General features: G+C 47.8%; 2 protein-coding genes and 1 pseudogene across 4 annotated transcripts; all 3 read left to right on the top strand.

The window, feature by feature from the left end:
* The first annotated feature begins 29,162 nt into the window (after positions 1–29,162).
* LOC310923369 (beta-sarcoglycan-like) lies at positions 29,163–33,715 on the top strand (annotated as a pseudogene). Its single transcript has 6 exons — positions 29,163–29,205; positions 30,432–30,641; positions 31,429–31,614; positions 31,716–31,878; positions 32,391–32,522; positions 33,361–33,715. The product of its transcript is annotated as a beta-sarcoglycan-like (transcript).
* Positions 33,716–35,844: 2,129 nt separating this feature from the next.
* Positions 35,845–41,026, top strand: LOC310923360 (leucine-rich repeat-containing protein 66-like). 2 transcript variants are annotated; one of them, XM_083885400.1, is made up of 4 exons: positions 35,845–35,907; positions 36,595–37,101; positions 39,417–39,586; positions 40,114–41,026. In XM_083885400.1, the coding sequence occupies exons 2-4, from the start codon at positions 36,606–36,608 to the stop codon at positions 40,486–40,488; spliced, it is 1,041 nt and encodes a 346-aa protein (XP_083741526.1). In that variant the 5' UTR covers positions 35,845–35,907; positions 36,595–36,605; the 3' UTR covers positions 40,489–41,026. The 2 variants fall into 2 exon arrangements, with proteins under 2 accessions (XP_083741526.1, XP_083741527.1); XM_083885401.1 differs by lacking the exon at positions 35,845–35,907 and having other exon boundaries at positions 36,215–37,101.
* A 444-nt stretch (positions 41,027–41,470) lies between these two features.
* LOC310923351 (uncharacterized protein) lies at positions 41,471–44,024 on the top strand (the record flags this gene model as incomplete). Its single annotated transcript, XM_083885391.1, has 1 exon — positions 41,471–44,024. The coding sequence occupies one exon, from the start codon at positions 41,471–41,473 to the stop codon at positions 44,006–44,008; it is 2,538 nt and encodes an 845-aa protein (XP_083741517.1). The 3' UTR covers positions 44,009–44,024.
* Between the last annotated feature and the right edge of the window lie 26,815 nt (positions 44,025–70,839).

Here is a 70,839-nt window from a genome sequence, read left to right as displayed (position 1 = left end):
AAAAGAACACCAGGGTGTCAAAAAACTGATTCGAGAGCGCGGAACTGCCCAGCGTGACGATCCCAATCGGGCAGCCCAAACAACCCAAAAAGAAAAAAGGTCACCTAAATCAGATTTGTCTCTCTCTTCACAGGACCTGACAAAACAAGGGAAACCGAGGCACATAGTATTGCCTGAGCCATCAGGATCCTTGACAACAGCGGACAGGTATGAGCCATTCAGGCTCCAGTTGGCTGAGCCTCTTCACCTGCGGGACAGTCAGTGGCAAACAGCCATGGTCTCAAAGGAACCCGGCACGTGGCACATGGTGGAGACAAAATTTGTGGTCATTGGGGACTGTAAGTTCACCCCCTCAGACATACAGGTCGCCCCTGGGACAATCACAACTGACCCAGAGCGATTTGTTGTGTGGCTCCGCAGTGAAAACCCACCCACCTTCCTACCAAAAGGGCAAATTATTGCCCAGGCCATCCCTGCAGTGCAAGGACTTGCAGTAAAAGCAAGTCCAGAGGAAAGTGCCACAGAGAGTGGCAAAGGAGAAAGCGACAAAGACACCACTGTCGCTGTAGTAAAAAAGATAGGCTCAAACAGGCCAAAAGATTTCTGTAAGCTTTCTATGAGTGGGGAATCCAAACTCCTTAAAGGAGCTTGGGACACAGCTGCTGATGTGACGGTCGTCCCAGAAAGGATGTGGCCATCACATTGGGAACTGCAGGACATTGCCAAACATGTAAATGGTATTGGAGGCTTGCAACTAGCCAAGCAGTCAAAAAAGGCAGTGACAATTGAAGGGCCAAACGGGCAAATAGCCACGCTACGCCCATTTGTTTTGGATTTTGATGAACCTCTGTGGGGAAGAGATTTGATGTCCCAATGGGGAGTCACGATTAACATTCCTGACCCTCCAAAGGTTTTTCAGGCAGTGGTCACTGAGGAGCGCCCTATACAGAAACTGAATTGGCTGTCAGATGAACCAATCTGGATAGAGCAGTGGCCACTTTCTAAACAGAAGTTAAAGGCGCTCAATGAGCTTGTGGAAGAACAGCTGAAAAAGGGCCACATTGAAGAGACCACTTCACCGTGGAACTCTCCAGTGTTTGTCATTCAGAAAGCAGATAAGACCAGGTGGAGGCTCCTCCATGACCTCCGCAAAATTAATGAGGTGATTGAGGACATGGGATCCCTGCAGCCAGGGATGCCTGCCCCAAGCATGCTCCCCGAAAACTGGAGTTTGACTGTAATTGACATAAAGGACTGTTTCTTTCACATTCCCCTCCATCCTGGTGATGCCCCAAGGTTTGCATTTTCGGTGCCCACCTTGAACCGAGAGGCTCCACGAAAGAGGTATCAGTGGAGAGTCCTTCCGCAGGGTCTAAAAGTTTCGCCAGTGATCTGTCAAAGGTATGTTGCTTCCCTGCTTGCACCTGTGCGTGCAGCGGTGCCCCAAGTGATAATCCAACATTACTTCGATGACGTGTTGATCTCTGCACCAACAGATGACCTGTTGGCACATGCCCTTGACCTCACCGTGGCTGCACTAGTTGATGCAGGTTTTGAACTACAGGAATCCAAAATTCAAAAGATGCCACCCTGGAAATACCTAGGGCTGGAAATTGGGAAGAGGACTATTGTTCCTCAAAAATTGGAAATCAAAACCCAAATTCAGACCCTTGCAGATGTCCATCAGCTGTGTGGAGCTCTGAATTGGGTGAGACCTTGGCTAGGTCTCTCTACCGAAGACCTGGCCCCCCTTTTCAATTTGTTAAAAGGGGGAGCTGAACTGAGTTCACCCAGGGCCCTCACCCCAGAGGCAAAAATTGCACTGGATAACATTCAACATGCATTGTCCACCAGACAGGCCAACAGATGCAAACCTGACCTGCCTTTTCGTTTCATCATCTTAGGAAAGCTGCCACATCTCCATGGGATGATTTTTCAGTGGAACAACAAAACCCTCAAAAAATCAAGGGAGGTCCAAAGCAAAGAAGATCCTCTCTCTATTATAGAGTGGGTCTTTCTGAGCCACCACAGGACCAAAAGAATGACAAAGCCACAAGAATTGATGGCTGACCTGATTAGGAAAGCCAGAATGCGCCTTAGGGAACTGGCTGGTTGTGACTTTGAGTGCATTCACATGCCAATCAAATTGAAATCTGGTCAAATTACAAAAGCTATGCTAGAGCATCTGCTTCAAGAGAACGAAGCGCTGCAGTTTGCCCTAGATAACTACCCTGGTCAAATTTCTATTCATCGGCCTGCCCACAAAATTTTCAATTCGGATGCCCAATTTCGATTGGAATTAAAAAGTGTCCAAAGCAAGGAGCCTCTTAAGGCTCTAACCGTCTTCACTGACGCGTCCGGAAAGTCCCACAAATCAGTTATGACTTGGCGGGACCCCGTCACCCAGAGGTGGGAATCAGAGGTGGTTGAGGTGGAAGGATCACCTCAGATTGCCGAGCTGGCCGCAGTCGTTAGAGCATTTGAGACGTTCCCTGGACCTTTCAATTTGGTAACAGATTCAAGTTATGTTGCAGGGATAGTTGCTAGAGCAGAACATTCTGTGCTGCAGGAGGTTTCCAATGTCACTCTATTTAAGTTGCTTTCCAAGCTAGTCAAACTGATTTCCCACAGAAAGCAACCCTTTTATGTGATGCACACCAGGTCGCATACAGAGCTCCCAGGTTTCATAGCAGAGGGGAACAGGAGAGCCGATGCTCTCGCTGCCCCTGTGGAGGTAGCCCCTCTGCCAAACCGTTTTGAGCAAGCCAGAATCAGTCATCAGCTTCACCATCAAAACGCGCCAGGTCTGGTCAGGCAGTTTAACTTAACCCGTGACCAGGCCAAAGCGATTGTGACTGGCTGTCCGCAATGTCACAGGTATGCCATCCCATCCATGCCCACAGGCGTGAATCCCCGTGGTTTGTCCAGTTGTGAAGTGTGGCAGACAGACGTCACGCACTTTGCCCCCTTTGGGAGGCAGAAATACGTGCACGTCTCTGTGGACACATTCTCAGGAGCGGTTTTTGCTTCTGCCCACACAGGGGAGAAGGCTGGGGATGCTATCAAGCATCTCATCCAGGCTTTCTCTGTCCTGGGCATCCCAAAGTCCCTGAAAACAGACAATGGTCCAGCATACAGGTCCAAAGAATTCTGCAGTTTTCTGCAACAATGGGGAGTGGAACACAAAACTGGGATCCCCCACTCTCCGACAGGCCAGGCGATTGTAGAAAGGACTCACCAGAACCTCAAAAGAGTCCTCAGCCAACAGCAACCGATTCTCAAGATTGAGCCACCGTCTGTAAGATTAGCCCGTGCCTTGTTCACGTTAAATTTTCTTAACTGTTCCTTTGAAACCATGAACCCGCCGGTGACAAGGCATTTCCGTGGGAGCTCACAGTTGGAGCCCCGGGAAAGGCCAAAGGTCCTTGTCAAGGATCCAGAAACGTTGAAAATACAGGGTCCCCATGATTTAGTAACCTGGGGACGTGGATACGCCTGCGTCTCCACTCCCACCGGTTTGCGGTGGATCCCCTCCAGAAATGTGAGACCCTATGTTCCAAAGGCTTCGGAAATGAAAGTACCCCAGGTCACTGTGGCCTCCTGGAGAAGGAGGAAAAAGGAGGAGGAGGATGCGGGCCCAGAGGCAAGTCCTCCCAGCCCAATTACTCTTCCCTCCTGGGTTTTCTGTCATGAAGGGGAAGCAGAAGAGCTGTTTCCCCCAGAGGAGTGTTTTAGATGGTTGTTTAACTAACCCTTTTTTGCTGAGTTTTATCATCTAAGGCTGAGATCATCAAAACATCAATCCAGCAGCTGCGAGGAATGGTCGAGTCCATCAAACAAGAAACAGGGGACTGGTTTGATAACCTCTTCAAAGGTGTTGGACTCTCTAACATCGCCAGCTCGTGGATCAAAACCGGACTGTTGTTTCTGTTCATCATCTTAATTGTAGCCATTGCTTCTGGTTTGGTCAAAAGCCTGATCATGAATGCAATTTTCCCCACTACTGCCCCCTCAGTGCATTCAGTGACACCTGCCATCGAATTCCCACCGGACTCTGACTCCAGCAGCGAGTGTGAATCAGATATATACACTCCAGACCAGTGACACAAATAAAAGAAAAAGGGGGAGGTGTGGGGGTGCTGGAATAGTATCATAAGTTTCTTAGTTGTAGGTTTGATGTAAATTGGACTTTAACCCTAGCCAGGTAAAGCTACTGTCTTGGAATGTGCTTATCAGAGGTTGATAAGAGTTGCCAAGACAACTCTAATCCTCTGCCCTGGGTTTCGATCGTCCTATTGTGTTTTCCCCCATCCCATTGTACTTCTCCCCCACATGTCCACCATCCCCCAGGCCCCAAAACCTTCAGGAGAGGTGTCTGACAGGGATTGGTGGGTCTCACAGGACCACATCCCAAATTCACCTGATTTGTTAATGTTGTGTATTGCATTTTGACCTTACCCACCTGGTTTTGTGTGATTGGTCTCTGTAACTGGTGTCCACCCCTGAGATTTGGGGGAACAAAAACCCCCTGTAACCGAGGCCCAGGGTCACTCCCCAGAGGCACAGGCCTGGAACCAGGGACTTCCCCTGAGTTACCCGAATAAAACCTTTTCTCCCTGAGCCTCCGGAGTGTCCCCTCTTTCAAACCACGGCCGAGACAGCTAAGGCAAAGGGGCTGCGGAGCCAAGGACCCACGCAAGGGTACTGTTGGGCGTATCACAGCTAGCAGGGTGGCCCAGCTGGTGCTGAGCTGACCTGAGAGACAGATACGCGAAGCAACAGAGGGCAACAAAAGCCACTGCTGGAGGCAATGTAAAAAATGTGGGGAGTTTTGAAGTAGCCAATGCCATATTTCCTTGGCTAAAGTCCTGAGGAAACAGAGCAGGGACTGTTGCAGGAGATTCAACAGCACATTCTCCAACTTCTACTGGGCAATTCTTTTGCTTGCTTTCCTAATTGCACAGGATTCAAATCAAAACAGTCTTTTGCTTTCTCCCCAGCTGATTTTGGCTTGTCTGCTCTACTCACCCCTGAGCAGAGTAGACGCAGCTCAGAGGTCGGCAGTTACTGGTGGAGAGCACCTGAGCTGGTGAAAGGTCACCCATATGGCCCCAAAATTGACATCTGGGCCTTTGGGATTGTGACAATTGAAATGGTGGAAGGAGAACCTCCTTATTATAATGAAACTCCTCGCTCGGTAAGGTGTAAATACTCTCTGATCCTGCTGTCTTTCTCCCCCAGCCCACCTTCTGTGTGCCATTGGACAAAATCCCATTGCCATCTGCTGGAACTACTTCCACCACGGTCCCTTTCTGAAAATGTCCCTGCAGCACATCAGCATCTGCTGGAGTTTTGGTTGCATCACTGGGGGAACTCAACCCTTACCCCACGCAAACAATCTCCCTTCTCAGGCAACATTTGGCTTTGCTTTGAAGTCGTTCCAGCTTTTTTGGCCACAGAGATGGCCCTACTAACAGGAAACAACCATCTTAGAGCTGCTGTTCCCTTTCCTGAAATGAAGAAACTTAAACCCAACCAAGTTTCTAAAAGAGTGGTTTGGAGAGAAGAAACAAACAAAAAGCTTGATGACTTTTGTTTGATGGCAGCTGTGCTTTAGGGACCAACAAGCACCGCAGAGATGCTTTGCATGTAATAATCCTTGGAAATAGTAGAGTGAGTTAGTAGAGCAAAGTCCCTCTTCCAAATAGCCTGCCAAGCTGGTCAGGTGCATCCTCAGAGAAGCAAAGGGGCTTTTGCTGATGTAGTTTCCACTAACAAGGTCAGTCAATGAAATCAGCTGCCAAGGCAAGATCTGCTGCATGTTGGAAAAGCTGTGGCTGCATCGGGCTTTGGGTTTTTGCTGGTCCAGGAAAGTCATCTCTGCCTCTGTGCCACGGCAGAAACTGCCACTGCAGAGTGCAGCTTGAACAATGGGATCTGGGAGAGCAGTTCCAGAGGTGAAAGAAGCAGCTGAGAGACTGGTGTTTCCTTTTTCTCCAGGCTCAGCTCCTGATAGCCACCAAAGGGACCCCAGAGCTGCAGCAGCCCAAGCTCCTCTCCCCTTTGCTGCGGGACTTCCTGAGCTGCTGCCTGCAGACAGACGAGGCGCGGCGCTGGTCTGCCCAGGAGCTGCTGCAGGTAAAATGCCAAGGGGCTGCAGGGAAACAGTGTCCCAGGGATGGGCTCCTCCTCCACTCAAGTGCAAGGCAGCAGATGAGCCCCCTCCTCCTCACCTCCACTCTTGGTGCTGTTCAAATGCAAACAGCCAGGAGTCCTAGACTGGGCTGGGCTGGCAGGGACCTGGAAAGCTCATCTGGTCCAAGGGCCCTGCAGTGAGCAGGGGCATCTTGAAAGAGATCAGGATGCTCAGACCTGAAATCTTTCCAGGGCTGGGGCACTTAGCAGCTCTTGCAGCAAGCTGTGCTATTCTTGCCCCGCTGTAGGTCCTTAGACCTACTCTGAATCAATTCTCTTTTCATTTAAAAAATATTCCCCTGACTTTCAGGCTCTAAGGTTGGAAAGTACTGGCTTATTATTGTTTTTTTTTTCCTTTGTGCAGCATCCATTTGTAACTCTGGCTAAGCCGACATCCAGCCTGGTGCATCTAATCATGACCGTGAAGGAGTGGAAGGCACAGAGAAGGATGAGACACCGACATTAGAACTGTTTGCTCCATCACCAGTCCAGAGAGGATTAGTGTAAGACAGTAGTTAGTAATTTTAGTTAGGATTCAAGTGTTGGATTGTTGCATAGGATAGTAACGTAGGATATTAGCATTGATTGTAAACAAATAAATTTTGTGAAATCTCAACTCCTTGCAAAGATTCCCCTCCTTCTGAGCCTCTGAGAAAGCTCAACATTTCCTCCTGAACTTAGAGGTGGAAAATGACATTGAGGGCTTCTTTGGTGCAGTTGGAAAGTGGTGAAGACTCTTCTTCAGTCATCCTCTCCAGACCACAGTGCCTTTGGAATGTGGCCCACTGGCTGGGTTTTACCCAGCTGTGGCACTTGTGTTTGAGGCAGAAAGGGCAGTGGCATTTGCAGGCAGAACCAAAGGACGAGTGGGGCAGCCCAAACACCCTGTGCATCTGCAGGCCTTGAGCTCTGACTGGAGAGTATTTGAGTTCCTGCCACTTGGATTTGTATCCCTAAGTGCAGTCTCTGTGTCTGGAGGAGAGTTTTGCCCCAGTGAGAAAGCAGCAAGGTCAGGGAGGCTGCTGGGAAAGGCGCAGAGCTGGTGCAGAGCTGTCAGCGGGCGCCAGGTGAGAGCAGGCCCCGCCTTGGCCAGGCTGGAGCCCCAGCAGAGCCCTGGCAGAGCCCGGAGCAGCCTGAGCCTGGGCAGGGGCAGGCTGGAAGGAGGCCCTTGGAGCTGCAAGAGGCAGCAGCCCGGCCCTGGGGGCCTCTTGGTGGCCGTGGGCGAATGCTGCGCTCTCAGAGCCCAGCTGGCAGCCGGCTGCTCCCGAGGGGAAGCGCAGCCGTGCCGGGCACAGCACAGACTGGTGGCATTGGCCGCCCGCAGTCTGCACAGGAGGAGAGAAAGGCACAGCACAGCCCAGGGCTGCAGGCCTGCCTGAGGATTCCTACTCTTGTGCCGGCTGCCCTGGCACTCCTGGCAAAGGTGAGCAGTGTGTGCAGCACTCTGGGCACAGGGAGGGAGCCGGGCTGCTCCGCAGGCTCCAGCACAGGGCAGCGTCCTTCAGGCACGGCGCTTCTGCCTCCCGGGGGAACCGAGGCCAGCGGGAGGCAGGGACAGCTTGGCAGGTCACATCTGCAGCACAAAAGGGCCTCACACAGCTCTGCCAGGAAGCGCCTGCACTCCTGGAGCTCTGCACTCCAGGGCCAGAGCAAAGGGGTGAAATGCAGAGTGCTCTGCAGAAATATTCAGGGGCACCAGCCCAGCCCGCTTTGTGCTCTCTGGCACACAGCAAGCGCTGTGCAACACAGCCCTGAGCTGCTGGGAGAGAGGTGTTAGAAAGGAGCCAACTCTTGGATGAAATTAAATGGGGACAAAGTCATCCAAGCAAAAGAGAACTGTTTCTTAGTAAGGATTCACCTGAGCTGGGTGTGTATCTCGCTCTCCCAAGAGCCAAATATACACACAACACACACTCACACAGAATGCTGCTTTTTATTGCCTTGCCCCGCCCAGGGTGAACTGTGTCCCTTTCCCTTTGGCTGGGTACTAGGGAACTTATATTCTCTCCCCACTGCCTCCTTTTCTGTCCCCTTCCCTCTTATCCTACTTCACTTTTGGTCTGGTCTTCAACCTGGCCCCTCTCCCAGCTCACAGCAACACCCAACAAATTAACCAGAACAAACACAAACCCTAAGTAACAACACCCAGGACCAACTACTTTGTTTCTTTTTTTTTTAATACCCTCTCAGGTGCAGCAAAATATTACCTCCTATCTCACTGAGGGACTCGGGGATGTGCCTGTGCCTTGTGCTTGAGCAGTGAACTGATTTGGAAGGGAACAGAAGGGTTTCAGGAGGCAATTGGTGTTTTCTTTCTGAATTGCTGAAGGAAAGACACAGGTGGTTTCAGAAAGCAAAAATACTTTCACAGTAAATTGAGGAAATGCTTGTGAGCAATTCCCAGAGAAGGAAGGTGTTGAGAAAACGCTGAACTGTAAAAAATCATGAATTCCCATTGCATTAACAGTGTTGAGCCCTCTATTCCCCCAGTGCAGTGATGGATGTGTGCAAGTGGCTACCTTAGCCTTGAGAATAGAGTAGTCCTCCTAAGAAGGAAGCTGGAAAACTACTAGTAGGGGAAGAAAGTGGTTGTAGGAGGCTCTTGAGCATCAGAGGAGAATTGGAGGAATGGGATGTTCCCCAAATGACCACCAGAGACCCTCAAGAGAGCCCTACTCTCCTGTCAGTAACTTCTGAGAAGTGATTTAAATATGTCAACTAATTGGAGAGAATGTTTAGCCTGTGAGTTTCAGCAAAGTAATGAGTAGGTCTTCTTTCCATGGTTACAAATTAGCAAGTGAGATTTCTGAGTGAGCACCTGTGTTAGAAAAGTGATTCCCCATGCACCCAGCACTGAAATAAAGTCATGCCTCCTTTCTCCCACTGAGCTGGCACCAGGGATTGGGCCCTGCTTAATGACTTGCATTTGGGTCGCTTCTATTGCAAGGTGAAAATTAAACCTTTTCCAGCTGTTTCCCTCGGGGTTACCTTTTTGGGGGCCAAAGCTCTGTGCTGCAGCTGGCCCGGGTGTGTGCAGAGCAATGCAGCCTCCACAAAGCCCTTGGTTTCCCCACAAGTCATGGGGATTTGTTGCCAGCTGTGCCCAGCTGTGGCAGGAGAAAGAGCCCGCAGTGCAGTGGGCGCCGTGCCCTGCCCAGCCGGGGCTCTCTGGCACAGAGGAGCAGCAGCACCAGCACCTTTCAACCCACTCCTGCCTTGGCCTCACCTGGCACACAGAAGCCTCTGGAAATCAGCACCACCTGGCGCCTTCCCAGCTTGGAGCAGCTCCTGCTGCTGGGCACATCCTGCCACTTCTACTGCTTCCAAACAGGAATCAAGGCACAGGTGGAGACGGACATACAGAGAAGCCCTGGGCTTGTGCAATCAATGGGCAAATGCATGGGGGAATGTCTTAGGAATTATTTCAGCTCCTATGCCAATACTGCCTTCTCTCCTTTTCTTTCTTCACATTTCCTGCTCTTTTCCCTCTCACATTCCCACCCCTTCCCCCTCTCGAGTCTCACAGTTTTCCTCTCATGTTTCCCTCCCAAATTTTACTCATTTTCCCCACCCTTTTCAGCTCCTTTTCCTCACACTTTACCTCTCACATTTCCCCACCTTCCCACTGTTTCCTGCTTTTGTTTCTTTCCTCATGTTTCTCACAATTTTTCCCTCACTTATCCTTCCCTTTTCTCCCCTCACCTTTCTCTCCTTTTCTCAGTCATTTTTCTTCAAGTTTTCTCCTCGTGTTTCTCACTTTTGTCCTCATGATTCTAAAATTTTCCTGTGACATCTCTCACACTTTCCCCCTCACTTTTATCATTCTTTCCCCCTCATGTTCTTTATACTTTTCCTCTTGCATTTGTGGCCTTTTTTCACTCCTGTTTTCTGAAACTTTTCCCATCAGATTTCCCACCCTTTTCCCCCCCCCTCTTGTTTTCTGCCTTTCTCTGCCATCTGGTTCTCACTCTTTTCCCCTCAGGATTCTCACAATGTTCCCCTCACATTTCCTGCCTGTTTCTCTCTCTTTGCCACTAAATTTTCTCACTCTCTTCCCCTCACATTTCCCTCCATTTTTTCCCTGTTGTTTCTCACCCTTTTCCACTCACGTTTCTTAGAATTTTCCCACTGTATTTCCTGCCTTTTCCTCCTCTCACCTTCCTCTCCTTTTTCCACTCCCATTTCTCACACTTGTCACCTCACAATTTCTGCCTTTTTTCCCCTCACATTTCTTAACCCACTGGTTCCTGTCAGTGACTGCTCCTCTTCAGTAGTGGATGGGCTTCTCTTGTTTTCCCCTGCAATCCCCTACTCCAAAGAACGGGTGCCAGAGCAGCGCTCCAAGGAGCCCCTGCCTGTGCGTCTGCTGAACAGAATGGCCGTGCTCAGCTTGAAGAGTCTCCTGGAGAACAACCTAAAGTGCCCTGGGCTTCCTGCTGCAGTTTTGGTTTGTATTTCAGTTCTCTGTAGTCTTCATGGTGTTCTAAAGAAATAGGTCCCCTGAGGGATACACATTGCGGGTGAGCAGCCACTGCACCATCCGCCTCCAGCAGATCCATCTCCGTTTTCATCCCCTCACAGTCACTGTGACTCCTGCCTGGACCAAACCACTTGTGATGGTTCTTGATGCTAAACAGAGTCCATCTGCACAGGAAATGCTTTTGGCCCTCTTTTGAAGAAACAATAAAAGCCATTATTTTAAAATGTTCAGTGCCTGCAGTTTTTTCCTATTTTCACCAATTTGAATTGCCTTGACATCAAAATACTGCCAGCTGACATTCCAAACTGGCTGGTCTATGTTTGTGTGCACAGAGCAAATGTGCCACATCGTGCCCATTTCCCGGGTGTCTGTTAATGTCCTGTTCAACAAAGGGCTGAAGGGAAGGACTCTCGCTGCCCCGCGTGGCTCCCGGGCTGGAGCTGGGCTGGCAGGGGCCGCAGACCGTGCTGGGAGGCCCCGCCTCAGCCCCATCCGCCATCGTGTGTGTGTCTGCCTCAGCCCCATCCGCCATCTTGTGTGTGTCTGCCTCAGCCCCATCCGCCATCTTGTGTGTGTCTGCCTCAGCCCCATCCGCCATCTTGTGTATGGCTACCTCAGCTCTGGCCGCCATCTTGTATGTGTCTGCCTCAGCCCCATCCGCCATCTTGTGTGTGTCTGCCTCAGGCTCATTTGCCATCTTGTGTGTGTCTGCCTCAGCCCCATCCACCATTTTGTGTGTGTCTGCCTCAGGCTCATTTGCCATCTTGTGTGTGTCTGCCTCGGCGACTTCCGCCATCTTGTGTGTGGCTGCCTCAGCCCCATCCGCCATCTTGTGTGTGGCTCCCTCCGCCCCATCCGCCATCTTGTGCCTCAACCCAGTCCAGCTCTGAAGTGAATGTGTTGCTGTTTTGTCAGCAGTCAGGGTCAGCACCAAAAACACCAACACCAGCAGGACAGTCTACAGGAAATGGCCTAGGCTGGGCTCAAAGCACCCTGTCCTGACTTGTCACTGTCCCTTAGCCATTGACAGGTTCCCATGTCCAGCCATAGCAAATGTCCAACAGCAGCTCCATCAGCCTCTTCCTCCTGCTGGCATTGGCAGACACGCGGCACAATTCCCTCTGGGACATCAAGGACCATCTCCTACACAGGATGTGCTGCTCAAGTATTTTTTTTTTTTGTTTGTTTTATTCACTATAACAGAGTATTTCCTGCTGACCATCATGTGCTCTGACGGCTACGTGTCCATCTGCAAACCCCTGCACTACGGGACCCTCCTGGGCAGCAGAGCTTGTGCCCACGTGGCAGCAGCTGCCTGGGCCAGTGCCTTTCTCTATTCACTGCTGCACACAGCCAATACATTTTCCCTGCCCCTGTGCCATGGGTTCTTCTGTGAAATTCCACACATCCTCAAGCGCCCCTGCTCACACTCCTGCTTTAGCAAACTGGGCCTTCTTGCAATTAGTGCCTATTTAGTACTTGGCTGTTTTGTGTTCATTGTTTTCTCCTATGTGCAGATCTTCAGGGCTGTGCTGAGGATCTCCTCTGAGCAGGGACAGCACAAAGCCTTTTCCACCTGCCTCCCTCACCTGGCCATGGTCTCCCTTTTCCTCAGCACTTCCATGTTTTCCTACCTGAAGTTCCCATCTGTCTCCTGGCCCTTTCAGTTCTGGATTCTGGCCCTTTCAGTTTTCTACTCAGTGGTGCCTCCAGCCCTGAACCCCCTCATCTACAGCCTGAGGAACCAGGGGATCAAGGATCCCCTGAGGAAAATGATGCCTGGATCTTTGCAGAAGCAATAAACTCCCTCTTTTCTGCTCCAGAAGCTTCAGAATGTAACTTTTTACAATCTCAGACTTTTTTTTCCCTATTTGTCCATTTTTTCACTGGGACATTTCCTGTTTCTTTTTCTAGAGTTACATCTTTATGTTATCACAACCCACTTTCTGATGTCACAGACTCACCTTCTATGAAGTCACAGCTAGCTCTGTGATGTCACAACCCATTCAGTGATGTCACACAGCTCACTCAGTGATGTCATGCAGCCACCCTGTAATGTCACAGCACACTCTATGACCTCACAGCCCTCTCTATGATGTCATAAAGCCACAGCAAAATGTCACATCTTGCTCTGCAATGTCACACACTCCCCTGTGTGATGCTGTAGCTGCCTGATGACCTCACACAACAAATTCTGTGATGTCATAGCCCAATCTGTGACCTCACACAACCCACTCTATGCTGTCACACAGCCCCTTTGTGACATCACAGCTACTCTGGGGCTCTGTGACATGGATTTGAGCGGATTTTGGCCATTGTATCTAAGATTTTCCTCAGATTTCTTCCTCTGTGTATCCCAAGATTTTTTCCAGCTTTTCTCCCAGAAATCCCAGGAATCTCCCAGAGTTTGGGGACATTTTTGGGTGTTAAAGTGCAGATTTTGGGTGTTTAAGTGCACATTTTAGATGTTTTAGTGCAGATTTTGGGCCTCTTGCAGCCACTTTCCATGTGATTTTTGGGCAGATTTTGGCCATTTTCCCCAGATTTTTCTTAGTTGTCATTCCCAACAATTTTTCCTAGATTTTCCCCCCAAAATTCCTGGAATCTCCTTAAGTTTGGGACCATATCTGGGTGATGTGGTGGTTTGAGGACGACTGGGGCAGTGATCATGAAATTACAGAGTTCTTGATATTTGGTGAAATCAGGAGCTACATCAATAAGACTCTTTCATTGGACTTCCAGAGGGCAGGCTTTGGCCTATAAAGGAGACTTATTCAGAGAGTTCCTTGGGAAGCAGCCCTTAAGAACAAAGGAGTTCAGGAAAGCTGGGTGTTCTTCAAAACAGAGATTTTGAGGGCACAGGAACAGACTGTCCTGTGTGCCAAAAGATGAGTCGACGAGGCAAATGCCCAGCCTGGATAGGCAAGGAGGCTTTGGATGAAGTCAGCTATAAAAAAACTGCAGTGTTGGAGCAGCGGTTATAAATCCAGCCAATGGCCAAACTATGCAGTGATTAACTAGTTCCTGAAACTGCATAGATCTCTACAGATAGCTGTAGCCTGCAAGGTGAAGTGATTGCTCATATTGACGGGTGTCAGTATCTACCAAATGATTTGTTTTGCACAGGCCTTTATTTCTGGAGTCTGCCACGTGAAGGGAAGACTCTTAAAGCCATTGCCAACTATTTTACTGACATGGATGCCTTGCTTTTAAAATTTGCTACCACTGTTGCATCTGAGGGAAGTCTAAGAGGATTCTGTGTAGAAGAAGGAAGATCTATCAGAATTGGGAGGGGGTTGAAAAACAGCTTGGAAAACCACTGAATAAACTTTCTAAAGTTATATCCTGCTGACAATTGCCTACTGCTGAAACCTCAGAGGACTCTTCTGTGACCCTCTGGGTGGGGAGTTTGAGTGCTTAGAAGTGTCATTGTGATGCTGCTACTTAAATGGGTTTTGAATGAATGACATTCTGGTCAGCACACCGTGACTTTAAATGTGCCTAGGGTTTTACTCTTCTCTAGTAAGCAAACTTCTTGTAAGCTCCAGTACAAAGCCTTACTGTACAAGCTTCTTCCCTTGTCTGGAGTATTACTGGCTAATCCAGGTGTTCTGTTGCCCTGAATTTGAAGTATTTGTTGAAGTGGGGAGGAAGGACCTCTTTAAGCAATGACTTTTCTGTTTGTTTGTTTTTATAACTTGTTGGTTCTCACTTCCTAATCTGCTTTTTCAAAAACTTCCCTTTAGTTCATGGTCCAACTGGGTGATCCCAGCAATAGCAGCGATTATCGTGGCCCTGATGTATCGTTCCTACATGTCAGAGTAAGCGCCTTACTGAGAATTCATGCAAGAAGAGAATACATTCTCTGGGAGAAAATATAAACAATCCTAACCCAATGTGTTCATGGACAGAAGCCTGACATCTGAAGAAAAATTCAAGTGTTTCGGAAAACAAAACAATTCTTTTTCTGCTGTGCACTTTTCTTAACGTTGCCTTCTTATATGCTGCTGTGAAGTGATAAAAAGGCACCATTTCTCTTTTTGTATAACACTTTTATTCTCTAATTAATTATTTGATAACTGTATTGGTTTCTGTGGTAGAATATTATTTTGTATGTAACACTGATTCTGGTTATTTCTCTTTAATCTGTAATAGGGTCATTAGACTCTCTTTATGTATACATTTTACAGCTTTAAAAGACTACCAAAACTGTGTACATGTACACAACTTAACTTAAAAAAAAAAAAAATCATGTTGTCTTTTTAAATGTAGTATGAATGAAATGCAAGTTAAACGTAATGAATAAAACTGAATGGAGTTATAGGTGCCTGGAAGTGGGTTGGCCCTACCAATCAGCTGTAATGAGCTGGAGGTTTTTTTCCATTTTTTTGGCAACTGCTCTTATAGTTGTTGTAGGTACTCCTACTAGCAAACTGTTCTGTTTGTCTCCCATTGAAAAATGCAGGTGAAATATACATCTCAATGTTTGGCCCAATTGTGTCTGTCTCATTTTCGTGAAAAATAGCTCTTTTTTACAAAAAAGGCAGAAAAAAGTAACTGCTACTGAATAGTACTGTTCCTGCCAAACACTCAGGTGACTATAGAATTTGTTCTGGAACTTTTAGCCTTCGATAAAATCTTCAACTTTGTCAAGTACATTGTGTGGAGAAAAATTGACAAATGAAATCTATTTCTGACTCTTCTGTGATGTGCTATGGTGCTTTACTATGAAGAGGTGACTGTTTTCACTGCTGAATACAAGTACAAGTTTGCATTTTGTGGTGAACATTTTTAGTCATATGTAAAGGATCATGAATAAAAGTTTAATTGCTTACACCTGCTGGCTCAAGCACCTTCATTTCTGAACTTTTTGAAGGCCTTGAAAGGGATGTCCTATTGGGGCACTTCTCAGAAGTGCACTTACAGTAGCTCCCGTCAGCTTCGTATCAAGCACTAACTTTTGTCCTGTTTTTGCCATGGCTTTCCCTCTGAATGTGGTGAAACAGAGTTTAAAACTTCAAGTTTTATTGATATTTTTATAGATAACCTTTAAAAAGGATATAATAACTCAGAGTTGGTATTTAGAATCACGAATCAAGCTTCATTTTAAAAACAATACTTGAGTCCATAAATCTAGTCAAGGCAAAAAAAAAAAAAAAAAAAAAAGGGGCCACTTTAGAAAGCTTAGCTTCCCCCCTCCAATAATTTCAGGCAGATAAGTATGTCCACAGCAGCAGATGGAGCAGTGCAATTAAGGTGGATCTGTAATGTGAAACACTTACTGTGAAATGTATTTTTTCCCATGCTGTGTAAGTTGGAGTTTTAATATGATGTAGCATTCTTTTGGTCCTGTATACTGAATATTCATGAAATTCCCTGGAGTAACTATGGAAGCTCAGTCCCATCTAAAAATATTCAAGCTGCCATGTGCAGGGAACTTCCACAATGTGAACCAGAAGCATGTTGAGTACAGACAAGTAGGCAGTGCTTCAAAAACTGATACAAGTAAAAGTACTAATGTTGATGTGCACCCCTCTCCACTGGTGTGGATACAAGTTGTTCCTCAGAGATACACACTCCTTTTGAGTTTTTAAATGTAAACTGATTTTGTAAATGGAGATAGATGTTAACTAGAAAAATGATCACGCTTATTTTCCTTTTTAATACTCTTAAGGTTAGTGCTGCTTTCCTTAGAGGTGTCATATAGAACTTTTTATGTGACTTTAGCTTTTGAGTATGAATAGAAGATAAAGTATATATGGGTGTGGTGAGGAATGAATGACTATGCTATTGTAAAAGCAAGTGAATTAAGGGTAGTCAATGTTTTTACAGTCTGACAGCAAAAAGAAAAGAATATACAGTGCTTTCTTCTCAAAACAAAATCCTTTGTCCACAGATCCAATCTGAAAGTATTTGCTCTAATTGTCTGATAATAAATCTAATTTTTGTTTAAAGAGGCTGGCTTTAGTGGTTGATGCTTTAAATCAGTTGTCATCTTTTATTGTCTACTTGTACAACCTTGTAATGTTTACACTGCCTTAAATTATTTGGGCATTGCATTTTTGGCCTTTATTTGCCTGTCCTCTGTTGTTCACAAGAGTGCACAGTGATGGGGAGCTCCCCCTTAAACGGAGGTGGCCTTGGCTGCTTCTTGGTGTCTGTGGAGTAAAGCCAGCACAACTTGTTCACTTGTTCCCTCGGAGATGACAAGGAAAAATAGTGTGCTGTTCTTTTCTCTGGCTTCCTTGCTCTGTCATGTCGGTCCGATGCCTTTCCCTAGTCATCATGCTGCAGTCAGGATTTTGCAGAATGCTAAAGAGAAGCTGGCAAGGGGGTGAAAGCTAGGCAAATGGAAGCTGATCACAAATTTTCTTCAGAGACAAAAAAAATGCAAAGTTTTTTTTTAAATTTTCTGTATGTTTGACTACTGAGGGTAAAACAGTTTGTAAATCCATGGACATTTGAAGCAAAACTGTTCCTGTATTCTCTGCAAGGCTGGCAATGCCTTAACTGAACCTCAGCGGGAATGAATGAGCTATATCAGTGTGCATAAAACACAGAACAATAATAGTATTGCAGCATTTTCTCCTGAATGTAGAAAAGGATTTCAGAATTGCCATAGAAGGAATGAGAAGCAGGAGGAATCTCATGCTGCTCTATGCTTAGTTCTTAACACCTGTCCACATCTATGGTGAAGGTAGTAACTGATGGATGACGTATTTGAATTCCACTTTACTTTCATACTTCATTACATTTCTTCCTGTGATTTATTCATTATGTGTTGAAATATTTCGGGTTTTTAAGTAGGTGGGCAGACAAGCGCATGAATTAATGAGAAAATGTTGAAATGTTGGATCTTGGTAGATGATTAATGCTGGATTTTCTGTTCTTTCTGAAAACTAGAACTGGAATTAAATAAGTAACTGAGCAACAGGGTTTTCTTTAAATTTTGAATGTCACGTGCAATGACAAATCTGTAATTGGTATGCCTGGTGTACTGTCATTTAATTACATTGTTATTTTGTGTTTTGGGGATGTTTTGGCAGAACCCTTCTACTGCATTATACTAGACTCTGACTCTTAAAGGATATCACTTTTTATTCATCTTATTTTAATTGTGAAAGGTTTTGACAGAGCAGGTGTAAAAATGAGAAACCAAAGAACCTGGAGACATCACTCTCAAATCTCAGGATCTTGAAGATCCTCCCCTAGCCTGAATTAGCCAACTCTCTTATTTTTTTCAAAGCAGAAAGCCACAACAGATCTGTCTTTTCTGCCAAACTGTTAGTATTACAACCCCTTCAGTAAACACCAAATACATACGAACTCCAAATATCATGGCAGGAGCACGATGGTATTACAACACACATGAACACTTCTCTTTTTTTAACACTCCAGGAAATAATATAGTGTTAAGATAATCTTAGAGGTTTTTTTCTTTAAAAAAGAAAATAAAAGGAGCTCACAAATTAATGCATAGAGTTTATGCACACCTTCAGTTTACACATGTATTTCCACAGTGTCATTTTTTCTAAAAGAGATATAGCACAAATATCTCATAAACATTTTAAAAATGGCATTTTTATGATGTCTCTGCAAATGTAAATGTAAATGTAAATATCAAATCTTTACCTAGGAGAGGAAAGCAGTATAATAACACAGACTTCTTCTCATACAAAGCAAATTCCTCCTGAAGCAACTAAGGATATATTTCATTAAGTAAAATCTGAGAGAGAGGCTAATATTAACAGAAAGTCATTAAAGATCTTCTGCTGGTATCAATTCATGTAGTTCTATTCCCTTAAAATAAGTTTCTTACACACCTGACCTCCTGAAGCAGAACAGCATACTTTTGGCAGGAGACAGCTTTTTACTGCTGGACAGTCTTCTAAAAAAACACACACATTAAGAAATGGTGAGAACACTTACAGAAAGAGCCAGAGTTGGAAAAAATGCCATATGTGAAACATGTTCGTAATTAGACAAGGCACTGATTTACCTTCTTGAGATGTTTCATTGAGAATTGAGAAGAGCTGTTTTCGAATCGCAGTGTTCCGTTCTAATAATTCACAGCATTGGCTCAGATTTTCACAACCCCTCGAACTCTTCGCAAGTGTGTTGATGAAGCAGCAGGAGATAATCAATGGCCGCCCTGTTTTGCAGGGTGGCCTGCCTCGTTATTTTCTCCTCTGCAAGGAGGTCCGATAGCGCGTTAGACGTCAAATTCGCTTGTTTTGCCACCCAACACTCCAATTTGGCCAATTCCCCCATGTTTTTTGCAATTGAAACCCAGGGCAGAAAAATCGTGACGGCCGTAGCCTTGGCCCTGGACCAATGCAATATCTCCGATTCACAATCAGGGTGGAGGTTTGCCAGGCCTCTCTTTTTGATTGGTGCATGCTGAGTAGAATTTTTCTTGATCCAATGAATAATTTGAGTTTTGTTGGGGGTAAACAGCCCTAACCGCCCGAGTGTACATGGGCCTCCGTACACAAGAGAGGGGATGCCGCTGTAAGCCCTATCTCCACAAATCAAAAACGTTTTCGGGGGAAGTGCAAGGGGTTGGGTGCTGGAGATTGTTGCTACGTGGGCCAGGGCAGAGCACCACCAACTGGCCCACGTAGTTATCTGATACCTGCTTGATTTCGCGATAGTGCTTTCGGACGTTGGCCGCGGGCTGGAAGGAAAAGTGGATGCAAAAGGTTGCAGGGGAAGACCCCAGGAGATCCAGCTCCTGGGGTTCTTGGGTAACGACAGGGAGGTGGGAGGTCCACTCCTTCCAGAGCGCCAAGGGATTTTTGATTAGATGGGAATCGTGGCCTATTTCCTTCCAATGATTAACCTGGATGGGCTTACGATTATAACTTGCTCTGAACCGCAAGAGTTGAGGGGGGAACTCACTCTCTACGGACGGGATCCCCACGAGGCACGATGACAGGGGATCTCCTGCTGAGGCGGAGGACAGACAGATATGGTCCTGCTTTAGAGACTTGGCCAAGGTCCTCCATACGTTTGCCTTGGGCTGGGGGACCATCCAGGTGGTCGCTGGTCCCGCGAGGCTGGCTAGGAGCATCATCCAGATGGCAATGATGATGCTTGGGGGCCATCCTCTAGCGAAGGATCGGGTGGTCTGGTCCGCGGCTTCCCTGGGGGGAGAACTAAGAACACATACTTTAAGTCAATTAAAGAGCCACTCCAGGGTTCCTGGTTCGGGATCATTGACAGAAACTGAAAAAGGGAAGGAGTCTTCCTCCTCTCCCTCGGGGGGAAACATCCAGTGGGGCAAGGTAACTGCAGCTGTAATTTCTGCCCCTCTTGCCGGATCGTCTTTCTGTTTACTGCCCTCGGTACCGGACCTCTTCCTCCTTCTCCAGGAGGCAACTGTCACTTGAGCCGGCCTGGAACCCTCCTTGGAAACCTTGGGGACATAAGGTCTCACATTGCGGGATGGAACCCACCGAAGTCCGGTGTCAGTGGAGACGCAGGCGTACCCGCGTCCCCAGGTAATTAAATCGTGAGGTCCTAATGTTCTCAAGGTTTCTGGATCCCTGACGAGGACTTTTGGCCTTTCGTGGGGCGCTAACTGTGCACTCCCACGAAAGTGCCTCGTCACTGGCGGGTTCATGGTCTCGAAGGAACAGTTTAGAAAATTGATTGTAAAGAGGGCCCGGGACAACCTGATAGATGGAGGTTCGTTTCTTAGGATGCTAGACTGCTGGCTAAGGACCCTCTTGATGTTTTGATGGGTCCTTTCCACAATTGCTTGGCCCGTTGAGGAATAAGGGATGCCAGTCTTGTGACTTATTCCCCACTGCTGTAGGAAGCTACAGAACTCCCTGGACGTGTACGCTGGGCCGTTATCAGTCTTTAGAGACTTGGGGATGCCCATGAAGGAGAAAGCGTGTATCAGATGCCGAATGGCATCCGCCGATTTCTCCCCTGTGTGGGCAGAGGCGTACACGGCTCCCGAAAAGGTGTCCACCGTGACGTGCACAAACTTCTGCCTCCCGAAGGGGGCATAGTGTGTGACGTCACTTTGCCACACCTCACAACTCGACAACCCTCGGGGGTTAACCCCCGTGGCCATCGAAGGGACTGAATTTCGGTGGCAAGTGGGACAAGAGGCCACAATCGCCTTGGCCTGGTCACGGGTAAGGTGGAATTCCCGGACCAAACCTGGGGCGTTCTGGTGATGGAGTTGGTGGCTGAGCTTTGCCTGCTCAAAGGTGTTAGGCAATGGAATCACCTCCACAGGGGCAGCAAGGGCATCTGCCCTTCTGTTTCCCTCGGCGATGACTCCTGGCAGGTCCGTGTGTGATCTGATGTGCATCACATAAAATGGCTGCTTTCGGTGGGAGATCAGTTTTACAAGTTTCGAAAGCAGCTCGAACAGGGCAAGGTTGTCCACCTCTTGCAGTATGGAGTTCTCCGCTCTGGATACTACCCCAGCTACGTATGCCGAATCTGTTACAATGTTAATAGGTTCAGAGAACCTCTCAAACGCCCTGACGACTGCGGCCAACTCAGCAACTTGAGGCGATCCCTTCACCTCCGCAACATCTGACTCCCACTGCTGAGTTTCTGGATTCCTCCAAGTCATGACCGACTTGTGAGTCCTCCCGGACGCGTCAGTGAAAACTGTCAAGGCATCGAGGGGTTTTTTACTCTGAATTGATTTTAATTCCAATTGGAATGTAGAATCCGAATTAAAAATTTTGTGGGCAGGCCGAGTTATTGAAATTTGCCCAGAGTAACTGTCCAGCGCGAATTGGAGTGACTCATTCTCCATAAGAAGGTGTTCCAACATTGCCTTTGTAATTTGGCCCGATGATAGCCTAATTGGCATGTGAATGCACTCGAAATCACAGCCGGCTAGGTCCCGAATTCGGAGCCTAGCCTTCCGGATAAGGTCAGCCATCAACTCCTGTGGCCTTGTCATCCGTTTGGACCGGTGATGGCCTAGGAAGACCCACTCGATGACGAGGAGCGGGTCGTTGCCATCACGGTCCCTCTTAGGGAGTTTCTGGATGACATTGTCCCACTGAAATATCAGTCCCTGGAGGTGGGGCAGCCTTCCGAAGATTGCGAATCGGAAGGGCAGGTCAGGTCTGCACCTGTGGGCCTGCCTGGTGGACATTGCCTCCTGAACCTTTTCCAGAGCCTGTTCCGCCTCTGGGGTAAGGGACCTAGGGGAACTGAGCCCCTCTTCTCCCCCTTTCAGTAAACTGAAAAGGGGGGCCAGGTCCTCCGTAGAGAGACCCAGCCAAGGCCTCACCCAATTTAACGTCCCACACAGCTGTTGGACATCCGCCAATGTCTCAATTTTGGTTCTTATTTCCAATTGCTGCGGCACAATGGTCCGCTGACTGATGACGAGTCCCAGGTACCTCCAGGGGGGCATCTTCTGAATCTTATTTTCCTGTAACTCGAACCCTGCAGCAGCCAGTGAAGCCACTGTAAGGTCAAGCACGTGGGCCAGCAGGTCGTCGGTGGGAGCGCACACCAAGACGTCATCCATGTAATGATGAATGACGGCTTGGTGCGTGGCTGCACACACAGGAGCGAGCAAGGAAGAGACGTACCACTGGCAAATAACTGGAGAGTTCTTCATTCCTTGGGGTAAAACCCGCCAGTGATACCTCTTCCTCGGGGCTTCTCGGTTAGTGGTAGGAACCGAGAAGGCAAATCGTGGGGCATCGTCCGGATGCAGCGGAATTTGAAAGAAACAATCTTTTATATCTATGACGGCCAATTTCCAATTTTGGGGGAGCATGGTCGGGGAAGGCATCCCTGGTTGAAGTGACCCCATATCTTCAATCACTTCATTAATTTTTCTGAGGTCGTGGAGGAGCCGCCATCTGGTCTTGTCTGATTTTTGAATGACAAAGACCGGGGAGTTCCACGGAGAGGTGGACTCCACTATGTGGCCTTTGGCCAGCTGCTCTCCCACGAGCTCGTTGAGCGCCTTTAATTTCTGTTGAGACAGTGGCCATTGCTCTACCCAGACTGGTTCGTTAGACAGCCAATTCAGCTTCAAGGTAGGGCGCTCGTCGATGGCCACTGTGTTAACCTTGGGGGGGTCTGGAAAGCCAATTGTGACCCCCCACTGCTGCATGAGGTCTCTACTCCACAGGGGTGTCTCGTAGTTCAAAACAAACGGGCGTAGTGAAGCCAATTGCCCGTTTGGCCCCTCAATTTGGACCACGTCCTTCGATTGTTTCGCCAATTGAAGCCCGCCTACACCCGAGACGTGCTTTCCCACGGATTGCAGTTCCCAACGTGACGGCCACAAACTCTCCGGTATGACCGTCACATCCGCCCCCGTGTCCCAGACCCCTTTGATGTTTTTACTGTCCCCACCCACACTGATCCTGCATGTGTCTGTTGGTTTGCTGCGCGTGATCTTCCTTACCGAAAGGATGCTCATTTCTTCATCTTCGGTGCAGCTCATCCCCGTTGTCTCATTTTCGTCCCCTATTTCCTGGCAGATGGCGAGAAGGGGTTCTGGGATGAGCTGCGCGATAACTTGGCCTTTCGGTAGGAATGTGGGTGGGTGGTCTGTGTGCAGCCACAATTCGAACCTCCTGGGGTCGGTGGTGATGACCCCGGGGGCTATGTGTATGTCAGGTGGTGTATGTTTACAGTCTCCCACCACGGCAAATTTGCATCCTATTTCGTCCCAGGAGCCCCTGTCCTTCGAGACCACGACTGTGTGCCAATCGCGATCCCGCAAGTGAAGAGGCTGCGCCAACTTGAGCCTAAAGGGCTCATACCTTGAGTCGGTCGTCAGGGTTCCCTCGGGTTCCCGGACGAAGGTCTTAGTTTCCGGCTCGGCGTCCTGGAGAGGAGCTCTTTCGGTCTCAGCAAGTTGAAGTGTCATGTCCGGTATTTCAGTCATTGTAGGTGTCTCAGTCATGCAGGGCACAACCATCCTTCTGTGGAGGGCAGAAACAGAAAGATCATTATTTTCATGAACGTCACCCTTCCCGGCAGTGTTGCCCTCCCTGTTGGTATCCGCACGCCGGGGGGCGCCGCGCTCCTCATCTAGTTTTTTGAGGAGGGACGTCCTCCCTTCCCACCTCCCCCCTTTTTCAAAAATGTTTGGAACTGTGCCCTTTGAGGGCATTGGCTAGACCAATGCCCTTTCTGGCCGCACAGAAAGCACGGGCGATTGTCCGGTGGTTTCTTAGATGTTCTTGGCGTCTTGGGCGTTTTTTGTTCTTCCTTCTGCGAGACTGCGGCGACTCGGGGACCAGACGGCCTCTTCTGTAGGGTCCGTGGTTTTCCAGCGGCGACTCTAGCACTGACGGCCTTGAGCATCTCATCTAGGGTGGGCTGCTCCCCAGGTAACTTCGGGATCCTGAGGATGGCCTCGCGACACTCCTCGTTAGCATTTTTGAATGCCATCTCCTCGAGGAGGTCTTCCCTCGCACCCACCCTATTGACCTTTTGCTCAATAGCCGCCGTCAGCCGCTCGACAAAAGCCACAAACGGTTCCGCCGGACCCTGGAAAATCTCACTATAGGATGTTAGAGGTCCCGTGGGCCGCATCTCACAGAAGGCTTGCACCGCTTTTTCCTTGATTACCGTCAGCACCCCCTCTGGTATGTTTTCTGCCTGATCGGAAGCAGATTTCCAATCACCCTCCCCCATCAGGTGTTCTAAGGTGATGGGGTCCCCACCGTTATCCGTGGCAGTTATCGGATCTCTTAACAAGCTAGGGAGTGCTCGTCCTAGCAGGTCTTTCCAAGTGCCCTGCCAGAGCTTGTACTCTGTTTTATTATTGAGGCACCGGAAGAGCTGCTTAAGATCCCAAGGGACGACCACATGCCCCGCAAGTGTTGACTCCAACATGCCCTGGAAGTACGGACTCTCTCGTCCGTACTCCTTCAGGGTTTTCATGAGATCCTTGATAGCCGCCTGCGGAAACGGTCTCCAAGTGGCTGCCCCACCCCGGCCGCGATAGGTGACAGGGGCGACCATGGGAAGACCACTTGGTTCGGGGCTTCCGGTTTCCAGGCCCTCCCCCTCCGGGCTCCAACCGTGGGAACCGGAAGGGTAGGCGTGGGAACCGGAAGAGGGGCGGGACCAGTCGGTGGGCGGTGCTGAGGGAAGGGGCGTGTTTTCTGTGGGCGGAGAGTGGGCGGAGTAGGAAGGTGGGGAAATGGGAGGAGAAAGGGGAGGAAACTCTTTGTGGGAAAGGGGAGGAGTATCTAAAAAGGGGTTGGTGTTCCTAGATGATGTCCTGAGGGTGGAGGGACGAGGGTGGGAGGGGAAAAACGAAGAGAGGGACGACGAGCGGGCAAGGCGCCCGCCGCCATTTTGTGGAGAGGGGTTCAGGGCGCCATTTTGGACACCAGGGGAATCCGGCTCTGCAAAGGAAAATCTAACACGAGGCTTAGGGGACATCTGGGGTAGGTAAGATGTCGTTACCGGCGGGGTACACCGGCTCCGAGAGTCCTGAGCCGTCTGGCCGGGACAGCCCAGGCGGGGGGATTTGCCGTCCCTCAAGGGGCCGGGGCTAGAGGACCCCTTGAGGATTCCTGGCCGGGGAGAGGGAGGACGGGCAGGGGGATTAGGACGGGAAGAACATAAACTTGTCAACGAACCCCGGGAGCTCCCTTTCTGCATTCCCTCTAAACTATTACATGCAGCTCGTAGCTGTCGAACCCAATAAAGGAATTTAAGTGCATTTTTGTCGCCCGACTTGGCCAGATTAGCAAATTTGACGAACACTGCAGCCCAAAACACGGCAGTGTCCACGGATCGGGCAACTGTCTTAGGGAAATGCAGGAAGAGAAATCTTACAAACTTATTTAAATCTCCCTTAGAAAACCTGAAATTTGTAGCAACCAACAAACTCTTAACTTTACAACGCACTTCTCTCTGTGGCGCGCTCAGCCGTGCACCCATGGCTATCCGATATCAATTGCGCCCACACCACAACCAACAAGCCTCAAAACACAAGACAACTCAAAAACCAACACCGTCCGCACTAAAAACCGGCAAGGCCACGAACCTCGGAACCGGGGCGGGATCAACGAAAGACCAAAGCCACCAAGGCCACAACACAAACAACGAAAATCACAAAACTTAACTGAAAAGCGAAGAGCCCTTGGAAACCAAAACCCGAGAAAAGCGAGAGAAAGGACCCAAAACGCGGCAGGCTCCCTCCCCACTCCCCCGGGGGCTGCGCAGCCTAGGAATCTCGGGTGTCACCCCGAGACTCCCTCCCCCTATTGCGGAAAGGACCACCTCCCCCCGGGTGGCGGTATCCCCTTTCCTTCCCACGGGTAAGCTTCCTCCCGAAACCTCCTCCCCCCTGGGAGCGAAGGGCTTTTGGGGATACTTACCCGTCCAAGGGTCTTCGGAAAAAGGCTTGAGGGTAGACCGGCCTCGAAGAAGACTCCCGGGTGCAGGGAGCTGCCTTCTTCACCCTTTCGGAGCGCTCAGCCTAAGCTGCTGCTCTACGAAAGGTGCGCAGACTGCGAAACAGCCTGGAACTGTAATCCGCAACGAACCCGATGGTTCGCTTGTCGCTTCCTGCGCCGCTGCAGGAATCAGGCGCTGACACTGAGGGGCCCCACGTTGGGCGCCACCCCTGCCGCCGTGCGCTTGCCCTGTGTGGCTAGCCCGGAGCGCACGTAGCAGTACACCTGATATTTGTGGTCCTCCACCTAGGCCAACGACCTGAGCTGCAGCCACGAAGCCGGTGATAAATGAGAGAAGGACTCTCCGGGAGCTTGGGGTCAGAGAAGTTTATTCCTGCCCGGGCACTCCAGGGAGAGCCCCGAGCAAACAAATGCACCGGCTTAAATACAACACAGAGTGGGTGTGGGGAAAGCGCAGAACAACCAATGAGCAGGAACCAGGGAGTGGCAAGGGTGAGGGGTGATCCAACCAGGAGTGACCAGGGAAAAGGCGGGAAGGGACCCAGCCAATCCCTAGGCCCAGGCCTCAGGGAGATTGGCATGGGGGGTGAGGGTGATGGACAGGGCCTGTGGCGGGAAGGACGGGCCAATCAGGGACTGTCTCCAGGGAGGGTACGCAGAGGGTTATATAACTTAAGTGGTAAACAACAAGATGGAGTCAGGGGAACAGGGCCCAGGGAAGCCATTTTGGGTACATAAAACTGGGGTACACTAAACTGAAATGTACATAAAACACAGACAAATGTACATAAAACTTTACAAACCCCAACATGCATTACTACATCTGTGTGGGCTTTCTTACTTAAAGCTACAATCACGACGTTTTCCCCCCTGTAATTACATCTTTCCAACCTTTCCTTACTGAATGCATTAGAATACTCATTTTTTAAGGTTCCCATTTTTAATAGGCAAATGAACAATGCATCAGGACTTCTATCACTCAGATAATTCACTACTTGAGAAAACATACTCCTTTTCAATTATAAAGATGCTGCAACCACAAGTATCTCTAAAAGAAGAATCATAGAAATTATGAATCTGGGTTAAAATCTTTCAACAGTTATTAAAATAATAATCTAGCAGATTGTCGGATTAAAAGAAAAAAAACAAAATCTGGTTTTCCATATTAGCTGAAATAATACATACAAGGAAAAGGCTCTTATCTTGCTTTGTCAGCAGTCACATGAAGTCTCCACGCAATTTCACCTGATTTTTAAGAGTTACAAACTGAAACATATACTACTGAAGGAGCAAAACCCAGAACTATGCCTAGGAAACAACAAAACTACATCACGTTCAGCAAATGCAGTTTTGAAAATTTTGCAATTTAAACTACACCTGCCAGAAGAATACACACTTTTTTACTTCCTTCCTTAATCTTTATCTGTAACCTGTGTATCACCTTCCACATAGATCACTCTCTAGGTCTTCAGGTTTTAATGACTCCGTATGGTTTTTACAAGCTTCCAAAAGAGCTGAAAATCCCACCCATGTGCCCATCAGCTTGTGTTTTGATCGCTGCAATATGCTTTCCTCGGGCCTTGGGGAGCACTGTCAACCTGCTCACCTTCACAAGAACACAGCTACAAAAGTGCATTTTTCCAGCTCATTACAGCAACATAACACAGTGTTTCCATCTGCCAGCTCCTCTTTTCCTGCAACAGCAGCCTGAAACTGTTCATCTTCATTTTCCAAGACCTGAAAGACTATTCCCAACCAACTCATGATGGAGGGGTCAGCCCCCACTGCTGCTCAGCCCTCCTAAGGTCTACCTCACCATCCATTTGCAAGATTTTGAAATGCACGGCACTGTTCCTCCTCTGTGGTAGCTTTACCAGCTACTCTCAAACTCCCTAAAATTGTCCTTTGTCATGAATCCTGCAGAGAGTTACACTGGCTATGTAACTGTAACTCCTATCCAACCATAAAGTAAAAGAAAATAGCTGATTTTCCCTGGAAACGCTGCATCTCTTTCCTCACCAAGCACAGCACACAGCAGGTGGTTACAGGCTCCTGACCTGAGCACAAGCCCCATCTACATCCTGAAGGTACAGAAACCTGGGGATGCAGGAGTGAAAACTCTGTCACGATTTTCCACTGAGCAAAGTCACACCTGACAAGTTTCATGTTCCTCTGCCTCATCTTTCCCTAATTTCACACCTTCTCTATTTCTTCCACTGTTTCACCTCCTCAGTTTCCTGTCACTCCCTGGATTCCACTACATTCCCTCTGCAGCCGAAACTCTTCCCTCAGTCCCGTTCTGACCCCTCGGGGCCGTGTGGCCTTGCAGCAGCCTCTTTCCCCTCCCAGAAGGGCTGGGGTGCTGGATAGCCCGTTCTCCGCCTCAGCACCTCTTTCCCCCCCGTTCTCCTGCCCGTTTCTGGCCCACGGCCGGTTTCTCCTGAGCACAAGCCCGCCCCGGGTCCTTTTCACCTGCCGCTCTTTTACTCCAACGCTCTCTCCTGTTTAGAGCCAGTGTGCCTCAAACCTCACTTTCAACCTCCGGCCCTTGTTTTCAGGGAGCCTCGCCATGGGCAAAGAGGCAAAAAGCCGGGGCTGGCACTCAGAGGTGTGTGAGGGGCAACAACCGCAGGGGCGCGGGACGGGGCCCAAACCGGCCACTGCAACGCCCGGCGGCGGCCGCCCCGGCCCGGGAGCGCCAGCACCCACCTCGTACTCCTGATGCCAGTTCTCCAGCTTCTCCTGCAGCTCCCGGGCGCTCCCCGCGCCCACCAAACTCTTTAAGTCTCTGGCCATGGCAGGATGTTAGCTCGCTCTTGGGGGTGTTGCGTTGGCTCGATGTCGCTCCGGGAGCGCTCCTCGGGCGGCGCGGGTCTACCAGCGATGGTACAGCCGGCCCGGTGCCCCTGCCCCGGGCCCGTACGGCCGCGATGGTGATGTACGGCCGGCGGCGGCGGCGGTGCCACGGTAACGGAGAGGGGCAGCGAGGAGCGGGTACGGCCCGCGGCCGCCAGGTGACGCTGCCGGGTAACGGCAGCGGGCGCGGGGACCCGCCGCGCGGAGCGGCACCAGGGGGCGCCCGCGGGCCCCGCGCGGCGGCGGCGGCGGGGCAAGATGGCGGCGGCCGGCCCCGAGCAGGTCCGTACGCGGCGGGACACGGGCACGGGAGGGCGGCGGCGCCGTCCCCGCCGGGGTCAGGGGGGACCGGGCCCGCGGTGAGCGGGCGGGACCCGCTCGGCCGGGGAGGGGAGAGGCGGCCCGAGGCTGCTGTCCGGGCGGGGCGGGGCGGGGCGGCCCGCAGCGGCGCCGTGCTGCCCGAGGCGTGGGTGTGCCACAGACGGCAATGGTGCGTGCCCGGCACTGCACTGAGGCGCAGGGTTCTGGCCGGGGCGGGAGGCGGCGGGTGCCCCGGGGCCCGCAGGTCGTGTGTGCTCTGCAGGGCCACACGGGGCCCGAACATCTCCATAAACTTGTCAGGTCAAGCACCTTTCTCAGTACTATCTCTTAGCTCTTCAGCAGCAGAAGAAAACACGGTGTTGCTACTTCAGCGTAGACGTGCAAGTGCAGTCACTTAAGTGTAGCTTTAGGATTCAAGTGAACAAACTTAATTCCGTCCAAAAGATCAAGCTTCTTCTTTGAACATGTGAATCCCTAAATAACAAACCGTTCCGTTTTGGACAGCTACAAAAATACATTAAAGATTTATTTTCACTACGAATATGTACAAGAGTTTCCTCTATTAATTTGTTACATTGAGAGGAAATCCCTTACAATGTCATAACTTCAGATTATTACACGAAAGCCACTCCGGCCAAGTTCCCCATGCCAGGTGTGAAGCCTCACAGTATCTTTCTCGATGCTGCATGCAAGCAACAGGAGTTGAATGCAAACCCTGTACTGTCAAACTAATTTAAAAACTGTATCCACCATGCTCTTCTTGAATAGTCACTGAGAGTCTACCACATATGAGCACGGAGGGAACTAAAATCCTGTGTACTGGCAGATGACGTGCAGGATTATGTCCTGTATCATCTCTGAGAGGTAAAAACTTGATGAATTTCTTGGTAGCTGGTTTTAGGTTTTTAACTGTAACAATATAATTAATAATTCCCATCTGCCATGATAAATATTAAAGTCGTATATTGTCTGAAAGTATCTGGATTTTAAATTTAGTCATTATGTTAGCAGAGGTTGCTGTGGTTCTAAGTGTGTATTCTGACAGCAGGGTGGCAGACGGAAAAATTATTCTCAACATAATATCCAGTATATTCCACCAGTCAGTTTACATTGTTTGCATACATATGTGTGTGTCATTGTAGCTAATTTACGTGCCTTTTGAAGCTAACCCATGCCCTGTGTTACAGCAAAGCTCTAACGGCCCGGTGAAGAAGTCTATGCGAGAGAAGGCTGTGGAACGCAGGAACGTTAATAAGGAGCACAACAGCAACTTCAAAGCAGGATACATTCCAATTGATGAAGACCGTCTCCATAAGACAGGGTTACGTGGCAGGAAAGGCAACTTGGCCATATGTGTGATTGTTGTTCTTTTTATTTTGGCCGTCATCAATCTGATTGTGAGTATAATAGCTATAGCGTAAGTAACATTAGGTCGTGTTTCATTCTGACAGTTCACTAAAAAAATAAAACTTCCAGGATGGCCAAGGACTTATAATGTACTGAAGGAGATTCCCACTTTTCTCCTTTCTTTTTAGTTCTTTTGTAGTCTGAGCAAGATTAGATGGAAGAATGGTGTCAATTCAGGCACGGTTATTTCGGTTCTCATGGTCACCCCATGAGAAGTGTTACTAGTACATATGAATTCAGGATATATGGCATATAAAATATGGTTATATTTTACATTACAGAGCTGTATGTGAACATTTAGAATTAACTAGGTACTGCACTTTAAAACTTCATTGTTCTAATAACCACATTTTTATTGCTTGGTCAATGAGAAATAATAAATTATTTTTTTGTAATTGCACATCCATCTCTGAGGATGCATTCTTGCAGTTCAACGTTAAGTATATACCAAGCTGAACTGTTCAGGAAATCTGTTTAGTCAGTGGTTACCCTTAAACAAAAGAAAGATGTAACTGTGGATGCAATTTAACATTTTATATATATAGAAATAATTTTAGCTACTGTTTCTAATAAGTCTAAAAATAATTTTAAATGCTTTTCATAATTAAATGTGTTATGATGTTTTCAATAGGAACAGACTACAGTAAACTCATACTTAAACCTCACTTAAACATTGATATTAATAATTGTTCAAATAAAACATCTAATTAATACAATAATTGTGGTAGGAAGATCCGAACAATCAACATGATGATTGAAAATGTGTTTCTCTTTCAGATTACCCTGGTTATCTGGGCAGTGGTAAGAATTGGTCCCAATGGTTGTGACAGTATGGAATTCCATGAGAGTGGCTTACTGCGGTTTAAGCAAGTGTCTGACATGGGTGTTATACATCCCTTATATAAAAGCACTGTAGGAGGGAGACGGAATGAAGACTTGGTGATCACTGGGAATAATCAGCCTGTAAGTTATAACATGAATTGAAAGTCTGTGAGCAACACTAGAGAATTACACTCACATTGCTAATTTGAAACATCATTAAGTTCATGACTTTGTTTCTGAAGATTGTATTTCAGCAAGGAACAACCAAGCTTAGCGTGGAAAAAGACAAAACTTCTATTACCAGCGATATTGGCATGGAATTTGTTGACCCACGAACAAACCCATGAATTTCATCTGCCAAATGGAGCTAAAATATTGAATGTACAAAAGGCCTCTACAGAGAGGGTATGTCTCTTATCTTTTGTAAGTAATAAGAATACAGCCCATTGTTTGTTTGTGTAAAAGCAGAGTTGGGTTAGTGGTTTTATAGAGGGTTGAGTGTGCCTTTGGAAACACTGAGCAATCGTGTTGCAGAAAAACCACTCACAACTATGAATACACAGGAGGAACAGGTTAAGTGAAAATGAGGGGTAAATTTACATCATCTGTCTTAACAGGAAGCCTGTATTTGGTACAAGTGTTAGCTGTGTATCTCATAAAATTGTCATATAAATTTGGTTTTTTTTATACAAGAAAAATTAATTTCACATACCTTCCAAAATTCACTGATCTTGTTTTGAAACTGAACGTGGGAAATAACAAATATGCAGAAGCTAATGGCAGAAGGGCAAAAAGTACATTCAAGGTTTTTATTACATTGCACAGCACTACTCTTAAGGTAATTAAAGTTACTCAGACAAATGCAAGTAGCACATTTTCATTAAGGTGTAATACAGCTTTTTTGGTTATGTTCTTAGATTACCAGCAATGCAACCAGCGATCTAAACATAAAGGTTGATGGTCGTGCCATTGTCTGGGGAAATGAAGGTGTTTTCATCACAGGCAAGACAATTGAGTTTCGAATGGGTGGAAACATGGAACTTAAAGCAGTAAGTATTTCAAATTAAAGCAATTCTTCTAACAGCTTAGTTTCAAATCTAGGCTGATAGTAAACTGATGTAGCTTTATGTCATTTCAAATTTTATAAAATTACTCATGCACAGAAGTCATTTGGATTTAAATAGATGGTTTATTACTTTGCAGTTAAGTAGTGGTTGAATAGTTCCAGGTAATATTGATTTACCGCTATTAAGACACCAAAAACCTACAATGCAGTTAAAGCTAATATATTGGCCTCTGTACTGGCATGAATACCAAAGGAAGTTAATCTCCTCTGAAAGCTTAACCAGGGATGGCAATGTTTGCCAGAAGAGCAGAGCATATAGTTTGGAGCATTCTGTGCTGCTGCTCTAAGATTCACTGGCATTTCTTTAAGATTTTTGGAGATTAAGATGGTAGTATATATAGAACGATGGAAAAAAAGGATAAAAATAAAGGTATATGCACTTTCAAATGTGAATGAATTTCATGCATGAATTCAAACACTGTTTCCTGTTTCATGTCCATATTTTATATTTACTGCATTTGCTAATAAGAATGTAAAGTGGAAAGTCACCCTACTGCTGTCTTTCTCAATATCAATACACCACTGAAATAGCAAAGTACATTGCTGTATATAGTCAAGAAATCCACAGGCATTGCTGTAATTGTTATTAAAAAATTATACATTTGCATACATACCTTTTTTTTACTGTTGATTCTACAGCCATCCTAGACGTGTTATTTATCCATTAAACCAGCTTGTCCTTCTCAAAAACAATATGCCTTATTTACATTAGAAGTTGTAATTCTACAACTTCTTTTTTTTTTTTCCTGTCTCCTTACTAGGAAAACAGCATCATCCTGAACGGAACTGTGATGGTCAGCCCGTCACGACTGCCAAGTTCTTCTCACGGGGAACAGTTCAATAACGGCAACTGGCTGCGCTTCAAGCTGTGCATGTGTGCGGACGGGACGCTGTTCAAGGTTCAGGTGACAGGGCACAACATGGGCTGCCAGACCTCTGTCAACCCCTGTGGAGCCACGCACTGAAAGAAACTGCTGCAGGGACAGGTCTCCTCCGTGTTTACACATATTTGTATGAAGTAATTGCATGCCTTCAAGGGTTTCTTTTTTTGCAGCAGTTTATGCTAACATTTCTTACACTGTATTTTTAAGGAAAGGCTGTTACAGTCAGCAGTATTAGGCCATCATCCTGTTAGCTGCAGTACTGGCACTGAATCTATAAGCTTTCAGTGTACGTGCATACTGAAGTACCTTCTCGAATTGGGATCAGTAGAATATATGTAAAAGAACATGATCTTGGCAACACCTCTACTGCCTACAGTAGTCTCTTGAGGAGGTTTTTGTCCTGTCTCAAGACCTTGAAGACTGCTGAGAATATAACCACAGTCTGAAGTACTTCAACACGAATGTCAACTTTTTGTTGAAAATAGATTCTCCTAGGATGGCTGAAGTGGCAGACTTTTCTCTGCTTTCTTGTTGATACATTGATTTACCCCAAACTTAGGTGGTTTACCAGATGTGTACTGAGGGGTAATGCCAGATTCACTTAAAAATATCACATGATTTCTGCCATGTATTCTCATGTTATTAAAAAAACTGTGCTATCATAAATAATATTTGCAAAGTAATACTGAGTATGGAAATGTAACTTGAATTTTGAAGTAGTCTTGCAGTTATTGAAGTGTTGCTTGAACTTCCATTCTGTCTGTGCAGTTAATGCATTCTGCAGTTGTTTAATTTATGTGAAATACTTACAAAATGTGTTTATATTAGAAGTACGTTTTTAAAGATGTACTTACAACTTGCTTACTACCCAAAAATAGTGTTTTCCGAGGTGCTCTAATGTGAACAGTGTCTGAGTCCATTACTCGATAGGTAATAATCTAAGCTTAACTGTTGCAGCAGTGTCTGACGTCAGTTCTCTCCTTCCCCATAATTTTCAGTACTGATGCATTACTGAAACATCGGAATTAAATTCTGAAGTTAAACTGCAGTTTTGTAATTCTAAACGTGATGGGAGGACATCAGACTATGTGTATCAGAATTTGTCAACAGTGAAACTATGGTGAACTGGGGCCTGCTGCAGCCTTCCAGTGGCATTTGCAGCAGTGATGTGTTTTGAGCTAAAAATAAACCAGCTATTTATAAGATTCTTTCTTTCCCCACCCCATGTATTTCTTCAGTTTAAAATAGCTTGGTTTAGCAGTAGCGTCAAGTAATCTTAATATTGGAGGTCTCAAAAAACTGTTTGTAACAGCTTTTTGACAAGATTTTTGATAAGCACACCGGTGCTTCATTACCTTCAAGTTGCATGAGTTTTGCACATTAACTTCAGAACTGATTATTTGTTACATGAAGGTAAACCATCTACCCTTGTTTTACAGTGCTTAAAGTACGTAGGATTCCATAAAATACAAATCAGCTCCTGCTGTAACAAGAAATTCAACTCTAAGGCCCCAATTTCTGAACTTCATGGAAGGCAGTAAACGCTCATGCAGAACGTGTATGGGTGGAAGTGGTTGCTGGAGGGATATTCATAAGTCAGGCATTACAGCACATGGGGGAGGTCAGAGGAGTTGTATTTCTCTCACTGCTCAAAGGCAGATTTTGATGCTCAGTAGTTGTTGGGGGTTTGGGGCTGGTCAGCAGTGGAGCCGTTCTGACAAAATCAGAATAAGCAGAATATAATGTAGCAAAAACCACTGAGTTCTCACACTAAAGATTACGGGGAAGTACTAACATTTTGCATACTGTCTTTATGGACCTCAGACTTTTATCAGAGATAATAGTTACTAAACACTTTAACACACATTTTGCTGCTTTACACCCATCTTTGCTGCTAAGCAGTAACTCAATTTCTGTTACAGTTAAAAGGAGGAAATAAACTAACATTTTTCAAATTGTCACTCATGCTAATGGCAGCTTGTCACTTTCTGTATACAAATGGAAACACAAAATATAAAGAGCAGTATCCTCAAAGCTGACATACATCTTGAAAATGCCTTGGTCAACTAGATTACACACGTATTAAAGCTCTTCTCTGATTAATACTGACATGTCTATATGCTAGTATTGGATTCCCATAATTATCAAGAGTTCTTTTTAAAATACTGTGTGCAATGTACAGCTGAAAGATTTTGTCACAAAGGTACTCTTAAATCATGATCTGCAGAATTTTTTTTCAAGTGTGGATTTTTTTTGTCAAAATGTAGCAAAACCAGTCATAAAAATACCAAATTAAATAAATTATCAAATTTGCTAGCCACTATGTATTGTTAATATATTTTACATTTATATTATGCAGTTTGATAAACGTTGGCACCACACATGCCTTCTGTTGAGCATTTATTTATCTTCTAACTGCCTAAGGTACATTTTTCTGTATGTATTAAAAACATAGAGTAGAACACTGTTTATTTCAGTCCCACAGATGCACTTAAGATTTTTTGTGTATAAAGTGCATTCTACATGCCTGTGTAAAATGCTATACTGGGTACGCTGAAACAACTTGCATGTGAAGAGTTCTCACCATCTCTAAGTGTGGTGGTTGTTCCAATGGGTGAAAGGCTGTAGAATTTCAAACGTTTGTTTTGAAATAATACAATAAATTTTGCAATGCAGCTGCTGTTCAGAAGTGTTTATTTTAAGAATATGAAGAATGTGTAAGAAACTGGAAGTATAAAAATTGTTCCACACCCCTTTGTCATAGATTGTATGTGGTGGACTTTGCTTAGTGTAATTGTGTGCAGTACCTGAAGCAGAGTTCAAAAGTCTCCACTGTTGTTAGATCTCAAGCTCCCAAGAAGCTGTGTTTCTCGACAAAAGGCTGGAAAAGAAAAAAAGGTTCTAATTGTTTTTTGGGATAGATGGAGGGAGGGGGAGGTTACCAGTTTATTAATGTACTTTTTGAAAATAAGACTCCATTCTATTTAATGCAGAATGTTGGTAATGCTGTGGTTATTTGGTGTTGATTTTTTAAAATGTTTTTTTAAATGTCAAACTACATTTACTTTCTGTTCTTGTTGTGCTGAATTTAACCATAATTCTACATTTTAGATTTAGATACTATGGATAACCTTCACTTGCATGTCATAGCTGTGGTCCTTTACTTTAATCTTCCTGGATCAGTGGGAACCAAGTCACAGCGTATTCTTCCTGCTACACATCACCGTTCAGAGTGCCACTGGGATGGGCAGTTCTTACTGAATTGCTCTTTTACCAGAATATCTACTATTCTAGAAGATACATCAAAAACAGCAGTAACAGCTGATTTGAGTTACAGTAATATTAGAACTTTTGTGTGCTCTGATGGAAGAAATGAAGAGTGGATGCTAAAACACCTGAACCTCAGTAACAACCTGCTTTCCGAACTCACTTTAACTACTTGTACAAATTTACCCATTTTAGAAACTCTAAACCTCAATGGTAATGCCATCCACACCCTCACACTGGATATGCCTACACCTGCACACGGGTCTAAAAAGTACAGCATTGTTGATCGTCTCCTGCCTGCTTTGAAAGTACTGTCAGTTGAAAGAAATAATCTTAATACAGTTCCAAGAGGTAAGCATTTCAAAAATCTTTAAGGACTTGACTCCCAAGGGGTAGGTTGGTTTTGGATATAATTTCTATACCTTACTGAATCTAGAGTGTGACTTTCCCAATTTATTATGCTTAAGGTGAGGGAAAGTTTCACTGGCAAATATAGAGGTAGAAGTAAATCAGTTGTTTGTTTACTTTATTAGGTTTTTTAATAGTCTTAGCAACTGTACTGTGTTAATAGTAGTCAAATATAACTGGAGCAGTATTCTTGCTTGTTGTATAGAAAGGAGAATAAGGATCTTTGGAAAAACATCAGCCTCCACATTCCAGTTGTGAACCTTAAAGGTCAAAAAAATTACAGACTATGAATTTCATACTAGCCTTCAGAAGGAAATCAACACTATTAAATAAAACTTCCTGCAGTTTCAGTATTTCAGAGACAGGAAAATATATTTTGTTCATTCCAAACAATTTTGCTCAGTACCTTTAATACTCAATCACAGTGACACCTTGGTGTAACAGGAGAGGGCTGTAAGGTTTCAAGAGATTTTGAGAAAGGCTTTGCTGGTCACTGAACTATGCTGGGAGCTTAACCTTTATGCAGGGATGATTCATAGTGGCCAAATTATTTAAATGAAGCAGAAGCTACCAGATGAACAATGCTGTCCTATACAATATGTTGAATTTATTGATGTCTGATAACACCATCAGATTCATTAGAGTTTGAAAATACAGGACAAGTGATGACAAAAATACCACTTACCCCACAAAGTCACGCAAAGATGATAATATATTTTCCCCTACACAGGGTCATAAAAGTTCTGTTCTCCTTTTATGCTGTTAAATAATTCTCTGGCACAAAGAAAACCCATATCACTTAATGATTTTGTAGTGTTTGTACAGACAAGGTATCTATATAGACAGTATAAAAACCTTACATTATAAAATACATTGATGAAGATTTGATTTGGTTTTATAGATAAATATGACTGCCCATTAAAAGATGCCTTAGAAGGTCAGTCAGATGAATCCTCTTCTATAAGAGACTCAAATTTTTTAAGTTCAAATTGCTGTGCATGGTACCACCATACTTTAAGTTATACTTTAATCCTATATTCATTTAAATACATGTTCAAAACATTCTTCTTGTCCAGAATACTTCACTGAAATTCTGAGGTTTAAGCTCTGGAAAGAAAACACAAACAGCAGTTCTACAGCAGAGGTTTCCCACAGAGAAACCCTTCTCCCAGCTCCCCAGGAGTGAGGCTGCTGCCATACCAGTGTATATTTTTGGCACAAGCTTAAATTCAGGGAAGTAGCCACAGTACAATTCCTCACACAGGTGCAGTGATGAATTTATGAACTTACAGAACTTCTGTATGCCTTTCCTATCACCCACCTCTAGTTTTATACCAGGAATGAATCATTCCCTCTGCTTTTCACAATAAACCCGAAGATCAATTACTCTGCAAACAGAGCTGCTGGCTGAGAAAAGCTAGTTCTGGTAAACAAGGTGACACCAAGGGCAAAATTGTTAAGAAGTAGCAGCTTCTCAACAATGCCCAAAAATCACTTTAGAGTGACACTGTGGTGCTGAACACTCATCATCAGTGGGAATGCTGAGTGTTCAAATGTCTGCCTCTCCCTTGGGCCTTGCAGGCTGGAGCTTCAGGGCTGCCTTCACAGCACCTCAGAAAAATGAGGTGTCTCCAGCTATCAAGTGTTCTGATGTAACGTGGATGTTATTGTAACTAGGATACACTGAAGATTATACTGCCATGCTTCATAATTCACAGGCAGACGGGCACAAGCAACAACATGGTTTTGTTTTCATTTCTTTTACATCCTAAGAATATAGTTCAAATAATTCCACAGATGAAAAACTCCCATGAAACCACCCATGCAAATGGATAGGAGATACTGTATCACCTTCTTCATCTTTATCTTTTACTTACAATTAACATATTAGGAACTTGTCAACTCAATATATTTTACCCTTTTCACATTCCTTTCCTACCTCTAGCTCTCCAGAGAAGCTTGCGCAAAGTACAGAGATCAAAATAATTTTGATAGCACAAAGAAATGCTAGTGCTTTTATGAAAGTGTCAGTTTTTAAGACATTCATTAACGGAATATTTTAATGTGCTAGCTGTTGATTCTATGCAGCTTTTAGAATGGGACAACCACTGATCAGGAAAGGCATAACACAAAGGCTGCAGCTACTCATTGCAATAGTGGAATGGAAGGAATTTTGTTGCAAAGCATTTTATAAAGACACTTGATGCAGTTGGGAAAACAAGACTATAAAATGTAAAATAGGTTTTTTTTCTTCCTAGGACTAGGCCTCCTGCAGTCTTTACAAACTGTCCATATGTCATCCAATGCCATACAACATATTGACCCAAAAGATTTTCAAAACTGTTCACAGCTGAAGGACATTGACCTGCGAAACAACAAGATAACTAAAATTCATCCAGATGCCTTCAGAGATCTCAACAAATTACAGGTTGTAAAGCAATACAACTGTTAGAATATTTTATTTTAATCATTAAAGATATTATTTACCAACTATTAAGCATGATTATATGATTCTTATTATAATACTAGTGTATAAATAAAAAACTAGAGCAAATGGTGAAAATATTTTTTTATATTTGCTTTTTACATGTAGGAAAACACATGCTAAAATGTACAAGATACAACCATAAATTCACAATTTCTCTATGCCACAAGCCAATCTATAACTGCCTTAAACACATACATGTCCCCTTCTACCTCCATCCCTTCCATGGCAAGAGCCCTGCAGCTCCCTATTCACACAAAGGTAAGTCTACAATGGAAGAATTCTAAACACAACAATTTAAACTTTTCATCTGCATTAAAAAGCTTAGATCAACATTATTGAAATCCTAAGCAGATGTATTGTTCATAGAACTACAGAAGTGCTTGTACACTAAAACACTGTTGTAAGATGTTGGAATAAGGATTCCATTGTGAGCCTTATCAAATTAATTCTGAATTATTTCCAAATAGGTTTTGGATCTCCGTGGAAATGCTCTGACAATCCCTCTACCACAGATACTACTCAGTTTGAACTTTTTTCAACTTGAAGTGTATTTGTCAAAGAATGCCTGGATATTTAACTGCAGGCTAAATGCTTTTAAACATTTATTTCATTTTGTCTTTGACTCCACAAGGAAAAAATGGAGCCTTTCATACAATAAGTCTGCCAACAACTCCCAGAAACCTCTGCTGTATCTTTCAAGTTTCCATTTAAACTGCAGGGACGAAGTTTTGGTCAAAAGGGCCACAGTCCCAAAAGGGACATCAGTGCTGACCTGTAACTTGGACAACATAAGAGGTATGTATATCAGGCACTCCATCCAAATGCTGCTAAAATCCAAATGAATGCAGAATAGTCAAATAAATCTGGTTTTTAAAAGTATGTTTCTAAAGACACTGTTTAAAAATTACTAAGTAACAGTTTAACATGCAAAAATATTTCATAAGAAAGTAGTATTCTGCTTAGAATATTTTAAAGTTAGGTTTACTGACTCTTGATCTCCTTCCTTACATCAAAGGAGGAAGTGATGCCAATTAATATACAAGTAAGTTTCAGTAAGTAATGCATTGCAAACGTATTGGTTCATTTTGGACTGAACAAAGGGCCAAATAATGGGATGGCACTTCTGAAGCATGTAGAAAACCAAGAAGGATGCAACAGTTTTCAGTGTTCAGCTAGAGCAAAATAAAATGAAAGTTTATTTGCAGAGAAAAAAGATTTCTATTTCTTCTAAAAACATACAGCTACCGTAGCACACACTTCGCTTACATTTAAAATTAATAGAGATCATTGAGGGTATAAGTAACAAAACCTATAGAGCCAAGATTTACCACACAGATTGAAAACTAAGACCAAACTTAGACCAGAAGGTGTATTTGTCACGAGCCATAAGGCAAAATGGTTTAACTTTAACGGGCTAATAGCACTTGGAGGTGGTAAGGCTTTCCCCTGGGAATACTTCATCCCCAAAAGAAAATATCAGAAATGCCACCTGCTTTGTCTGTTTACAAAAAGAGTCACAAAAACCTGGATAAACATCAGCACACTGGACTGCAGCAAAACTTAGCTGGGAACAAAAGCTGTTCCAAAGACAAAGCCAAAAATACAAATTGTAAAGTCTGCAATTAAGACCCCGTATGTAGTGTGTTTTTAGATGGCAGGCAGTGGGCACAGGCCCGCGATATGGTTTAACAGGCTTTGTACCATGTCAAATTATTCGGGATGGATAAAAGGAAAATGGGGTTTATAATAAATGGTTAAAATTATGAGAGATAGTCCAGTGTACATTCTTAAAAACATCACTGGACCCTGCAAACCAAGTACACTATGCTTTTAACAAAGACTGAGTTTGTATTTTCTTTCATTTCAGGCAATGGAATCTCTTGGTGGACACCTAAGGGCAGAATTTCAAAACATCAGAGTCTTCCTCATATGACACTGGATAAAATGAATAATTTAGTGATACACAATGCTGAGAAAACTGCTGAAGGATTATATTTGTGTCTTTTCAATACAACAAAAGAGAAGTATCTCATTTACAGTATAGAGGTGAACGAAGAAGTTTCAGCATTGTTGGTTAGAAAAGCCAGGGACACTAACACTGGTTTTAGGCAGAACGAAACACAGCCAAACTTTGCACTGGCTGTCTCCCTCTCTGTGGTCATTACATTTCTTTGTGCTTTTTGTCTGGGTGCTTTTGCTAGACCCTACCTGGAAAGACTTTGGAGACTCATGCGCAGGAACAAAAATTCAGGTTCAGAACAGACATATTCTAATCAGGCTTTTTCAGATGAAACCTTGAGCAGAGAGCCTTCTGCAAGCAAGCCAACAAATACACAGCATAATACATTGTTTTGTGATGAGCATTCTTTAAGAAACACACAGATTTTTCCTACAGAAACTTCTACTGTGTATCAAAATTTTTCTGGCAATGGTGTACATTCACCAAATCCCAAAGCAGAGTACCAGAAACCAAGCAATATTGAGATCAACATGAAGAAAATACCAGTGTTTCCAAAAGTCCAAACTAGTATAGACAGTAATGAAAGTACAGATATTTATGATACTGGACTATTTTTTTTAAGGACAGATTACCGGAACAGCAATGCACAAACACCAAACAGGAAAGTAAGAAACAACTCTGGTCTGCTGCAGTCTGAGATCACAAAAGCTACACCAAGTGCTCCAGAAAGAAAAGGTATTGTTTCACATAATGAACCCAGGCACACGAGAAAATTTAGGCAGGGAATGCAAAGCCGTGAAGAACAACTTGGTCTAAATGGCAACAAAAGTATACCTAGTGATATTGTACATTTTATTTCACCCAGTAGCTCCAGAAGAGATGCAGATATTGAGAATTTAAGCATCTATGAAATAATAGAAAACTCTCCCCTTACAAAGCATGACTGTAAAACGATATATTCAGATGAAAAAAATGCTTCAGCTGATGTATTTGGTGACAGCTCTTCAGCTGAAGGGATTCCATTCACAATGAGTGACTGTAGTTCTTTAGCAGACTTTGAACTGGAACAGCCTGATGTTAGTGACAACCTGCCAGTCTATCAGTCATCACTAGATGAAACGAATACAGACAGTGGAACTGAGAAGTTCGCAACACCGCCAGAGTCTCCAACCATTACTGCTGAACTTCAGCAGATTTGGAAAAATCAAGAAGAGAACAGTGCCTATTATTTTGAAACCACTATTAATTATGGATCAGACACCACCATGTATGAAACAGCATCCCCTCATTCTGATAAAGGCAGTGGTCACATAAGTGTGTCAGATCCAGATACAGTCAGTTCTTCAAGTCAAGAAATTCCAGATACATTTGATTATTTTACTAATGCAGAGTCAACAGCACAAAACTCTATTTCTGATTCTCTCTACTGTCAAAGTACAGATTTTGGTAACACGGTACTTAAGTTAAAACATTTTCCCACATATGACACAGAGAAAACTTCTGAAGAGGATGGACTGCAGCTGTCTCTGCTTCCCAGAGAACCACAGCATTCCCTCAGCTTCAGTCACACGGAACAGAAAGACAATGCACCAGCAGGAAGTACAGAAGACAATGCACCAGCAGGAAGTACAGATGAGGACATAGCCAGGAAGTCCCCTGAAAAGAATGATGGCGAAGCAGACATTACATTAAGAAGAAACATGAGTACATCTGAGGACAGTGGCTTTATTTTTGCTCCTATTGATACTGGCTTGAATGAAGTTGTAAAAGAACCATCACCGCTACATTCCAGCAAAGAATCATCTCTTCAATTGCTACCTGAACACACATTTGAAAAACATTTCATGTTTGTTACAAAGCAAGATGACTTGCTACCACAGGTGAAGCAGGCTTGTGCAGATAAAATGCAAGGAGGTTCTGATGAGAAAAATTCTGATGGATTCACAGAATTACAGGATACCAGCAGCTGCAGTCTGCCTGATGAAATGCAGACTTGTAATCCTACGGCAGATCTGCTTCATCTTTGTAATTCTTCAGAATTCACAACAGATGATCACTTCCAACTGGATCAGAGTGATGATGAGGATACATATTCGTTCTCAATCCCACAAGGTTTCTTCAATGAAAGTACACCATACAGTTCATGTTCCTTCCCACAAAAGCCTACAGGAAATACAATCTCTGAAAGCACTGATTCCAGCAAGATGAAGGATCATACTACTTTGACAGAACTGGAGAACCATTCTGATACAACTGTAGAACACATCCAAAATTCCAGTGAAAATCTCAACCAAAGAAGTCAGACAGATTCAGGACAGGAACAGTTTTTTGTTAAGAAGAAAAGAGCATTTGATGGATTTGCTAATATTTTGCAAAGCAGAAGAACAAACTTCAATAGTTGAAACACAAAATGGTAATACTAAGCTCCCCCAGTGTTTATGTCATTACAGCAGGTGCAAACATTATTTTGTTTTAAAGTGAAATTACTTCTGTTTAGAAGGGTACTCGTAAAAAACCCAATAACAGACTTTATAAAAAGCTACTCTAGAATATTAATAAAGCTGTTGCTGAATTATATTTACTTTCTCATTATTGGTAGTTGATACTAATATATCACTTCCCTTGGAATTTTCTTCAGATACTCACTCTTTTGTCCTTTTGTCTAAAATAAATGCAAATGGAAATATACATTATATACTATTGTGTTTTCTTATGGGACTCAACCTATACAGTGAAATGGTACATACTACTGTCTCCTGCTTTTTGAGACAGATTTGTGGATTGTCTCTGAATTCCCAGTGTTGCAAAGATAAATAAAGTCCAATAAGTATTCAATTACATTTCAAAAATTTCTTTTTAATCTGGCAGAAGAGAGAAAACCACCTTTCTCAAAGAAACAGAATAGAATTCAATTCTTGCAGAAACATCAGTTATAGAAATGTAGCTATAATGAGACATCACCCAAAGTTTGCAGATGTGGTGACATAGGCAGGGTAATTTAAAAAAAAAAAGACAAAGGATCCTATACCCACTTGAGAATTTTACTTAAGAGAGGAAAATCAAGAGCAGTTCAAAACTGCTATTTTAGAACATCAGTAGCCAAAAGATAGCAAATGTAAGGTAAAATTATCTCTGTATATAGCCCAAGGCCCTTTCAACAGACTCAGTACCACTGATGCAGTCCTTGAAGGGAAATGTCATCATGAAAGGGAGCAGACTCAGCTCTAGGAAAATGCAGGAAGCTGGCTACAACTCTGGGAAAACTCTCACAAAGACACAATTAACTCCTAAAACTCCAAACAAAAGGAACACATTTCAATTCCATCACAAGACGAGCAAGTCCAATGGCACACTACATCACTGAAACTACCTTTAAAGAAAAAACTAAGAACAAAGAGCCATTGCCAGCTTTCATTAAAGCTCATTATACACACTAATTCTTTGTGGTCAAAACAACTTTAAAAACGCAATGCTTGAAAAAAGCACTGACTTGGTATTTTGGTATCTATGGGTCTTCAAACACCATTAACAGTTTTCCAAGGCCTGTCACCTTTTGGCTGTTGCAGCCGCTAACATGTTAAGAAATCTAACTGTACAAGTAAGGCAATTTTGTGAATCACAGGGGAAAAAAATCCACTCTAGTGCTCTATTGATATCTCATATACTGAAATGTTTTGTCATTTCCTTGTGCAACAGTCCAACAGGATTTCAAAATATATACTGGAATATTATTTTTCTCATCTTTTTCTGACCATGAGAATGCTTCAGAGGTGAGGCAGACAGTACACCACTTGTGAGAAGCTGCAGGATTTCTAAGATTCCCTTTATTCCATAAAGTTTACTTTGTCAGACAAAGTAAACTCACTCCTCTATAGTCGGATTTTAACATGTGGCAAAGTATTCATTCGTACCTGTGCCTTATCTTGCCACTGTCCTTTGCTACTCATCTCTCCATTATTACCACCACATCTTCATTCAAATCCAAACATTCCGCTGCTTCTCCTTCATATTAGTTCATTTCATTAGCAACTGCTCTTTAATACAAAACCTTTGTATTTTTTGTGACTTCCACACAGTATTCATCATACTCTGCTCCTCCCTACCCACCCCATGTTCGCATGCCCTTCTATATCAATTAGTTACACAGTCTCACACAGACGGACCCCAAGACTGTATCCTCAGTTTTCTTTCTTTACATTTCATCCACTGTATCTTGTTCACACTGAAAACTGGTTAGCTTATTTGGCCACTGAGAATTTTCTAGGACACCTATACTAGTAGGAATCCCATGATCCCACTGGTGCTACTACCCCAGTTGACTGTGGGTAAAAAGTCACAAATAAGCTCAATAAAAAAAGGTGCCTGAATGTACGCTGTATATATTTGTAAATGAAGCATGAGGAATCAGCCAAGAGGATGTTGGCAATAGTCTGAACACACCCTTCTCACAGGGCAATGGCCTGCCGAGCTCCACAATCAACAGGACACAGAATCCCTCATACGGTGAATCAGGACAGGAAAAAATACAGAAAAGCATATCAAGAACTTCAAATACAGTAATCAGAATGAAGTAAAAATCTCATTTTCAAACACATACTTATAATAGTTTGATAATCATCAAGTTACTTGCTGTAGGTACAAAGCATTTCAATCTTTCCTGAATATGCTGATAATTGGGCTGGAAAATAACCCTAAAATAAAAGGAGAAGACATGTACATTTAACCTACACATAAACCAACAAAATAAACTTTTTTGAATAGTAGCAGTAATTTTTTTCATGGTACTGTGACTCACCCGCTCAGAAAAACAGAGATAAGCAACAGCCTTCATCAGAAACAAATGCAATGAAAAACTTCTTCAGGATCAGTTCTGCATTACAATATTCTAATTGCAATGTATATACATTCATTTGAAGTAATTTTAAGCCAAGGTTGGAAGCAGTATCTGGAGGTCACCTAGTCCAATGATCCTGATCAAGCAGGGCCACCTAGAGCCAGTTGCTCAGGACCATGTTCAGGTGGCTTTTGAGTATCTCTAAGGATAGACTCTGTAAAAATGCATGGCAATCCTCACAGAAAAAGAGAGCAGTTCCTGATGTTCAGATGGAGCCTCCTATGTTTAGTTTATGCCCATTTGCCTCTGGTCCTGTCACTGGGCACTGACTAAAGAGTCTTTGTTTTCTTCACACCCTCCCTTCAGATAGGTAAATACTTTAGTAAGACTTTCCACAGCACCACCTCTTCTCCAGGCTAAACAGCTCTAAGCCTCTCCTCATAGGAGAGAAGTTCCCATCCCTTCATTATCTTCATGGCCCTTTACTGGACCCTCCTCCAGAATGTCACAGTGTCTCTGGTACTGGGGAGCCCAGAACTGGACACAGTACTCAGGTGTGGCCTCACCAGTGCTGTGTAGGAGGGAATAATCATCACTCAGCCTGTTGGCAATACTTTGTCTGAGGCAGTCCAGGAACGTTCTTCACAGCAAGGACTTGTTGCTGGCTCAGCTCTGACTTGGTGTCCACCAGGACCCCCAGTCCCTTTTCTGCCAAGCTGCTTTCCAGCTGGGTGACCCTCGGTGGACGCTAGTGCGCTCCAAGTGTCCCTCTGAAGGTCATCCTGGAGCCCAGGAGCCAACAGGGATCCTGAGCCAGCTCCGCTGCCTTTGGCAGCACTTTGGCCAAGGAGCTGCAGCAAGGGGGAGGCAACAGGGACTGGGACTGCTGCAGGCTGGGCAGGGAGGAAGGGCCAGGGACACTTGTGCTGACATGCTCCACAATCCACAGGGATGGGGGAGAACTGGGAAGCAACAAGTTCTCCCAGCCACGACAGGGATGGAAGCCCTTGGGGTGGAGTTCCCTGCAGGAACTGCCAGGGGAGTTGCTGCTGGGATCAGCAGCAGCAGAAGGCAGCAGGATCTGCTCCTTTTCCTGGCTCTGTGTGCAGGGCACAGGCTGTGCTGGCCCTGCTCCCACAAAGCCCTTGCCCATGGAGGCTGCAGGCTCAAAGCAATCCCAGTGCAGAGAGAGGCTTTGCAGCTGAACTCCACTGCCCTTGTCTTTGGGGCTGGAACGGCTCTCATGCCAAAGCACAGCAGGGAACCAGGGCTTGGGGAGGCAGAGCCTGTAGAGGGAAAGAGAGATCAGGCACTCACATGCCTCCAACTCCTTCAGCTCTCTTCTTTTGGAGAATGAGAAATAAGCAAGCTGGGGAGAGGCACCTGCAGTCCTTTGAAAAAACATGGTGTCTGACAAGTCCTGTGGGAGAAGAAAAAGAGGGAGCAACCTTGCCTTGTTTTCATAGCCTGTGTCTTCTGCAGAGGAGACAATGGGATGTGCAGGAGGGGAAGGGAGGAATAACTGTGATAACCCAGTCTGCCTTGCTGTGCACTGATACACTTTGCAGCAGGGACCATTAGAGGTAATGCCAGATTCTTATTTAGCATCATGACACGCTGCTGCTTCATTGCAAAACTGCCTCAGTGTGGAGAAAATCAGCTTAATTTCTTGTCACTTCAAGTAGATGTGGTGAGAAAACGTTACACAGATTAAAACAGGTTTTCTAACCTCAACATCCAGAGGGAATTTTGTGTCGCTTTTTTTTCTTCATTGTATGCACAACATTTTTGAGTTGTTCTGTATCCTTCAGGGACGTATCCACTAGTGACTGAAAAAAAAAAAAAAAAGGGATTATGGCATTCATTCTCTTTTAATACATACTTGCACTAAGCTGTAGCTTCAACTTAGTAAGGAAAAGGAGAGATTTCCTTTAGTCCTGCAGTGTGGAATAAATGGTGTAGGAACAGCCACAATCCCAGCTGTAAGAACAGCATGTTCTTGGCCTTAACAGGACATTGTGGACAAGAAAGCACCACAACCTTCATGATTCACCTCTTAGGTCAAACCAAAATGGTTCATGGTGTCAAAGCAGCAGGTGATGGGAATAACAAATGTCCCTGGGCTGAGGCAGAAGCCTGGGAGTCAAAGGCTTGGGAAAAGAGAGCTGGCAAAGGCAGGCCGAGGTGCAGGCAGGCATTGGGCTGAAGGGAAGAGGCAGCTGGTGCTGCCAGCACGGGAAGGGACTCCAGGCACAGGAGCTGCCGGCGGCAGGAGCAGCTCCTGCTGTCACTGCCAGGGAAGGACTGGCAGCAGGCAGGAGCAGCGGGCACATTGCTGATGGACAGCTGGCAAGTTGGAGCGGCCAGCCCAGGAACAAGAGAGGTGCTGCTGCTTGGAAAAGTAGTTTATGGCATGGCTGGATCAGCCTCACCAAGGTCAGGCTGTTACAGTCCGGGCCATCATGCAAAATGCCTTCCAGCACAGTGTCCCCATGGCCCAAGCAGAAGCAGCAGCAGCAGCCCCGATACAATGAATTCTATTCCTAAATCATCCAACCAGCCACAAACACGATGCTGTTCCTGTCTTTTTGCACCTCTCGTGGTCTAACACAGTTGTGTGACAATGGTAATCATTTCTTACACAAGGCCTGTGCCTACAGCCTGTCTATTCTGTCTGGCAATGTCAGCAATGCTCTGGTATGTTTATATTATGCCTAGGACTTAGTTAACTTTGTACAAGGTGATGCTGCTGAACCTGAAACTGGACTTTAGGGCTTTTCTATCAATTAATACAGTCTCTTCTTTACTTCAGGCTCTTAAGGCATATTTTTACTCACGTAAAACTAAAACTCACATTCCCACTTCATGTCTGTGTGACTTTATGGATCTCAGTTTCCCCGAGGGTTTCAAACCAGGCCTCTAAGCCTGTGTCCCTGGGGTCCTGGGAGATTTCTATCTGTTTTCCAACAGGGCTGGGACATGACTCCATGGGTCCCTTCTCTCCTCGTTCCCAGGTCTCCACACGGTGCAGGTGGTTTCCAGCTGTGACCTCCTGTCCAACGGAGAATCCATCCCCATCACCATCATCGGCATCACCCGGGACCCCCAAACCCTCCCGGGACGCCCCAAATCCCCCCTGGGACCCCCAGCCCCCTCCGGGGCTCCGCTGCCGGAATCACCGGGAGTGGTGTTGCCCTTTGAACGGGAGTTTTCCTGGGAACCCAAAACAGGCGCCTCTTAAAGCGGCCATGGCAGAGAGAATCCCAAAACTCCACCCCGGGGGGGCGGGGGGGGCAAAACATCCCCCAGAGGGGTTTGGAATGGGGGTCCCCTATAAAATGTCACCTGACGGGGGTGATGAGGTGCTCCCAGCACAGCCCAGTCACTGCCAGTCCTGGCATCCCCCTGGGCCCTCTCTGCCTTCCGACCTTTCCCGGCTCCATCCCCGCTCGTCCCGCGGGCTGCGAGGGGTTCGGGAACGGGGCAGGAGGAGGAGGGAGGGAGGAAGAGGCGGAGCGGCCGCGGAAAGCGGGAGGAAGAAGAGCAGAGGAGGGAGCGGGCGGCTCCAGCGCTCCCTGAAGCCTCAGCAGCCCCGGGACCATCAACCCCATCCCGCAGGTGCCCGGGGAGGGGGAGCTAGCCCCAAATATCCCGGGTTTGGGCTCCCTGGGGTTGGGTTTTTGGGGGGGATGTTTGGAGCTGGCAGGGCTCCAAAGGCGAGGCGCAGATGGCCCTCGGGGGGACATGGGGGGGTCCCCGGGAGGTGGTTTTGTTTGTTTGTTTTTTGTTTTGGTTTTTTGTTTTTTTGGGGGGTTTTTTGGGTTTTTTTGTTTGTTTGTTTGGGTTGGGTTGTTGTTTTTTTGGGGGGAAGGAGGTTTATTAGTAACCACACACCCCCATGTGGTTCCAGTTTCCTTGGCACTCCCAGTATGAGCCAAATCATTCCCAATTATTCCCCAGTATGGTACAATTTGCCCCCAGCAGGGTCCCAATTGCTCCCAGTTCCTCCTTCTTTCATCTGCTGTGTTCCCAGTTCTCCCAGTTACCCCTAGAAAACCCCCATCACTCCCAGTATGATGCCAGTCTCTCCCAGCAGGGCCCCAGTCACTCACAATTGGTCCCAGTTCCCACCAGCACATTCCCAGTGGCTCCCAGTGTGGTCCCACTCACCACCTGCATGGTCTCAGGTACTCCCAGTATATCCCAGTTGCCCTTGTAGTCATTGCCAGGCACTCCCAGTTCCCTCAGCATGGTTCAGTTGCCCCCAGTTTTATCCCAGTCCCTTCCAGTACCTCCCAGTTGTCACCAGTATGCATCCTGTCATTCCCAGTTGCTCCCAGTGTATTCCCAGTTGATTCTCAGTATGGCTCTGGTAGCTCCCAGTAACCCCAGTCAGGGTCCCATCACAGAATCACAGAATGTGTAGGTTGGAAGAGACCTTCAAGATCATCGAGTCCAACCCAGCCCTGACACCTCAACTGGATCATGGCATCGAGTGCCACATCCAGTCTCTTCTTAAACACATCCAGGGATGGTGACTCCACCACCTCCCCAGGCAGACTATTCCAGTATTTAATCAGTCTTTCTGTGAAAAACTTCTTCCTACTATCCAACCTATATTTCCCTTGTCACAGCTGAAGACTGTGTCCTGTCCTTCTGTCAGTTGCTGCCTGGACAAAGAGACCAACCCCCAGCTGTCTGCAACCCCCCTTGAGGAAGTTGTAGAGAGTGATAAGGTCACCTCTGAGTCTCCTTTTCTCCAGGCTAAACACCCCCAGCTCCCTCAGTGGTTCTTCATCTGGCTTGTTTTCCAAGCCCCTCACCAGCCTCGTTGCCTCCTCTGGACACGTTCAAGCGTCTCAAGGTCCTTCCTAAACTGAGGGGCCAGAACTGGACACAGCACTCAAGGTGTGGCCTCACCAGTGCTGACTCCAGGGGAAGAATGAGCTCCCTGCTCCTGCTGGCCACACCATTCCTGATCCAGGCCAGGGGCCATTGGCCCTCTTGGCCACCTGGGCACACTGCAGGCTCATGTTCAGCCGCTGCTGACCAGAACCCCCAGGTCCCTTTCTGCCTGGGCACTGTCCAGCCACACCATCCCCAGCCTAGAGCACTGCAGGGGTTATTGTGGCCAAAGTGCAGGACTTGGCACTTGGACTCATTAAACTCCATCTTGTTGCACTCTGCCCACCCATCCAACCATTCCAGGTCTCTCTACAGATCCCTCCCACCTGCCAACAGATCAACAAATGTTCCCAGCTTAGTGTCATCTACAAATTTACTAATGAAAGACTCAATACCCTCATCCATGTCGTCAATACAAATACTGAACAGAGCTGGCCCCAGCACAGACCCCTGAGGAACACCCCTGGTGACTGTCCCCAGCTGGATGCAGCACCATTCCCCAGCACTCTCTGGGCCTGGCCATGCAGCCAGTTCCTAACCCAGCAAAGAGTGCTCCTGTCCAAGCCCCGGGCTGCCAGCTTATCCAGGAGTGTGCTGTGGGAGACAGTGCCAAAGGCCTTGCTGAAGTCCAAACAGACATCCAGAGCCCTTCCTGCATCCACCAGGCAGGTCACCTGGTCATCAAAGGAGACCAGGTTGGTCAAACAGGACCCACCCCTCCTAAACCCGTGCTGGCTGGCTCTGACACCCTGGCCATCCTGGAGGTGCTGTGTGATGACACTCAATATAAACTGCTCCATTACCTTTACCAGGTACTGAGGTCAGGTTGACTGGTCTATAATTACTGGGATCCTCCTTCCCACCCTTCTTGTGAATGGGTGTCACACTGGCAGCTTCGAATCACTTGGAACCTCAGCAGTGAGCCAGGACTGTTGGTAAATGATGGAGAGTGGCTTCACAAGCTCATCTGCCAGCTCCCTCCTCACCCTGGGGTGGATCCCATCTGGCCCAGAGATTGATGAACATCCAAGTGGCTCAGCAGTTCTCTGACTGCCTCCTCCTGGATAACAGGAGCACCATTCTGCTCCCTGACACCATCTACCAGCCCAGGAGGGCAGTTGTCCCAAAGGCAAGTTGTCTTCCCACTGAAAACTGAGGCAAAGGAGGCATTAAGCACTTCCCCTCATCAGCAGTTACTAAGTTCCTTCCCTTATCCAATAAACAGCAAAGGTTGGAGTTGCCTTTCCTTTTACCATTTTTGAATTTATAGAAACATTTTGTATTGTCCTTTACATAAGTTGCCATTTTGAGTTCAAACTGACCTTTGGCCTCCCTATTTTTTTTCCTACATTCTCTAGCAGCCCCTGAAATACTTCCTGAGGCCCCTGACCCTCCTTCCAAAAATGATGCATCCTCTTTTTATTCCTGAGTTCATCCAAAACCTCTTTGCGCATCCAGGCTGGGCGTTTGCCTCATTGAATCATCTTTTGGCACACAGGGACAGTCTGTTCCTGTGCCCTCAAAATCTCTGTTTTGAAGAACACCTACTTTTCCTGAACTCCTTTGTTTTTAGGGGCTGCTTCCCAAGGAACTCTCTGAATAAGTCTCCTAAATAGGCCAAAGTCTGCCCTCTGGAAGTCCAGTGTAAGATTCCTATGGATGTTCCTCCTGATTTCACCAAATATCGAGAACTCTGTAATTTCATGATCACTCTTCCCCAGTCGTCCTCCAACCACCACATCTCCCACCAGCCCATCTCTGTGAACAACAAATCTAACATAGTCCCTCTCCTGTTGGGCTCACCTACCAGCTGTGACAAAAAGTTATCATCCATGCACTTTAAAAATTTCCTGGACTGTCTCTTTTCTGCTGTATTAAGTTCCCAACAGATGTCTGGCAGGTTGAAGTCACCTACAAGAACAAGGGCTGGTGATCCTGAAACATTCTCCAGCTGCTGATAGAATAAGTTGTCCAGCTCTTCCTCCTGGTTGGGTGGATGATAACAGACTCCCAGTAGGATGTCAGCCTTGTTGGCTTTCCCCTTATCTCACCCATAGCCATTCAACTGAATCTTCATTAGTTTCAATACCTATTGCATCAAAAACCTTCTTAATATAAAGGGCCACCCTCCACCTCTTCTCCCTTTCCTGTCTCTCCTGAAGAGCCTGTAGCCATGGAGTGCAGTGCTCCAGCTGTGTGAGTCATCCCACCACATTTCTGTGATGGTGACTACATCACAGCTTTGCTGTTGCCCCATGACCTCCAGCTCCTCCTGTTTGTTACCCATGCTACGTGCATTGGTGTACATGCCCTTCAGCTGGGCTACTGATTTCAGCCCTAACTCAGGCTCAGTACCCTTGGGTCTGCTTCCAGGCAGCCCAGCTGCATCCCCTTCCCCCTTCAAACCTAGTTTAAAGCCCTCTCAATGAGGTCAGCCAGTTCTGAGCTAAGAACCTTCTACCCTTAACAGAGAAGGAACCACGAGCTTGAGCACTCCCTGAATTCACAGCCCCCCACCCATGGGATCATCACCCCCCATCCCACAGGTGACCAGGGAGGGGGAGCTGGGCCCAGATATCCTGGGGGGTCCCTGGTTGGGTTTTTTGGGGGGGATATCTGGAGAATGAAGAACTCCAAATCTGAGTGGAAAATGCCCCTTGGGGGGACATTGGGGGGTCCTAGTGGCAGCTGCTGGCAGAGGCAGCCTGGAGGAGCAGAGCCCTGTGTCCCCCAGGAGCCCAAAGTGGGGAGCCCAGAGAGGGGGGAGCGCCGCGATTGGCGGGACTCTCAACAGCCTGGAGAGGGGCAGGGGGGACTCCTTGGACCCCCTGCACCCCAAAGCAGAGAATAAGGGGAGAAGGTACCCTGAGTCCCAGTTGCATCGTGTGGCAACAGTGATCATTGTGTCCAGGGAGGTTACAGCCGCTGGCAGGGAAACAGACGAGACAAGTCTCTTTTGTTAAGCACGAGAGTCCATTTTATTTCCCCACTCCGAGGTGGTGTGGGAGAAGAAGGCGAAGAGAGAGAGGGCGAGAGAGGGAACCCCACTCCAGTCTGCCCTCAAGTAGAGGGTCTGGGGGCGGGCAAAGGGCAGGTAAGGGCATTGACCTGAAGCCAGTGGAGACACACTGAGGGGGAAGGAACCACAAGGCCAAGGTCATTGAGGGGGGCAGAACCGACCAAACCATTGTGTACAGAGCACACTGGAACTATCCCCTCAGGCAGGAAGGGTAGCTGGGATTTGTCTTGCCAAGGCCAAACCCTGGTTATTACATTGAGTGGCTGAAGGGACTCCACCAACACCCCCAGCATCCCGAAGTGTGGAGGTGGAAAAGGGGGGATCTTCTCATATTCCTGGGACCCCCAGCAGCCTGGGGAGGGAAGGGACTGAGTAGACAGGGACCCCCAGTTCAAGCGTGACCCCCAGCAGCTGGGACAGGGGGAACCCCTGAACACCAAAGGGGAGAGAGCAGAGACAGGGGAAATGCCTCCTGGGATACATTTTCAGGGCTGAATGTTGATGTTTGGGAGGTTTTTCTGGACTCCAGATGGGCAGTGACCCCTAGAGATGGACTTGGGCAAAACCTTAAACTCAACGTGCTCATCCCTTGTTTTCACCCCAAATCAGGACCTCCCATTCCAAACCATTGGCCAAGGGGCGGAGGAGGCTGCAAGGAAGAGGAAAATGTCCCAGAACAGTCAGGCAGGTGAGGAGGAATTCAGCGCCCTTTTCCCCCTCTCTCCTGCTCCATCTCCCAGCCCAGCACGGCCCCCGGCTGCAGGACAACCCCTCTGCCAACACCGTCCTGCTGGGGATGGACTGAGGGGATCTCTTTCCCCTTCCCTCTGACACGGAGGCAAATCCCATCCTCTCCTTGTCCTTCCTCCCCCAGACAAGGAGCTGAGGATGGAGACCAGGGAGGACAAATCCCTACAGCAGAACCTTGTGGAAAAGTCTGTTTTGAGCAGCTCCACAGTGCAAGAATCCAATGGGGAGGAAAAGCCCCAAAGATCCCTTAGGAGAAGAGGCTCTAAACCCATCCCAGGGTTTTCTGAGGAGGAAAGCTCCTCCCTGAGCTGGGAAGGTGGACAGAGCTTCAGCCAGGGCTCTGAGCTGATCAATGAGCAGCTTCATGATGGGGAGAAGCCCCACAAGTGCTTGGAGTGTGGGAAGAGCTTCAGCTGCAGGTCCCAACTGATTCGACACCAGAGGATTCACACTGAGGAGAGGCCCTACAAGTGTTCCCAGTGTAGGAAGAGGTTTAAGACCAGCTCCACTCTCCTCAGGCACCAGCGGATTCACACTGATGAGAGGCCCTTCCGCTGCCCTGACTGCAGGAAGGGCTTCAAGCGAAACTCCCACCTCATCAGGCACCGGCGCATCCACACTGGGGAGAGGCCCCACGAGTGTGGGGAATGTGGGATGAGCTTCAGCGACAGATCCAGCCTGATCTGCCACCAGAGGATCCACACCAGGGAACGGCCCTACAGGTGTGAGCAGTGTGGGAAGAGCTTCAGCCAGCGCTCCAACTTGATCCGCCACCAGAACACCCACGCTGAGGAAAGGCCATACAAGTGTGGGGAATGTGGGAAGGGCTTCAACCAGAGGGGCCACCTGATCATCCACCAAATGAGCCACACTGGGGAGAGGCCCTATGAGTGTTCTGAGTGTGGGAAGAGGTTTAAGACCAGCTCCCATCTCCTCAAGCACCAGCACATTCACAGAGAGGAGAGGCCCTTCCGCTGCCCCGACTGCAGGAAGGGCTTCAAGCAAAACTCTCACCTCATCAGGCACCGGCGCATCCACACTGGGGAGAGGCCCCACAAGTGTCCCCAGTGTGGGAAGAGCTTCTCAGACAGCTCTACCTTGACCCGACACCAACAGAGGCACCGGTAAGGGAAGCCCTGTGAGTGCCCTGACATTGGAAAGAGCTTTATCTGAGTCTCCAACTCTATTCCCCATCGGAGGACCCCTGTTGGGAAGAGTCCCAGTGACACACATTCCTAGTAACACACATTTGGAATCTCCCTGGCTGGTTTATTCCATGTCCTCCTGCTTCCCTGTATCCACTTGGAGAAATGTAGGGGCAGGGACATCTATCAGGTCTTTGAGCAACATCTGAAATTCATTGGGAAGAAGTGATTTGTTTACATCCTAAAATGTATCAGCTGCTCTGTCCAGTTCATTCTTCTGGTGGCATCAAGCAGTGCTGGATGATCTTGGAGGTCCCTTCCAACCAAAGTAATTTCAATCATCATCCTGTCAAAACAACCAAACTTGGGGTAGGAAGATTAAATAAAGAGATCCAAAGTGGCAGCATTTTACCAGGATTTTAGTGTGAATTTGGGTTGGTTCAGTGAAATATTCTGGAGGATTTAAGTGGTGCCTGTCCAGGTGGAGATGTGGCTGTCCTGACCAGTAGGTAGAATGTTTCCATCTGAGCCCGTCTGTTGTCCAGGAATTCTGGTTGTCTGTCCCAGTCCCTGGCCTGGGTCTCCCCATCCGGGGTGTCCCCCACAAAGTGCCCAAATCGCTGCTGAAGTGCCCGAGCTGCTCCTGGCTGTGAATGTTCCTGCCCACCAACCTCTCCTGGTCGATGCCATGGGGGCTGGGAGGGTTTTTACGGACTTCTGGGCGGACTGAGAGAGGCTTTTGTGGCTCTTGGGGGCATTTGTGGTGCTGGGAGGGGGTTTGGGTGCCTTCTAGGGGAATTGTGGGGGAGTTTTGGGGCCCTGTCATGGCTGTGTGTCTTGGAGAGAATTTGGGTGGGTTTTGGGGGAGATGGGAAGGAGATTTTGTGGGTTTTGGGGCCATTTACGTTGCAGGGAGTGGTGGGAGGTTTGTCGTGGCAGGAGCTGTAGGGTAGTTTGAGGAGTCTGGGAGTTGCTGTGGGGCTGGGAGGGGTTTTGGGGTGGTTGTTACTCCCCAGACCCCCAGAGCTGCCACCAGACCCCGGCTCAAACATGCTGCCAGGGTTTGGGGTCTCCATGTTGGGGTTCATCATTTCATCCTCCTCGGTCTGCAGGAGAAGGTGAGGGGGGTCCACAGGGGCCGTGTGTGTCCCCCCAGAGCATGTGTGACCCCCCCCCCATGCCGGTGTCACCCCTTTTCCCTCCCCACAGGGCTCCTGCCCCAGCTCCTGCTGCCCCAGGAGGGAATTTGGGGAGGGGGCAGAGGGTGTGCGCAGCCCCCGCCAGGGGATGACCCCGGCCCAGCCCCTTTGTTTAGCACCAAGCTGGGCTTGGGGCCACAGGAGGAAGAGACCCAGGGGAAGCAGATCCTGCAGGTGGGACGGGGCTTGGGCTCAGGGCAAGGTCCTGCCCTGCACACCTGGCTCAGGTGTGACCCTGCCCCGGGAAGGGAGCGGGACATTCCCATCCCCAGGGATCAGGGCTGGGAGCAGCACTTGGAGCACAGACATGGAAATACTGGGAGGGACTGGGACCACACTGAGGGCTACTGGGAGTGACTGGGAATGACCGGTACATGCTGGGGGTAACTGGGATATACTGGGAATGAGTGAGATCATGCTGGAAGCAACTGGAAGCACCCTGAGGACTCTGGGGTGACTGGGAATGAGCATGCTGGGGGCAGCTGGGATATACTGGGAGTGTCTGGAATGATTCTGGAGGGGACAACACTGGGAAAAACTGGGACCATGTTGGGGGAAACTGGGAGCCACTGGGAGTGACTGTGTCTGTACTGGGGCCACTGAGATCATACTGGAAGTTACGGGGACTATACTAGGGGCAACTGGGTGGAAGTGGGATCATACTGAGTGGGACTGAGATAACACTAAAGGGGGACTTGGATCATACTGGGAGTGACCAAGGGCAGGCTGAGGGCAGTTCAGACCATGTAGGGGGCAACTGGGATATACTGGGAGCAGCTGGAACTGCCCTGAGGGTGATCTGGAGTGTCTGTGGACAACTGGAATCATGCTGGAAGCAACGGGGAGGAAATGGAAGTGTCTGGGAGCATGCTGGGAGTGACTGGGATGTACTGAGAGAAACTGGGAGTCACTGGGACCGTAGTGGGAGTGACTGGAACCATGGCAATGGCCTGGGCTGGGTGCTGTGGGGCCTCAGGGTGCACAGGGAGCACTGTGACCCTGCGGGGCCTGCTGGAACCAAGGGGACATTGTGACACTCTGGGCCCGCCCTGCCCGTGGGGTGTTGCAGGAGCCCCGGGGTGCCCAGGGCAGCAGAGCAGAGCCCCTGGCTCAGGGCTCTGTTTCCTCAGAGCTGGAGCCAAGGAAAGAACAGTGGCCCCTTAAAGAAACCCTCAAGTTTCATGCAATGGCTTTCATTTATTCCCTGGAAGTTTTCCATTGGAACTCCGTCCCTCTGGAAGGGACACACACAAACCAAAGCCCCTCCTGACACCCCTCTCTGGCCCTCTGGGCACGGGGCAGCTGCTCTCAGCTGGCAGCAGGGCTCCCTGCACTCCCACAAGCTCCACTCCTGGGGAACTGGCACCACGCAGGAGCAGCCCCAGAGCCCACAGCCCGGGAACGCTGCCCCTGACCAAAAACACCCACCCAGCCTGACAGATCCATCCCTGCCCAGGAGGGTGCTGGAGCCTTTGACCTCCCTGGGGATGACCTGGCTGCAATGAAGGAAATCCAGGGCCTGCAGGCTCTGATAGAGGACAAAGAAAAAAGAGGGTCAAAATGAAAGACCTGAATTCATCCCACAAAGAAAGGAAATGGCTCCAAGAGATTTCCTGTCCTAGGGAATGGTGAGTATAACAGAACATGGTGTGGCCAAGAGCAAGAGCTGCTGCTCCAACACCATTAGAGGAGCATCTTTCTAAGTGAAGGCAGATTAGGGTATTTTTTTGTTCTTATCACTTGTTTACCAGGGCCAGTGTGTCCAAGGCATGGGAAGCACCAGAGAGATCCCTCAGTGCCTGACTGACAGCTGCCATCTCTCCTTCAGCCACAACATCCTCTAAAGTGCCTCTGTCCACGTATTCCATGAGCAGCCACAGTTCCTCAAGGACAAGGGAGCTCAAAGATAAAATGAGTGGCCTGGAGATCAATGGGCACAGCTAAATCACCTCATGGAAAAGACTCCAGCTGAGTCTTGTTCCCAGGTTACTTGTAAATGAAAACAGAATCAAATGGAGAGACATTCCTTCAAGGCCAAACAGTCCTTGGAATCTGCACAGTCTGAATGGGAAAGGCACATCCCTGAAAAAGGAGATGTCTCAGATGGCAAGCAAGGGAGAAGGGCAGTTTAGCACCAGCAGGATAAATCTGGCAGCAGGACGCAGCCCATCAGCTGGTTCCCCATCCTAACTCATCAATGCCACCAGGAACTCCAGGAACAAGGCATGGCAACTTTCACAGTTCTCCATGGGAGGGAGTGAGGGGCAGGCAAGGCAAGGCAAAGGAGGTGTGTACAAGGCAAGGCAAGGCAGGGTCATGCCAGGCAAGGCAAGGGAGAGGAAGGCAAGGCCAGGCCAGGTATGGGTAGAGCAGGCAAGGAGACAAAAGGGTGGGCAAGACAAGGAAGTCAGTGGGGGCAGAGAAAGGGAGGGTGTGCAAGGGAAGAGAAATGAGAGGTAGGCAAGGCAAGGCAAGGCAGGGGAGGGGAAGAGAGGCAAGGCAAGGGATGGGTCTGCAAGGCGAGGTAAGGGGGAGGTGGGCAGTGAAAGCAAAGGCTGATATTGGGACCCCTCTGGGTTTGGCTCCTGCAGAGCACACAGTGGGTCAGACCTTGGGCTGAGGGAAGGGGTCCCATGTAAACCCAGCAGAGGCATTGCTCTTTGAAGAGGGCATTCTGCAGGGAGAAAGGAGAAGACACTTTCCTGTGTCCCGAGATTCCCCCTCCTCCTTTGGCAGCCATACCCCAATCAATCAGTACCAGAGTTCATATGATCACTTCCATGCCAGGGAGCACAAGGCACTCAAAACTGAACCCTGCAGGAGCCCAGCCCTGCCTGCCCATTTTGAGGTTGTGGGGGAATGGAATTTCAGTATGAGTTGACCCACAATGATACTTTGCCACTTGTGGGTTTCTCACAGCCTTAGAAGTTGTGTGAGATCTCTGTCCCAGCACCTGCTCACCCTTCAAATGCACACACGTGCCTGGGGGCAATTCAGGTTCCCAGCAGTGGTGGCTGCTTCCCTTTGAAACAGGAGCTGTTGACTTCTCCTGTGTGCTTAACTCCCTTCTAACTATTAGAAAGCAAGTGAGTAAAGGAAATTACCCTTGAGGAAGGGGACCAGAAGCTTGAAAAAAGGATAAAATACATCTGAATTATGAATGAAATCTATTTCATTCATTTATTTAGTACTAATCTATTATTACAAACAAAAACATTTTTCTGAGCTGAAGCTACTCACACCCTGGAAAGATTTTCCCATTGCTTTATTATTTAAAGGCTGTCCCCAGCCTGTGGAGCAGCCCGGCTCTCTGCCCCTCTGCCCACAGGGCTGCAGCACTCCCAGCTCCCCCAGGAGCCACAAGAGGGTTGGCAGAAGGACAGGTGTCCTCAGCAGTGACGGCACCACTGCACTGTTCTCCCTGCTCTGCCCCTGTGGAGACTCGGGATGGCCAAATCCCCCCAGGCTGCAAATTCCCCAGCACAGGGACCATTCCCCTCGGGAGCAGCCCACGCCCAATTTGGTTCCGGGATGGGCTGGTGAGTCCTGTCCCAGGGAGAGGCACCCAGGGCCGGCTGCTGCCACTCCCTGCTCCAAGTGCCTCCTTCCAGCCGGGCTATGGGGCTGCTGAAGCTGCTCTGGGCTCTGCCAGGGCTCTGCTGGGGCTCAGCTCTCGGCCACGCTGGGCCTGCTGCCCATCACATTGCTCCAGGCACCTGAATCACACCGGGAAAGAAGGGAAACTTGCAAGCGAGTTGAGATTCAATAGTTTTTATTGAAAAAATCCTAACTAGCCAACAGAAAGCTGTTCTCAAGTGCTGCATCTCCTCTCCACCCACGTGTCCTGTCTCCTCTAGGCCAGCTCTTGTTCTCCAGTTGCTCCTTGCAGGCCACAAGGAGCCAGCAAACACCCTGTGTAGACACCATGGGCAGGTTTTAAATGCTAAGTTTATTTTATATTCAACTAGTTAATTTGGTATTAGACTTAACCTTTCCTCAAAAAATTGCCCAATTTTAGAATATTCACACAGTGTGAATTTGCCTTATTTTCTATGTGTTATGTTTACCTGAAGAATGTTTCAAAGAGAAACACATTTAATATTTTTATGTCTTCTCATTTTCATAAGGAAATCTGACTGGCTTTGTTTTCTTCTGGTACTGCAGGTTTCAGACCCATTCCTTGCAGTCGAATTGAAGATGAGTTTCATGGCATAGAATAGAAGAATCTACCACAGAGAATGAAGGGTAACAGGTTAAAATTAATCTTATTTGGATTATGACTTGTGATCCTTATAAAAACCCTTTCCAAGGGCTGGGTTTTCAAGCTGGAGGATGAAGTACAGTGAATTTCTCTGGATAATGCTGGAGCCCATCTCAGCAGATGCAGAAATGGGACAGAATCCAGAATTTGGAGTGTGAATTTTGGCTCCTGGCCCTGCCCCAAAGGAGAGACAGGATGTCCCCTGCAATGTCTGCATGGAGCAGACAGAACAGATGGGGAAGTGTCTGCAGGGCCCCTGGGAGGGAATCTTGGGGTTCCTGTCAGCAGGATCCTTTTGTAGCTTCAGCCTGGGCTGGGCAGCACTTCCATCTGCAGCTTCCATGTGCTGCTCCAGCAGCTGCTGCTGGGGACCCTGAGGGAAGAGGCCCCGGGAGGGATGGAAATGCTGCAGGGACAGCACCAGCCAGGGCCAGGAATGAGCTTTGCCTTCCTGGCTGGTGCAATGAGGCTCCTTTGGTGCAAGAGGAGGCAAAGATAAAGTCAAGTTCAACAGTTCAAGGAAAAATGTAGAAAATTGGAAGCCTCTAAAAATGCCACGCACATTCATCTGTTAGCTCTTCAGTGTCAGTCCTTGTGAAAAGCCTTTCCAGTTTTCCTTTGGATTCCAGGCTCCACAGCTGGGCTTCAGAGTTCAACTACTAATTGGTTTTTTCCAGGTTTCTAAACAGAATTTATCATCTCTTGTCATTTTTTTCTGCCTTCCTGACCTTGAAAAAGAGATTCTGTGCTCCTGTGAGGCACATCTGGAGGGGTGGTTGGCAACCATGGAATCCTCTGGGAAAGCACTTGATTGACTTCAGGGCAGGGGTGGAGAGCTCAGCCTGAGGACAGAACTGTTCCAGATGCCTCTGTCCATGCCCAGCTCCTTACAGCTGAGTCCCTGAAAACACACGGTGGTTTATAGGGATTTATTTTCCCCTCCTGTTCACTTGGAGATGATTTTGGGATCCTTTAGGGGAACATCTGACCAGCCCCTGTCCCCATTCCATTTTATTCTCTCCACTTTGGAGTTGGCCTGCTGGGTTTGACATGGAAATTGGTAGTGTCTCCCCGTTCTTCCCTCCACCCCTCAATTGTAACATGTATTAAACCCTGCAAATAGCCTCATTTATCTGATGGGGAAGATGCGAGGTGAAGAAAGTTAATAGGATTTTGTTTTCATGAACCCTGTGATGGTAAAGAAAAATGAGGTTTGTCATTTTGGTGTGGGGCTGGGTGTTGGGATTTGGAAGTTTATTTCTTGTTCTTGTTCTTATTATTCATTAGTATTACCTTTCATTGGTAAGACTTTTAAATCTTAGACATTATTAACAATGGCTAGATGTCACTCACTGGGAAAATTCCCTTGCTTTTCCTACCAAGATTAAACTGTACAGTCAACTCCAAGTAGCCAGTGGATTCGAAAGGTGGAAAATCCTGTTAATGGTGAGTTTGGTGTGGTTTGGAGCTGGGGAAGGGTCTCATCCCCTCCCGGAGGTGCCCCAAGCCCGCTCTGCTGCCACGTCTGCACTGGCGGCCCCTCAGGGCTGCCCTGCCCTGGGGACATGGTGGGACCCCCCTCCTGCCAGGGCTGAGGCTCCTCATGGCCCCTCAGAGCCCTTCATGGCCCCACAGAACCTCTCCTGGCCCCTCATGGCCCCTCACGGCCCTTCATGGCTCTTCATTTCCACTCAAAGCTCTTCATGGCATCTCACAGCCCTCACAGCCCCTCTTGGTCTCTCACAGCCCCTCATGGCCCCTCATGGCCCCTCACAGCCCTTCACAACCTCTCACATCCTCTCAAAGCTCCTCATGGCGTCTCACAGACATTCATGGCTCCTCATTTTCCCTCACAGCCTCGACACTCCCTCACAGTTTCTCACAGCCCTTCACATCCTTTCATGGCCCCTCACGGCCCCTCATGGCCCCTCACAGCCCCAGGCATGGGGCTCCTCCCAAAGGAGGAGGGGTCGGGCCCTGCTTGTTCTCCTTTCATTTCGGTCCCTTCCCAGCCCTGAGGAAAGAAAGGCTGCAATGGAGCCTTTCCCCAGCCTTTCCCTCTGGGTTCATTGCGGCTGAAGCTCTGTGCTGGCGCTGGCCCCAGCGCCAACATCCCCGCAGCCCCGCAGGCCTTTGGTGTCCCCCCGTGTCCATTCCCTGTCCCCGAGTCCCGCCCGGCTCTGGCAGCAGCAGGAGCCGCAGCGCAGCGGGCGCCGGCCCGGCCCAGCCGGGGCTCCCGGGCAGGAGCAGCAGCAGCGCCGGCCCCTTCCCACCTGCTCCTGCCTCGCCTTCCAAGGCCTTTGTCCACCTCAATTCGGCACTAGAGCAACAATCACCCACCAACAGCCCTGAGTGCTCAGGGCCCGCCTGTGCTGCCCTGACCCAGCCTGCAGAGAAAGAAAGGATCGGCTTCCAGCGCTGTTTTCAGCACTGTTTTACTCACCCTGAGGTGACAGCAGGAGGTGCTGCTGCCTTTGCCTTGGCAATTGTAGATCATGGCTGCTCTTGTCCCTCTTCTGGTGGCCACTTGAACTTTATCAGTAAAACTGCAATTGCCCTTTTTGATCAGTGCCACACAGAGGTGCTTTTATGATAGGAAACTCTGGCATCATGAGTAGCAGATCTCCAAATGTTCACAAGTCCCTGAACACAAAGTTGAGGAGAATTAAAGCCACACAGGCCACATTTACAGCACTCAAACACAGCCCTGTTGCTGCTGCTGCTGCTGAAATAGAATCACCCGGTAGACACCGTCACAGAAATTGCCTCTGCAATGTCAAATAAAATGAAGAAAGTCCACCAGGAGAAAGAGAAAACAGAACTCCTCGACTGGCTTAATTGCTTCCTCCGAGCAGCAGCAGCAGCAAGTGGAGATGGGCAGAGGTATTTGCAGCTGCTGCTGATCCCAGCTGGAGCCCAGCCTGCTGCCCAGGGCCAGCGGGAACCTGAGCCCAGCCCGGGCAGCTCCCGCAGTGTCGGGAGCTCAGCGCAGGCGGGGCCAGGCCCAGAGCCCCGGGCACGGCCGCCCATTGCGGGGCAGCGGCGCAGGCGGAATGTCCTGCGGCCCAAACCTCCTGCTCCTGCCACACAGCAGCGCCCATCCTTCTCCCCCTGCTCCTCCTCTCCCAGCACACCACCAATTCCAGCTCCCAGGAGCCTTCCCAAGACAGGGCTCAGGCTCCTGTTGCAGCCTGAGTGTCCCTGCAGAGGAACAGGGCATCTTTCAGGCACTTCCACAAGCTCAGGCTTCTCATTTCATGAGGCATCTGGAAGGAAAATGGCCTTTTGCAGAAACACAACAGCAGATGGAATGGATTAGAAATTATTAGAAAAAAAATGACCCTTCTTCTAGACAAAGTTCACCAAGTCATTTCTTTCATTTCTCCTTTTCAGATTCTTTCAGTCATCTACTTGGTGACTTTCAGCTTGTTCTGGTGCTTTTCATGAACTGATTGTACTCTTTATTTAGATCAATGCATGAGATGTCGAATCATCTAAACTGAACACAGAAACAATCTCCCTCTTTCAGCCAATTATCATGTTCTAGATCACTTTTCAGGTATCCATGGGGAAGTTGGAATGATTATCACACAGCTCTCCACTCCTGGCTGCAGGCTCTGGAGATTCTTTCTCTGCATTCAGCCAGGCTTATATTCTCTAACAGTTCCTGGTACCACATCATGTATTCTTAGAGTAGAACAGTAACAATGAAAACCTCACCAATGGCACAACTCCCCAGTCCGCAGGGAAAAAGAAGAAGCTGTAAAGCTCTCCAAACATTTGACCTGCTTTGCTGCAAGAGTCATGCTGCACACACAGTGTGGAAAGCCAAGAGAAGCTGCAGTTGGTGGCACATCTTGTGACAGAAGTTTGACCTCGTTCTCCAGGAAAGGTTCTTTAAAAGAGCAGACAAGTCTGTGAAGAAGGTTCCTGGAAACCTGAAACAGCTTTCCAGAAGTGAAATGAAAATGGAAAGAAACAATCCAAGATGTTTTCTGCTATTGATTTCTGTGCTCCCCTTTTCCAGTTTCTCCTACTTCTCCATCCCATTCATTCCAAATGGATCTCACCTCTAAGACTGATGGCTTAGCCAGTTTTAGACACTGTAAAATACCATGAGCTACACACAGTTTGCCTTCCCCTGTTCTTGTTGGAAAGCAATGCTGGAGCCACAAGTGCAGGGCTTGAGTCAGGCATGAATCCTACAGGCAGGGAATGTGCCCTGACAGTGTGTGAGCCTGAGCAGGGCCAATGCCCAGCAGCGTTGCTGTGCTCGGGTTCCATGGAAGTGTCGTCCCTGCATTTCTTGGTTTCGAAGTGTTTGAGTCTTTGCAGCAGCTTCTCACGCTGCTTCATGTAAACAATATAGTATTCTTAGAAATTATCTCTATGTTTTGCATTCTTGTTCTCTGAGAGAGAACTTGACTGATGGTCATATTGACCAATGGAGTCAGGAGGTTGTAACCTCTTTGGGCCAATCTTGGCCCTCTGTACAAAATGTATATAAGCCTATTGGAGTCAGATAATAAAGAGCTTTCCATGTTTCACCAAGCTGCTGCCTGCTGTCCTCTGTCAAGGTCCACTCCCACGTCACAACGTGTTGCCCCTCTAAAGGCTGGGGTAACAAGTGGTGACCCCTCCGTGTCTGGACTGCAGCTGGGTCGCAGTGGTGACCCCAGACGTGTGGGAAGAGGTTCTCCTGTCGCAGTGGTGACCCCTCCGTGTCTGGACTGCAGCTGGGTCGCATCTGCTGACCCTTTGTGTCTGAACGGCACATCTGGACACTGTCCGTGTCTGAACGGACTCCTGACGTGGGAGAACAGGTCACACCGGTGACCTCCGACTGCAAGAGAGACTGCACGTCGGTGGACCTGTCTGCCCAGTGAGAGACTGAGCCTGCTCTGCCTGAGGTATCGTGGTAAGAGATAATGATTTCTAAACCATCCTCAGATGAGGAAACCCTCATGGTGGACCTTTGCCTTGAGGTCCTGAGGAGAGAAGAAGTCTCCTTTCCTGGAGATGCTCTCCAGAAATTGTTCTATTATGCTAGAACTCATGGGTTTTTTTGCATCCTTGAAGAAGTTTTTTCTACAGCAGAGTGGAAGTCTTTGGGCGACTATCTGCTCCAGGTTTTTTTTGCAAATCGCAGTGTGAAACTTTTGAAATTGATAGCCACCTGGAGCAGGCTGGAGAAAGTGCTGCCTAAATTGCAGCCTTCCAGCTCTGAGGATGGCTCCAGCCTCATCAGGCTGGGTTCCAGGGAAGACGGTGGAGTCGTTCCGCCTGTCCCGGCTCCACGGAGACGGGCAGGACAGCCGACTCCCCTTCCTCGGAAACGCAGCAGCATGGCGGGAAGCCTGCCTGCTCTCAGTGCACCAGCTGAGGCGGGCACGGGGTCTTCTGCTGAGCAGACCCCTCCCCAACCCACGCCTCGTCGGCGATGGAGTGTGGAAAAACTCGGGGCTTCTGAGAGCCCCTCGGGATCAGCCCCCCCTCCCAGCCCCGTGCCGCCGCGGAAAAAGCGGCGACAGAGGCGAAAAATCGCCTCCCCCACTTCCCTCCCCCCCCATGTTTTCCCGGCCTTGGAAGCGCCGGGAGCACTCTTGGATCGGGGGGGCGGGGTGTTTTTTGTGGACTGTCCGCACTGTGGGGCATCGGTGGAATGTTCCGTGCGGCAGGGCAGCGCGGGATCGCGCCGTCCCAGGGCGCCGGGCAGGGCGGCCGTTCCCCCCCGCGGCGGGGACTTGCAGGGCACACACAGGTCTGTGCAGTTTGGCGACAAGCCAAGTGCCCCGCCGGAGCGGGGGTGGGGCCTTGCCCAGCCTGTGAGGGGCGGGGCGGCCCCGAAAAGCGGTGGGGCTGGCCCAGGGCGGGCAATGCAGCCTGCCCAGCCCCCGCGGGTGGGGGCGGTCCCAAGAAGTGAAGGGACCAGCCCAGGGCCACCCCCCACGGCCTCGGGGCGGGAGAAAACCCCCTGCAGCAGCTGGTGCCGCCCTTGAGAAAGGGCGGGCCAGCCCCGCGCCGAGCGGCTGCGAAGCCGGCCGGCATCGGAGCCACAGCCGCAGCTCCGCCTGTGAAACCAGGGCCGGGACAGCCTCCCAGCCCCCCCACTCCCCCCGTGCCTGTGGGGGCAGCGCTTGGCAGGCGGGACACGCCTCCTGCAGCGCTGCGATCTCCTCCCGTGCCAGCCCCGCGCCGCGCGGGGTGGGCAGCGGCTGCTGGTCCAAAAGCGGCGCCGAGGGACACGCCCCTCCCTGCCGATCGAGGCACTCCCCCCGCGCCCGTGGGGGCAGCGCTTGGCAAGTGGGACACACCCCTGCCAGTGCTGCTTTCCCCCCCCGCGCTGAGCAGGAGCAGCGCGGCGGAGGCAGCTGCAGCCGATCTGTCAATTTTAAAGGGACAGTGCGGCCACAAGCAGGTGTTTTCCCGCTGCAGAGGGTCCCGGGGTGCGGGACTTCCCCCAGTCTCGGGTGATGTCCCAGCTGAGGCTGATGCTGTGGGTGGCTGTGGGTCAGCACAGCGCCCCCTGCAGGGCAGGGATGGATTCCCCAGCTCTGCAGGTGCAGTGAGAAAAGCTCTCACCCCTGTCTCTGTGAAACGCACAGGACAGGATTTAGACGTCAATGATGCCTCATCTAATGCTCAGGCCAGCAAGACTAATGCTAGGGCCAACAAGAAACAAAGAAAGAGAGTGCAAAAAAGAGGAATCACTCCCTTGTTTCTTTGTGGGAGGTGTGGACGGCCAAATCACATGGCAGATGTTTGCAAGGCAATCCATGTGAAAGGCCAGCCTCTGTCAAAAGGGCAGTGGGGTGCAAAGAGGAAGCGTGCTCGGACAGAAGAGTCTTCCCAGTCCCCACAGCCGATGGAGGTTTGATGGGAAAGTTCAGTCCCATACCCATCTCTCCCTGTCAGTGTCCCTGAAGGGACCAAAATTGTTTAATTTGTGTTTGAGTTTTCTGTTCACAGGACAAAGAGTCGGTGGTGAGAAGGCAGTTGCTCTGAAGTATTGAGCTGCCTGGATTTCACTGGACTGTTGCTCTGATCAGAGACTGTCCTGGAACAATTTGGAACGGACACTGCGATTTTTTCCTTTGCTGTTTGGCAGCTGGAATGGACTGTCTTTCAAGATCCATTCATCGCCCTTCGTGACTTGTTTGGGAGCTGATGAACCAGGATCATCTGGAAATTTCAACCAGTCCTGGGACGTTCCTGTGTTCTGCATCGAAACAGAACTCTGGGGACTGGAGGTTTTTATAACACCTCCAAAAAAGCCAATCCTCAATTCTGAATCTGAATGATTGTTTTCTGTGATTCATTTGTATCCTGCAGGTATCACTGGCTGATGAATGTCCAATTCCTTGCACGTTCTGGAATGGGTCATTTTTGCCCCATCTGCCACAAGGCGGCAAAATATTGTTTGAAAAAACAAACAATCAAAATATTTTTTTTTTTGTTTGAGCTAATTATTGCTCAATTTCAGCCGCAAAAATGGCAATCAATCATTTTTGTATGAGCTCATTGCTCGATTGATAATGCAGGCAACAATGCTTGTGAATTTGATGGGTGCAGATTTTTGTAAAATTCATACTCTCAGTATTATGGGAGGAATTTGAATGGAGCTTTGCAAGCAGTGTTTTCCTGCCAAATACTCTGGAGCCATGAGCTGTTGCGAGTGGCAAGAATCCTTTGGATTTCTTTTTGCGGCCCAAAAATATTCAGAAATTTAGTGCAAGGGCCCACTGTCTTTACAGACGATTTGGGAGGATGAAGTAGGCCAGTGTTCCTTGGAAGGATGATTTTGAAGGCAAGTTTTGGAAGCCCCTGAGGATGGGCAGCCCATTTGGTTGTTTGGGGCTGCTGTCATGGCATTTCCACACTTTTCCCAGAAACTTTTTCATTTAGTCACGGATTCAACTTCTGTGGTCGACATGGCACACAGATGGGTTGTTCAATTTAAAAGGAGTCAGCAATGTTATTTGTTCCATTTGCTGAAGAACCTTTTGTTGTGCCACAGAGGCCTGGTTCTCCAAAAACAAAAACGGGGAACGCAGGGTGAAACCCCGCAAATTCAATTGGCAAAGGCTTTGCATGCCATGGAGCACCTTACAGGTGCCACAGAATTTCACTAACCCTGCAATGTGAAAAGCAAGAAACCGTGACCAAATGAAGGTCAACAGAGGAGGAACCACTGGTCCTCCCATGGGAACAGAAATTGAACTGTAGTTCATTTTCTTTTTTCCCTTTTTCTTTTTTTAAAGGTAAAAAGGGTGAGATGCCGTCCCTGAATTTCTTGCTTTCAAGTGTTTGAGTCTTTGCAGCAGCTTTCTCACGCTGCTTCATGTAAACAATATTATATTCTTAGAATTTATCTGTATGTTTTGCATTCTTGTTCTCTGAGAGAGAACTTGACTGATGGTCATATTGACCAATGGAGTCAGGAGGTTGTAACCTCTTTGGGCCAATCTTGGCCCTCTGTACAAAATGTATATAAGCCTATTGGAGTCAGATAATAGAGAGCTTTCCATGATTCACCAAGCTGCTGCATGCTGTCCTCTGTGAAAGTCTTCTCCCACGTCACAACGTGTTGCCCCTCTAAAAGGCTTAGGGTAACAGTGAGGAGCAGCTGCGGGAGCTGGGCTTGTTTCTCCTGGACAAGAGGAGGCTCAGGGGGGACAAGGCAGTGTCAGGGCACAGCTTGGACTTGATGATGTCCAAGGTCATTTGCAGCCTTGCTGATTGTGTGATTCTCTGAAAGCAGCCTTGCAGCAGTGTCAGGATGAGGCGTGGGCCTCCTCTTCAGAAGGTGCAGCAGCCCAGGTCCCTCAGCTTCTCCTGACAGCCCCAAAGCCCATCCTGTCAGTCCTGCAGAGCCTCTGCAGCTCCTCCTCATGGCCCACAGCCAGACACAGCAGCCCAGATGTGCCCCCCTGGCCTGGGGTGCCTCTGGCAAGGGAGCAGCCCCAGGCACTGCAGGAGCCTGCAGACAATTCCTGAAGCACTTGGAGGATGATCCTGCTCCCCAAGGGACGTTCTCATGGTGCCAGCTCAGGAACTGTAATGGGGAGTGAGGCCAGAGAGGAAAGGGCAACCAGGGTTGGGCTGTTTGCAGGGGAGGGA

Source organism: Zosterops lateralis, assembly GCF_965231275.1.
Source record: "Zosterops lateralis genome assembly, contig: HAP1_HAP1_SCAFFOLD_49, whole genome shotgun sequence".
Taxonomy (NCBI): Eukaryota; Metazoa; Chordata; class Aves; order Passeriformes; family Zosteropidae; genus Zosterops; species Zosterops lateralis.
This window is presented reverse-complemented; position numbering and strand designations above follow the sequence as displayed.

Bases quoted from the DNA above. Each gene is read 5' to 3' on its own strand.
- LOC310923360 (XM_083885400.1), top strand. From the start codon at position 36,606: ATGGATAACCTTCACTTGCATGTCATAGCTGTGGTCCTTTACTTTAAT. The intron at 37,102-39,416 runs GTAAGCATTTCA...TTTTCTTCCTAG, and splicing joins TCTTAATACAGTTCCAAGAG to GACTAGGCCTCCTGCAGTCT. The intron at 39,587-40,113 runs GTTGTAAAGCAA...ATTTCCAAATAG, and splicing joins GAGATCTCAACAAATTACAG to GTTTTGGATCTCCGTGGAAA.